Source organism: Helianthus annuus, chromosome 15 (assembly GCF_002127325.2).
Source record: "Helianthus annuus cultivar XRQ/B chromosome 15, HanXRQr2.0-SUNRISE, whole genome shotgun sequence".
Classification (NCBI taxonomy): domain Eukaryota; kingdom Viridiplantae; phylum Streptophyta; class Magnoliopsida; order Asterales; family Asteraceae; genus Helianthus; species Helianthus annuus.
Genome location: NC_035447.2, coordinates 72,039,394 through 72,111,482, shown reverse-complemented (window position 1 = coordinate 72,111,482; position 72,089 = coordinate 72,039,394). Strand labels below are relative to the sequence as shown.

Here is a 72,089-nt window from a genome sequence, read left to right as displayed (position 1 = left end):
GGGGTCTCATGGTTAGATTTTAATCATATGGTTAAGTATTAGTTTGTTAAGTTAGGAGTTCAAGATTAGTTGTCATGTGTGTTGTAATTTACAACAGGTGTTAGGGTATTCGGGGACCCTAACTGGCTCAGAAAAAGGAAAACATTGTCAATGACAATATTTTTATGTCCCGGGTTAAGTCCGGTTGTTCGGTTGGATACTGATCCGTTAAAGTGCTTAACAAAGCTTTAAGGTGTCTTTATTATTATTTTTAGTGACACAAAGAATTCCCGACACTTTGGAAAGTGTCTAGTATTATTTTCCCATGTTTTTGCACTTTACTAGTTTGCTAAAATGCTGAATTTTTATATTAAAGTGCAGAATTTGTGTTTAGAATATGTTTTAGGCACATCCGGTCACTATAACTATCACCTAGTGATGTAGTTCTACAACCCTCATTTCCCCACACTCTCTACAGGTGTAGTGAACTATTCCCGGCTCATACAGGCCTTAGAGGCAGTGTCTTCCTGGTGCTGGCTATGTCAGCACGTTTACTGGGTTATCCGTTCATTGTGCTACTGTGCTTTTGTGCATCAAGTTTGTCACTAAAGTTCTGTATGTAAATAATGGAGTGGCAGTTAATAAAGTATGATGCAAGTATGTGTATGTATCAGTATTCAAGTAGCAATTTATCCGCAATTGTAAGCAAGCATAGTAATTAAGCAGTAATTAAATATTAATTAAGTCGTACGGATACCTGGTTTGGTGAGAGTTGTCGCATTCTCCCCCCGTTAGAAAAATTTCGTCCCGAAATTTTAAGTTCTGCTTCTAGTTGCAGGGTTCTTGGGAAATAAGTGGGGGTACTTTTCTTTCATTCGGTCCTCACGCTCCTAGGTGTATTCAGGACCATGTCTTCCGTTCCAACGTACTTTGACGAGTTTGACACTGCTCCTGCGGGTTTTGTTCACTTTCCAATCCGTAACCTCAACGGGTTCTTCAACAAAATGGAGCGTGTCGTCAATATGAATCTCGTCTGCAGGAATGACAACAGTATCTTGTGTTGGACTTTTCTTTAAATTTGATACATGAAATGTATCGTGAACACCATTCAGTTCGGCAGGTAAGTCCAGCGGGTATGCTACTAACCCAATTCTTTCTAGAATCTTGAATGGACCAATATATCGCGGGTTCAACTTTCCACGCTTCCCGAAGCATGCCACACCCTTCCAGGGTGATACTTTCAACAATACCATATCGCCTACCTCAAACTCTAGAGGTTTCCTTCTTCGTTCCGCATAACATTTCTGACGATCGCGGGCCGCCTTGATGCGATCACGAATCTGTGCGATCTTATCTGTGGTTTCCTGGACCACAGCAGGACCAACCAATTGTTTATCACCTGCATCAGACCAACAAAGCGGTGATCTGCACTTGCGGCCATATAAAGCTTCAAATGGCGCGGCACCAATACTGGTGTGGTAGCTCAAGATCCACGAGAAGAACTATACAACCCACGACCTCGAGCTAGGCGCAATTGTTTTTGCGTTGAAGATTTGGCGACACTACTATTATGGTACCAAGTGTACGGTCTTCACCGACCATAGGAGCCTACAACACATCTTCAACCAAAAGGAACTTAGTGTGCGTCAACGCCGATGGGTGGAACTTCTCAACGATTACGACTGTGAGATTCATTATCATACTGGCAAAGCAAATGTCATTGCCGACGCCCTCAGCAGACGAAGCTATTTGCATAGCGTTCGTAATGTTCAAGCCCAGCATCACCTCGAAACTCTTATCCGCGAAGCCCAACATGCTTGTTTTACCGAGCGCACTTTAAAGAAGGAAAGGATTCTCAAAGATGGAGCCCAACTTGTGAATAAGTCAAATGGTCCATTATCTGGATCGAATTTGGATCCCTAAGCGGACTGAATTACGACAGATTTTGATGGACGAAGCCCACAAGTCATGATATTCCATTCATCCCGGTGCCGATAAAATGTACCAGGACCTTCGCTACAAGTACTGGTGGCCGGGCATGAAGAAAGATATCGCTCTGTATGTTTCAAAGTGCCTAACTTGCTCGAAAGTCAAGGCCGGGCATCAAAGACCCTCTAGCTTACTCGTCCAACCCAAAATTCCCATGTGGAAATCGGAGAGTATACCCATGGACCTCATAAAGAAACTTCCGCGCACGCCATCAGGTCATGACAGCATCTGGGTTGTCGTTGACCGCTTGACCAAATCTGCTCATTTTCTACCAATTCGAAAAGACTACAAGGTAGAAAAATTAGCCCAAATCTACACCAACGAGATCATTTGTCGACATGGGATGCCTCGCGACATCATCTCTGACCGTGATGGTCGGTTTACCTCGCGTCTTTGGGAAACATTTCAATCTGCTCTCGGTACTACGCTTAATCTAAGTACCGCATTCCATCCCCAAACCGACGGTCAGACTGAAAGAACGATTCGTACCCTTGAAGACATGCTCCGTTCATGTGTCATAGATTTCGGTGGTAATTGGGACGCATACTTACCTTTAGTCGAATTCTCGTACAATAACAGTTATCATTCCAGCATTCAAATGGCACCGTTTGAGGCATTATACGGAAGAAAATGTCGATCGCCTATTGTATGGCACGAGATCGGTGATTCGCAGATAACCGGTCCTGAGCTATTACAAGAAACGACTGACAAAATCCTCCATATTCGAGACAATTTGCTGAAAGCTCGGAGTCGTCAGAAAAGTTACGCCGATAGACGACGTAAGCCCCTTGAATTTGACGTTGGCGACCATGTACTCCTAAAGGTATCACCTTGGAAGGGTGTGGTCAGATTCAGCAAGAAAGGAAAGCTCGCGCCTCGGTATGTTGGACCCTTTAAGATTCTGGAAAGGATCGGAAAAGTGGCCTACAGGCTCGAACTACCAGAAGAACTTAGCAACGTCCACCCGACTTTCCACGCGTCGAACCTCAGAAAGTGCCTGGCTGAGCATGATTTACACGTACCTCTGGAAGATCTTCAAGTAAACGAAACACTACACTTCGTGGAGAAGCCTGTTGAGATCATGGACCGACAAACCAAGCAGCTCAGACGCTCACGCATCCCCATTGTGAAAGTCCAGTGGGAAGGCAAACGAGGCGCAGAGTTCACTTGGGAACTCGAAAGCGACATGAAGGCGAAGTACTCGTAGTTGTTTGTTACGGCTAAAGCCTAATTTCGGGACGAAATTCCCTTAAGAGGGGGAGGCTGTAACACCCCGTGTTTTGAAAGTCAAAGTCAAAGTTAACATTTAAGTCAAAGGAAGAAAAGATTGCTAATTGCGACCTGTCACTCCTTACTCAACTCCTATTTTGACTTCTTTGACTTGTAGATAATCTATTTATTTTATCGCATTAGTTGTATTATGTGGAGTACTTGTTAATAATCGAGGTTTAATCGCTATTTATCGCATGTTTTATCACTTTATCTCTTATCGCATCGCAATCGCATTCGCAACTCGAATCATGCGTTCTGGATATTGTTTTACGTGTGTATGCTACTTATGTGTTACTTGTGCATGTTTATTTATATTTATGTTGTGGTGATAATCGAAACGCAATCGCAACGCTATCGCAATCGAATTGCAAACGCTAAACGCAACTTACTTAGGATGATTGCATGTTAGATATAGTAGTTAGGATTAATGAATAATTCTATCGCATAGCTTAAACACATCGCAAAACTCAACGCGCGAAACGAAACTCCGAAACTCAGTCATCGGAGCCACGCGATCGAGTGACCGCTCGATCGGATGGTCATCCGATCGGATTGCCACCCGAACGGAGAGTCATCCGATCGGTGCCCCACTCGATCCTATGCACTTTCCTTTTTGGGAAACCCTATAAATACCTTCACACGTCACATCATTTGATGAGGCAGCTCTCACTCGAGCCAGCCGCACTCTCAAGCTTCTTTCTCCCGATTTCTCGCGATTCTTATAAGTTTTCAACCTAAATCTTGTACTTTCATGATCTACACGCACTCCTTCACCTTTCTATCTTTTGAATCTTAACTTTTAACCGTGAAATCAGCGGATTTGAGGTGTTCTAGGATGATGTCATCATGGAGTTCTTATGAACTTCATGTTTTGGCTTCAATCCACCAAGAACAACTTAAATCTGAATGATTTCCACATGAATAAACAAATGTCTTGCGTAGATCTGAACATATTCATGGGGAAAAGTATTGAAAGATGATTTTCTAACTTTCTTTTAACTCTTTTACACTCAACGCACTCAAAACCGATAGAATTAGAGTTTGTTCTGATCTTCTACTCCTTCTTGTCGATGTGTTGGTTCAAGATCTGAATTCTATCCAAGAGACTACTGATTTCAGGTAAAACATGAGACACCGTCTCGGACAGTTAACTGGTCGGACTAGGGTGGTTCCTGTCCGATCGGGTCACTTGAGCCATGGCGAGGTTCTGTTTTTTAGCACGTTATCACACTGTCTCGAACAAAACGAAAAAGTTACAAAACAAAGTGTCAAAGACGATCAGGTCATGGGACGGATTGCCGTCCGATCGGATTGCCATCCGATCGGGCTATCACCAGATCGGCTTACACTTGGTTCAAACACTTAAACTATTATTTCAGCTTTTCCTAGTTTGAATGTCGAACGGATTACCGTCCGATCGGATTGCCATCCGATCGAACAACCATCCGACCGTGTGACGTTTGGACTTTAGCACTTAAACAATTTTCAACAAGTCCAATACATGATCAGTGATCAACGGATTGCCCCCGATCGGATTGCTATCCGATCGAGTGACAAACTGGTGTGAACTTGTTCTCACTAAGTGTCCTATCAATCGGATCGTTACCCGATCGAGCCGTCATTCGATCGATCGACCGACCTGAAGGGTAGAGATACTTCTCTGGTTTCAAAATGCTACAACGAAAACTTCAACCATCATACACAAACATATCCTTACCAAACGAGGTGACAATCCAATCGAATGGCCATCCGATCGGATGACCATCCGAACGGATTGCCACCCGATCGACTGGCCATCCGATCAGATTACCATCCGATCGGATTACCATCTGCCACTTACCACTTTGCACCATTTTACGTGCCGCTTGTAACATCCGTCAAAAACGGATATCCAGAAAATTCTGTGCGTTTTGAAATTCGGATCCTAACCCTTGAAACTCGAAAACCTCGCGAAATGAACAATCGTTGAAAGATCGTTATCATTAACCTAATTCGCTTATAAATGTAGTTATACATTTATTCAATTGTTTAATTAATTAATTTTTTTTATAAAATAAACTAGTTAGTGTTGTTAACTTTCAAAATTATTCTAAGGTCATATAAGTTAACCAAGTTAATTAAATCTCTAAACTTAAGGGACTGTGCATATAACTGAATTAAACCACATGGGTGTTTGGTGCAAAGCTCATGAATTGTTATACGCGTGCTACATTCAAATTCTTGGAACTTCAAGTTGCCACCCATAACAGCTTACATCCAGCCACCTTCTGACCTGGCTCCGCCGACCTTTTTCGGTGATTGACATCGTCCCGCATTTACAGTCAATCAAGAACCTTGTCGTGATCTTACCTCCCATACTTCACCATTTTAAACCTTCCATAACTACCCATCTCGTAACCAGACGGCAAATCTTATATAACTCGAACTTGTTCAGCAACCTTTCTGCCTCGTGCCTGCAAGTCATCGGAGAAAACCCACCAGAGATCACGACGGAACTGTTTGGCTACGTCCTGGTATATATTTCATATTCCTTTTGTTCCTCGTTGTTAGGTATCAAGTTCTAGCATTTTACATCATTCAAACAACTAAATCTTTGGGTATCATAACTAACAGTTCATGTATGTATGTAAACGAAGAAGAAGAAGAAGCACGGTCACGAACACATTTTATTACATGTTCAACATTTCATCATCACCCTCTCGTTAACGGGGACAAGAAACACCATGTCGGGAAACAAGAAGCTTTGCCGGAGAATCTGCACGTCGCCGGAACAATGGAGTCGTCGGATGTCCACGACGAGAATTACTCGTAATCGTTTTCGGTATACATTCCATCTATCCTCTTTGTTTTCTTTTCTTCTCGCTCGTCATTCTTTTTTTTCTGTCCATTTCGAAGCAAGGGTGAACACATAGGATGTTCACCGAAGTCGGGTATCGCGCCAGTTTTATTCTGGTGGTTTGCTAAAGGAATGATAACTGTTAAATCATTTTCAAACTCAAACCTTTCTGTTATAACATTGGAATTGAGATTTCATTTTGCTGTTGTTCTAGTTTGTTCGAGTGGCTTTCAAATGAAGAAGACGAACTGATCAGTTAGCGTTTAAAGGAAATAAAAAACAAAACTCAAATATTTTAAATATTATATGTTGTAGCCGAATTGGTAGAAGGTCACAGTATATCCATATTAATCCATTTCCATTTTAGAACAACACTTTTATATTTAGTCATCTATTTCTTAGTCTTGACAGCAAGTTGGTAAAAAAGAATTGTTTGGTTAAATATGCTTCAAAGAAAAGTGACGTTGGGAGTTTATACATCAAATCTATTAATTATTGCCTATTGGTGTTTCGTTCTTCGACTTAATTAATCAACTTCTTACAATCATTTATATATATATATATATATATATATATATATATATATATATATATATATATATATATATATATATTAACGGGTAATATTTAGATAAAATGCAATGTCTAAAAATTAATTATAAATAATAATTAAAATGTCTCTCATATTTAGGATACCCACTCCCGTGCATTTGGACTTTCCAATCTTTACTCGTGCGTTATTTTACAAGGAATCACAATCACAAACACTTATAATCTCGAGACCTCGGTGTTCCATCCTCCAAATCTTTTACACTCGTCAATACTTGGATAATCGGAAGACTCGGCAATTATGTGAGTATACTCGTATTCCCCTTTTTACTTTTACCACTTTTGGGGTGTAACATGTTTATCTATCAACAAACTTACACATGAACATTTTGCTTAAACACATGAACATTCCTATAACATGCTTGTATACGTGATGGCTTGATGCTTTAAACTTGGATTTATCTTATGTGTTGAATTTATCATTAACTTCGTACGAGCCAAACCGTGACATACGTAGCGCTATAGGATTAACGACCCGCCCCTTTATCTCGGTTATGTCATGAGCATATTGCGTTTCCTTGGTTTGATATGTTAGACACATACCATATTTAAAGGCTTATCTTGAATCACATGCTTGCTATGAGGAATTGTTCAAAACTTATCTTTTGCTATGTACGTATCAAACTTGTATACTCGCCTTTGCTTTTGCATTGAACTTTATTTTAACATGTTACAGGTGGATGTTGGCGATGCATGGAATCTAGTAGGATGCTTAGATACACACTTAAAAAGAATTGTATTTGTATTCTATCATTTTATTATTCATGTTGTTGTACTTTGTTTCAAAACCTTGTACTTGATTCTCTAGAAATGAAATGAAATGATTAGTTAAATACTTGTCACAATTATTAGCGTTATGATGTCTCGAGCAATCTTCACACTTCGTCTCATCCCGATGTTTCCGCCATTGGTTGGGGTGTGACAGATTGGTATCAGAGCTATAACTATAGAGAATTAGGAGAAGTAGGAATGCTTTAGCCTAGTCTATAGTTTTAGAGCCTTATTCTTATGTTTTACTTGAAACTACTTGCATGCTACCTTATTTGCTCTTATTCATTCTCTTTTGATCTTTTAAGCATATATGGCGCTTATGTGTTAACACTTGACATGCTATACTTGCTTTATTATGTGCTAATACATGTTTTATTATCCCACTCATTATGTGCTATTCTTAATATGCTTCATTGTGCGTTTATATTTGTTGTTTATTCCTTTAACATACTCTTTCCCTCATGCATTTTACTCGACATTTCTAAATCCGAAAACACTCATAACACGCAACTGAGACGACTTCACCAAAATAGGCGTGAAACCCACAATTTGGTGAAAGACTCTCAATCCTTCTACTTTTCTTTTCTTACATGAAATTCCCCACCAAGTTAGGAGTGAAATCCTCACCTTGATGGAGAAATTCAAATTTTGAATTCTAGTGGACCCTCGTCAAAGTGTTAAAATCAAATTTTGACCCGACGAGTACCAACCACACTTAGGATACTAAATCGCCAAGTTAGGGGTGAAACCCGCACCTTGTCGACTAGTTCCACTCCTTGATATTTTTTTAAATCCCGCCAAGTCTCGAAATTTCGATTGATTTGGGACATGTAGTAACCGGAAGGGTAAATACCGTTAACCGACTTGTCGGCGAGAGTATTTTACCTATTAGGCCAAAGCATGCTCCTTAAATTCAAAAGACTTTTCGACCACTTTGGTTAGTCAAAGTTCCGTTTTGGAACCATCCAATTTTGATCAAACATGTGTTTCTATTATTTATTTATACAATGCAATCTTCAAACTCGAGTTTACTTTCGATTTCTCTTTTCACACACACAACATATCGAACCTTTTCCATACATTTATATATATATGCATGATTTCATATAATTTAAATTCATATTCCTTGTAACGACGAGTGGAGACATATCATTAAGATTGTAGTGATTTCCTTACCTTGACGATTAACTCCACTCCCCTTTTCTTAAAACGACCTCACCAACGAGTTAGGGGTGATTCCCTTGCCTGGGTGATCGTTACCAAAATTTTATTTCGAAAAGAGACTTCATCATATAACACAATCCTATTTTACGCCTAAATCGTTTATCATTCGTCAAAATCCTTACTTATGCGAATTTCAAAATTTATTAGTTTATCATTATCTCATATTCTATTTCGCATAAATCGTATACACGAAAATTCTTAATCATGCCTTAAAACGTTTTATCACCCGGATTTCAAAATCTTGCGAAATGCTACCTATCAACTTAATCGGCCCAATGGATCTCTTGCCCATGAACTTCATATTTAATCTAATCACTAAAACGCGCTCACATTATATAATTATACTAAAGACTTTCATTCTCAGTCGTAAATCAAATCAACTTCCTCATATATTGATAAGATCTTACAGATATTATCAAATCGTTTTACCACAAACTCTTTTTTCAAAACCAACCAACCATTTTGTTAAAAACTCTTTTCAATGAACACTAAGTTCATTGCTAAACTTCTTTTAAGAACCAACGTTTTCACAAGAACCTTCAAATTTCAAATTTTATATCTTATGGCAAGGCCCTTTGAAATAATACGAACTTATTATTTACAATGAACTTTTATACACCGCTAAATACGTCATTCAAAGTTCTAAACATGTGGGCAGGAAGACTTCATGGGGACCGACAATCTTCAACATACGTAAATCTTCTTTTAAAACAAAAGTAGCATTTCCATTCCTTACAAAATACGTTATGTATAACCAATAAGTACCTTTCATTTTCTTGCATTTACAAACTAGAATCTACATTACTTGTCAAACTCAATATATTTCGATTCGATAAACTCAACGTTTCGTTTAAACAACTATACATGCATATCATCATACACGTTTTGTCGCTTCATCGCGACAATTTCACTTATATCGTTCGTATTTACATGCTCAACCTTTTGAGCACTCTTACATACGTAACTTTGTTATGTTTCAATTAATACTATATACGTAATCATTAGTATTTGCACTCACACTCTCACTCATATTCATAACAACGCATTTTATGCTTATACTTATAATCGTATTCATACTTGTACTCATGCGTTTTATGCTTATAATTATATTTATACGTTTCATGCTTACACGTATACCCATACTACTCGTACGTTTGATACTCATACTTACGTGCATATTCATACTTAAACTTATACCTATGCTTGTGCTTTCATTCATACGCATGATTCATACATTCGTACCTATACGCGAGCGTAATCCGAGGGATTCGCTTACGTGGGTCCCATACATGCTTAAACATAAACATGCTTACATACGATATTCTTATACATACACATTCTTATTTTCAAATTTATATATACCCCGATTCATACATAACTAGTACAAGCTATGTGGATCATGCGACGATCAGTATAATCGCGGGTGCACACGGGATTATAGTGGTTGACGCATGAGAATCATGGAGTGTACTACTGTGTATGCTAAGACACGGAACGTAACATGACACCGAATACGAAGCAGACGTAATGTGGTCAAAACATGGTGGATACGCCGCTGGTACTTCCTATATATAAGTGTTTTCACCATGTTACCAAACTTTCGTAGAACGTGCCATGAGAAATTCGGTGTTTTGCAGACCTTTTAGACCTAATACAACTTTATACAACTCACAGACGCATTATATCTGATTATCCATGACGAGACCTCATCCTTAACACAATGCTTTCGTCTATCCGGTACTTATGCTATTCATATATCCGCATTTGTGTGTTTAAAAATCAATCTTTCACTTTTAGACTCCCATTATTCTCTTTATTCTTTGTCTTGTATACGAACCCCGTTCACGATCAAGTCTCATCTATTCTTTCTGTTGAATCTTTGGATCTCATCTTTTCAAAAATCTTCCTCTTAGATTTCGAGGACGAAATCTCCTAAAATAGGGGAGACTGTAACATCCGCCAAAAAGGGATATCCAGAAAATTCTGTGCGTTTTGAAATTCGGATCCTAACCCTTGAAACTCGAAAACCTCGCGAAATGAACAATCGTTGAAAGATCGTTATCATTAACCTAATTCGCTTATAAGTATAGTTATACATTTATTCAATTGTTTAATTAATTAATTTTTTTTATAAAATAAACTAGTTAGTGTTGTTAACTTTCAAAATTATTTTAAGGTCATATAAGTTAACCAAGTTAATTAAATCTCTAAACTTAAGGGACTGTGCATATAACTGAATTAAACCACATGGGTGTTTGGTGCAAAGCTCATGAATTGTTATACGCGTGCTACATTCAAATTCTTGGAACTTCAAGTTGCCACCCATAACAGCTTACATCCAGCCACCTTCTGACCTGGCTCCGCCGACCTTTTTCGGTGATTGACATCGTCCCGCATTTACAGTCAATCAAGAACCTTGTCGTGATCTTACCTCCCATACTTCATCATTTTAAACCTTCCATAACTACCCATCTCGTAACCAGACGGCAAATCTTATATAACTCGAACTTGTTCAGCAACCTTTCTGCCTCGTGCCTGCAAGTCATCGGAGAAAACCCACCAGAGATCACGACGGAACTGTTTGGCTACGTCCTGGTATATATTTCATATTCCTTTTGTTCCTCGTTGTTAGGTATCAAGTTCTGGCATTTTACATCATTCAAACAACTAAATCTTTGGGTATCATAAATAACAGTTCATGTATGTATGTAAACGAAGAAGAAGAAGAAGCACGGTCACGAACACGTTTTATTACATGTTCAACATTTCATCATCACCCTCTCGTTAACGGGGACAAGAAACACCATGTCGGGAAACAAGAAGCTTTGCCGGAGAATCCGCACGTCGCCGGAACAATGGAGTCGTCGGATGTCCACGACGGGAATTACTCGTAATCGTTTTCGGTATACATTCCATCTATCCTCTTTGTTTTCTTTTCTTCTTGCTCGTCATTCTTTTTTTCTGTCCATTTCGAAGCAAGGGTGAACACATAAGATGTTCACCGAAGTCGGGTATTGCGCCAGTTTTATTCTGGTGGTTTGCTAAAGGAATGATAACTGTTAAATCATTTTCAAACTCAAACCTTTCTGTTATAACATTGGAATTGAGATTTCATTTTGCTGTTGTTCTAGTTTGTTCGAGTGGATTTCAAATGAAGAAGACGAACTGATCAGTTAGCGTTTAAAGGAAATAAAAAACAAAACTCAAATATTTTAAATATTATATGTTGTAGCCGAATTGGTAGAAGGTCACAGTATATCCATATTAATCCATTTCCATTTTAGAACAACACTTTTATATTTAGTCATCTATTTCTTAGTCTTGACGGCAAGTTGGTAAAAAAGAATTGTTTGGTTAAATATGCTTCAAAGAAAAGTGACGTTGGGAGTTTATACATCAAATCTATTAATTATTGCCTAGTGGAGGGTTCAAATGAGAAGATTTTTTTTGTAAGAACAAAAAAGAAGAAGTTTCAACCAATAAGAATGCTTCATTTTACTTCATTTAATATTTGCATTTAATTTTAATATAAGGGTATATTGGTAAACCTACATAAATTATTAATTTGTATTCTTCCCCTTTAATAACTAATTAAATTAAGTTTGTAACTCCTTTTCAAAATTTTTACTTTTACCAAATTAAAAAGCTAACTTAATTTAAAGTGTAGAATAATTTACTAGTTGTGTATGATAAATTATGAGTTGTGTACAATATATTTCGAGGTGTGTAGGATAAATTTCGATTGTGTAGGATAAAATTCTATAATGTGTAGGTATATGTAGGAAAATTTTGATATGTGTAGGTTTTGTAGATTATATGTAGGATAATTAATGATTAGTTGATTAATTAATTAAAGAGAGAAAAATTAATGATATGAGTTATAAATAAAATAGTATTTTACTAATATGCCCTTTCTTCTTTTTCTTCTCACATTAAATTTCTTCTCAAATGAACCTTTGGTGTTTCGTTCTTCCACTTAATTAATCAACTTCTTACAATCATCTATATATATATATATATATATATATATATATATATATATATATATATATATATATATATATATATATATATTAACGGGTAATATTTAGATAAAATGCAATGTCTAAAAATTAATTATAAATAATAATTAAAATGTCTCTCATATTTAGGATACACACTCCCGTGCATTTGGACTTTCCAATCTTTACTCGTGCGTTATTTTACAAGGAATCACAATCATAAACACTTATAATCTCGAGACCTCGGTGTTCCATCCTCCAAATCTTTTACACTCGTCAATACTTGGATAATCGGAAGACTCGGCAATTATGTGAGTATACTCGTATTCCCCTTTTTACTTTTACCACTTTTGGGGTGTAACATGTTTATCTATCAACAAACTTACACATGAACATTTTGCTTAAACACATGAACATTCCTATAACATGCTTGTATACGTGATGGCTTGATGCTTTAAACTTGGATTTATCTTATGTGTTGAATTTATCATTAACTTCGTACGAGCCAAACCGTGACATATGTAGCGCTATAGGATTAACGACCCGCCCCTTTATCTCGGTTATGTCATGAGCATATTGCATTTCCTTGGTTTGATATGTTAGACACATACCATATTTAAAGGCTTATCTTGAATCACATGCTTGCTATGAAGAATTGTTTAAAACTTATCTTTTGCTATGTACGTATCAAACTTGTATACTCGCCTTTGCTTTTGCATTGAACTTTATTTTAACATGTTACAGGTGGATGTTGGCGATGCATGGAATCTAGTAGGATGCTTAGATACACACTTAAAAAGAATTGTATTTGTATTCTATCATTTTATTATTCATGTTGTTGTACTTTGTTTCAAAACCTTGTACTTGATTCTCTAGAAATGAAATGAAATGATTATTTAAATACTTGTCACAATTATTAGCGTTATGATGTCTCGAGCAATCTTCACACTTCGTCTCATCCCGATGTTTCCGCCATTGGTTGGGGTGTGACACCGCTTATCATTATTTCTATCGTTAACTGTTCAGGATAATCTCTCTCAGCGCTCCCTTCAATCCAAGAGCGTGTTTACTTGTTAAACACAATTTGTGAGTATACTCGATCCCTTTTTGCTTATGCTCTTTTGGGTGTTACATACGTTATCTATATTCAAAGCACAAGCGGCACACAACGTAAACACTATTTATACGCTAACCGCTATTGCATGTTATACGTGACTCGATGAATGCCTGTTTGTTATGTTTACACATTGATTGTTGTCTACCTGCCTTAGCAACGATAGTACTATAGTTTGGACTCAGCACCTGTCGTGGACAGGGGTTGTTAAGGATATTACTTCACGTGTTCGCAGTGGTGAACATGTGTTGCGCACTCGTTACTCGCAGTCAAATCGCAGTCATTGGTATTGATAGAATCTTTGTCGATAACTCGCAGTCAAATCGCAGTCATTGGTATTGATAGAATCTTTGTCGATAACTCACATGCTTCACATTATACGTTGTATATGCTGGTTATGCGTAAACTATTTCGAACTCTATTATGCTATATCAAACTTGTATGCTCACCTTTACACTATGTGTATTGACCTTTATTTTAACGTATGTGGCAGGTGTTTAGGATGCTTTCTACTAGGATGCATGCTATGTGGAATCAAGTTAGGAAGAGTCTAGAAACAAACAAACAATTTATTTTTATTTGAAATCTGAGTTGTCGAACATGTTTTTGTTTGGAGAATATCGCTGTCTGTAATAATTAGATTACTTAAATGGGTTATGGCATGGGACATAATATTAACTATTTGGTAATTTAGTTGTTATGGAATTTCTCTTGACAATTTGTTCACTCAGTGCCATGCCCCGAGGTTTCCGCCTTCGGTTGGGGTGTGACAGTAGATAGGTTAACCAAGTCTGCTCATTTCTTACCGATGAAGGAAACTTTCAGTATGGAACAATTAGCCAAGTTGTATTTGAATGAAATAGTTTCATTACATGGAATCCCTTTATCTATTGTTTCTGATAGAGATTTACTTCTTATTTTTTGACAAGTTTCCAAAAAACAATGGGAACCAAGTTAAATCTAAGCACCGCTGATCATCCTCAAATAGACGGACAAAGCGAAAGGACAATTCAGACAATGGAAGATATGCTTAGAGCTTGTGTAATTGATTTCGGAGGAAGTTGGGATGATCACTTACCATTAATAGAATTTACCTACAATAACAGCTATCATACCAGTATCGATGCTGCACCATTCGAAGCACTTTATGGACGAAAGTGCCGAACTCCAGTCTGTTGGGCAGAAATTGGAGAAAAGCAACTGCCTGGACCAGAGATAGTACAAGAAACAACAGACAAGATTATTCAAGTCAAGGAAAGACTAAAAGCAGCACGCTATCGACAAAAGAATTATGCTGATAACAGGCGAAAGCCGTTGGAGTTTCAAGTAGGAGATAAAGTATTATTAAAAGTTTCTCCATGGAAAGGAGTAGTCAGATTCATCAAAAGGGGAAAGCTAAGCCCCAGGTATGTTGGACCTTTTGAGATTATCAGCAGAATAGGTCCTGTAGCATACCAGCTACTACTGCCATAGGAAATGGCAGGAATACATGATGTATTTCATGTATGTAACCTCAAGAAATGCTTAGCCGATAAATCATTCATAGTACCTCTTAAGGAATAGAGGTAAATGAGAAACTTAAGTTTGTAGAAAGACCCCTACAGATTGAAGATAGAAAGATCAAGAATCTCAAACACAAGAGATTGGTTCTAGTCAAAGTAAAATGGGATTCCAAGAGAGGACCAAAATACACTTGGGAGCTTGAATCAGATATGCAGAGGAAATATCCACACCTGTTCAGGTAGACCTCAAGGACGAGTTCTAAAACAAGGTGGGGAGGATATAACAACCCTCCTAAAATACTTATAACACCCCTACACGCCTTAAAATACACCGCGTTTACGAAAAGTGGGCCCCAAATACTTTATTTTAATAAAAATTAAATAAAAACAAATATATGTACTCGCTGGTGGGGCGCGACAGAGCCAATAAAGGCTGTCGCGGGCCGCGACCTCCATGACACCAGGCCGCACCCCATGCTGCCACGTGTCCTACCACTCGTCGAGCCTATACTCATAACTGATCAACCCTAAACCCTACCACACCTACCTTGCGAGGCGCGACACACCCATGTGTGTCTGTCGCAGGGCGCCAGGGACTCCCTGAACAGCCCTATATATAGAGGAGATCGGCTCAGTTCACAAATCGTGCATCACACAATTCTCTCTCTAGATTCTGAATAGCAATTATAATACTCGGGTGTTATACCCACTAAAATAGCAAAGCTCTGCCTCGATGTAAGTAGCATAACCCCCGGTTACGTATTAGATACGCTACCCGATTGATCTAGTGCTCCGTAACGCATGTCGAGGCTCTGCCTGACTCAGTCGTTGGAGTTCTGTCTCGGGGAGGGTATAACTAATGTAAATTGGGTTATTATACTAACGCGTGTGCATTGTTTAATTAATAGATTATAACTAGGAAATCACAAGGAAATACCTAAACTAGCAATGTGAGTAATTCCTCTTTTTGTAAACTGTTTTTACAAAACCTCAAATGTTTTAAATTACAATTCACAGTGATTGAGTATTTGTGAATCTACAATTATCGTCGGTATGTTGGGGTTTTATATACAAAATTTGTTACTACACTGTGAGTAGTAACATTACCACCAGTAAAAAATTGACAGTACCGTGGGTGGTAATTAAAGTAGATGTAAACAAATGTAATTGCTGGATTGCCCTCAATGCTGTAAAATGATAAAACTTTTCTTGATTAAACTGGGATTCACTCGCCAGTATTTCTTGCTGATAAAATGTTTTTAAACGCGTTTCAGGTAAGAAAATGTGAAAGCCAATTAGAAGCCAGCTGGACAGCACTGAAGGCTTGGAAAAGTGGCTATAAAAGTTACATAAATAAAGAAGATGTTTTATTTCAACAAAATAGGGTTTATCCCTATAAACATGTTTGTAATGGAAACTTGGGAATTTCCCATGTATTTAATATTATAAAAATGTGGTATTTTACTCTGATAAAATATTTCCTAACTACGGTCCTGATGTAAATTCCGCTGCCAAATTGATAAACACCGATCCCACTGATACTGGTTCGCGGCTGCCCGTTCCTAAGGATAGGGGTCGGGGGTTGCCACACTTGGACCAGATATGTTAGCTTTGTTTCCATCCCCAGGCTTCATGTGACAATCTTTCTTGAAGTGACCCGGTTTGCCATATCTCTAACAGCCCCCTTTTGGTTTCTTGTTGGAATTAATATCGTCCGAGTTAAACTTTCTTTTATTTCCCATCAACTTTTCTAATTTTGTAAACTTACTAGACATAATATGAACCTATACACCGGGGGCTATACGAACAAATAATTGGTTTTGAATTTGATGAGTCAAATTCAAAATTTTAACCAAGGAACAATATTTTCTGAACTTGAAATCACAACCAATGATCAAATTGAACCCTAAAATAGGTTTATCTTTGTTGTATAATTGGTCTAGAACAAGTAATTTCAAAGAAACTAACAAACCTGGAACCCGAATTGAAAGTGCAAAATTATGATGAAACCTGGATTAATCTCTGAATCGTATGAGAATTATCAGATAAACCTATTTGCGAGTTACACGCAATGATTTACCGGATTAGACACAAATCACTCTTTCTTAAAGGAATTAGGATATGATGATTATGTGAATTAAAAACCGTAACCAATAAACTGTCGTCTACTTTTGTTTTCCGTGCGTTCCTCTTTTTGATCGAGAATAATGTCTCTCCAAGTCCAATGCCTTTTGCCATTATATATATCTAATGACTTTCTTTTTAATTTAAGGGCCCAAAATAAAGTTGTTATAAATTGCATTACATGGCCATTATAACTGTAATGGATCTTCTTAAAAAAACAACCGACCAAAACAAATACCTTACTAAATGAAAATAAATCTCATTAATTAACTTTAGTTCCATAAACAATATGGCCAATATAAAATCATTAAGCTCACAAGGACATTTATATAAAAAAACTCAAATAACATTAGAATTAAATCGAGCCTGCACTTTCGCAGCACCTAACTCATTCAATTTCCAATGTTATTTTCTCGATCAACGAGTTAATCCAATACTCTAAAATCCATTGGTAACACTAAAATTACCAACAAATAGTTCGTTGATTTAGTTTCATGGTCGATTTTTTAGTTTTTACTTTTGGTCGATTAGTTTCAATGAAACCAGTTTTTTCACCAACTTCTTTTTAGGTAATTTATGAAATGGAAAATATGTGTGGAAGAAAAACAACGCACTTCAACATGAATTTATTTAGACAACGACCCACAACTACTCTATTTTGATTTATTCAAGTATCTGGACATTTTTATGCAAATATTTCTTTGTTTCATATTAACTCTTTTATACTTTAACCTTTCTTAACTTCATTTAAGTGTTACATCACTCACTTTTCTCCATTTCAATCCGTCTCACCATAAGAAAATGATTTAATCACGTTAACTTCATCTAAATCCTATTTCTTAGTGGTTTTTGGTTAAAAAAAAAAAATATTTCAATCTCTTAACATCTCGTTAATATGTTAATATATAACGTCTTAACGCCCCTTAACATAAGGAGAGAGCGGTGTACAACATCGATTAACATGCCATGCCATATTAACGCCCCAAATTTTAGGGTACACCCCAAACCATGTATTTTTGCAAAGGCATCAAAGCCAAAACCGTAAAACCAAACAGAATCAAACCGTGAGTAATGATTTGCTTTTAGACCAAGGGGTGTGGGGATTCCCACCCCCCCCCCCCCCCCCCCCCCCCGCGCCGCGCGTCCCCCTCGTCCCACACCGCCCCCTCCCCTTCGTCACGTCGCAAACGGCTCCAGGAAGACGTTGCAGACGAGCCTGCAAAAGGTGCTTGTTCTTTCTCTCTCTCTCTCTCTCCTTTATTATATATTGGTTTTTATTTATAAGTTGGGTAGTCCTACACACCCTTGGGTAGTCTACAAAGAGATGATACTCCACCCAATGTGACATGACGCCTACGTGGCGGATAGTCCCAAAGAGTAGGGGTGTGCATAGGTCGGTTTGGGTGGGTTTTGGCCTAAAACCATAACCATAACCGCGATGTCGGTTAATGGAAAACCATAACCATAACCGATCGGTTATGGTGGTTATGGTTAATCGGTTTTGATGGTTATAGCGGGTCGGTTGTGGGTGGTTAACCGTGTATTTAGCCTAACTAAAATAGCTTAATTTTTTTAACATGGAATAAATTGTTATTGCCTATAGTATTAAAAAATACATATAATCTATAATATTAATACTAATTATTATCGAAAATTCAAATAAAGTAATACTCCCTCCGTCCCATTAAAAGTGTCATATTTTGAATTTTTAAAGTCTTTATTTATAAACTTTGACCTTAAATAATTTTGTTTGTATTAGATAATACTTGATGAAAGTTATATGATATGAATGTGTTTTCCAAGTGTTTTTATCGGTTTAATTTTCATCAAGTTTTATATAACACAAAAAATATATAATTAAAGTCAAAGTTTATAAATAAAGATTTTGAAAATTCAAAGTAAGACACATTTAATGGGACGGAGTGAGTATAATATATTCCATAAATTCAAATAAACATTCAACCAAAATCACAAAACGATATGAAAAACCCATAAATACTAAAAATCTTCGGTAAAAAACATCAAATATTAAAAATATGGTGAAAAGTTCTAAATCCTACAAAGAGTTATTACATGTCGGTTCGGTTCGGTTACGGTGGGTATGGAAACATTGATAACCATAACCGACCCGCTACTATCGGTTTTCGAAAAAACCACTAACCGACTCACTGGTTTTTGATTTGGTTCGGTTTTTTCGGTTCGGTTTTGTCGGTTAATTCAATTATGGTTCGGTTAATTTGGGTTTTTGCACACCCCTACCAAAGAGACTACTCAAACCACACCCATGCTCTTAATATTCAACTCTCAAGATCGGTTTTCAATGATCTAAAACCATTCATTACACACGGTTTGACTAAAACCTGAACAAAACCTGAAAATCAATAAAATTTGACAAAAACTCAACTCCATAAACACAACCACACAAGTAATAATCATCATTCTCTCGAGAAAATGCGCAAACCCCATTTTCATACCACCATCTTCATGTTCTTGCTCTTATTCCCTGTTCTCTCTCTAGCCACTGATACCATCACACCCACAACACCAATTACCGTTAATCAAACTCTAGTCTCTAATCAACAAGTGTTCGAACTCGGGTTCTTTAGTTTAGACAACAACAATAATAATAATAATTGGTATATAGGAATATGGTACAAACAAATTGAGCCCAAAACCTATGTATGGGTGGCTAACAGAGGTAACCCGGTTAACTCATCTTCTGGGAAGTTAACAATTGGCGGAAATGGCAACATAATACTTTTTAACCAACCGGAAACCGCGGTCTGGACGTCGAATGATTCGAATCATTCGGTTCGGGCTGTGAAGAGGGTGGCTCAGCTTCTTGATTCGGGTAATTTCGTGCTTCGACCGAAGGGTGATGAGAGACCGGAGAGTTATATATGGGAAAGTTTTAAGAATCTGACGGATACTTTGTTACCCGGAATGAGGCTCGGGTGGGACCGAAAAACGGGTGTGAATCGGTTTTTGCGGTCGTGGAAGTCGGGTATGGATCCGGGTTCGAGTAGTTACACGTTTAAAATGAATGTGGACGGGTTCCCAGAGATTTTTTTATCGGCCTGGGTGAAACCGGTGTTCCGTAGTGGCCCTTGGAATGGAAGAAGGTTTAGCGGTGTACCGACATCAAGAGGTGTGAGATTAATGGAGCTCTGGTTTGTAAATAACTATGTGTTAAGGATTGAAATTTAATGAACTTGAGATTGATTAACAATGGTCAAGTTCTATTAACGCTCAGGGAACTCAATGATTGAATAAGCTCCGAAAGTACGTTAATGGGGATAACAGAGAATTTAGGAGGGAAACTGATTATTATTTCACAAGATACCCTATTCTATTACAACGCATCTCTTTTATAACCCAACTCCTAACCACCTTACAACTGTTAACTAACTACCCCTATAACGGTCTAACTAACTAACAACTTCTGTTGCTGAACCACTGCTAACTACCCCTGCTAACTAACCCCTGTTGACTAATCCACTGTCAGCTAACCCCTGACGTTCTCTACCCAATCCACTGTTGTGAACTAACCCTCAATCCCCTGCTGCTTGATCCATTGACTCTTGACAGACCTTTCCATCTACTGCTATCTGAGCCACTGATCCTTTACCCGTAACAATACCCCCCCGATAACCTGATCCTTGACCCCAAGGATCGAAATTTGGAAATTCCTGCATCAGTATTTTAGCATCCTCCCAAGTTGCGTCTTCTACCCCCATATGCTTCCATTTAATCAACCATTGTACCAACATTCTATTGAACTTTTTAAGAACCCTAGTATCCACTACGCTTTCAGGTTCCTTATCAGTAGTTTGCAAAACTCCTTCATTAACCACTGCTGGTGAATTGGGCTCAGGACCATAATACTTTTTCAGTAATGATACATGTACGGCAGGATGGATAGCAGACCCTGCTGGTAATTGTAAAGTGTACGCTACCTCTCCTACCTTGGACAGAATCAAATATGCTCCAAAATATTTAGCTGCCAACTTTTGATTAGGCCTCTGAGTCACTGACTGCTGTCTGTAGTGTTGTAACTTCAAATATACCCAGTCTCCAATTTTGAAGCTCCTTTCTGTTCTATGAGCATCGGCCAACTGCTTCATTCTTTGTTGAGACTTCCTCAAATTGTCCTTCAAAATATTAATCACCTCCTCCCTGACCACTAAACTTCTATCCACTGCTTCGTTATTACTTACTCCCGGTAAGTATGGTAAATGTATAGGTGGAGGCTGACCATATATGACCTCAAATGGAGTGCACTTGATAGCTGACTGATAGGTGGTATTATACCAATATTCCGCCAATGGTAACCAATTAACCCACTCATGGGGTTTTTCAAAACACATACACCTCAAATAGCTTTCCAAACATTTGTTTAGCACTTCCGTTTGACCATCTGTTTGAGGATGGTATGAACTAGACATCTTCTGTTCTACCCCTTGCAGAATCAACAGTTCCTTCCAAAAATTGCTGACAAACACCTTGTCTCGGTCAGATACAATTGATTTAGGAGGGCCATGTAACTGATATATGTGATCCAAATATAGCTGAGCCACATCAACTGTAGTAAAAGGATGGTGCAAAGCAATAAAATGAGCACCCTTACTCAGCCTATCCACCACTACCAAAATGACATCTTTACCTTTGGATTTCGGCAGCCCCTTAATAAAATCCATTGCTATATCTTCCCATACTCCTTAAGGAATTGGAAGAGGTTGTAACATTCCAGGATAAGCCACTGTTTCTGACTTACACTGCTGGCAAACTACACACTTTTTGACATAAGTCTTCACATCTTTTTGTAAGTTTGGCCAATAAAACAGTCTAGCAATTCTGCTAGTTGTAGCATGAATGCCAGAATGCCCTCCTTGTACTGAAGCATGCATCCACTGCAATATTTGCTCCCTTAAAGTTGTAGAATTACTAATGACCAACTTACCCTTTCTTCTTAATTCTCCATTGGACCAGCTATAATGACAATGAGACATAGGATTCTGTTGCAGGTCCTGAATGATTTTTAACAACTCTCCATCATTAGACCATCCTTCTTTAATGGCTGCCCATATGTGGACAACATATATGATGGCCAACAATTCTCTCTCGTAAGTGGACAAAGACATATGTCTTGGAGACAAGGCCTTACTGATATAAGCGATAGGATGACCCTTTTGCATTAGAACAACACCTATTCCGAACCCTGATGCGTCTGTTTCCACCACAAATGTTTGTTTAAAATCTGGTAATGCCAATACAGGAGGTTGACTCATACTCTCCTTCAATCGTTCAAAAGCATGTTGAGCATCCGAAGACCATTGAAAGGAGTCTTTTTTAAGCAATTGAGTTAAGGGTTTGGTGATGCTACCATACCCTTTCACGAATCTTCTATGATAACCAATGAGTCCCAAAAATCCCCTCAATTCTTTGATGTTGGTGGGTACAGGCCATTGTTGTATTGCAGATACTTTTGCTGGATTAGTTGCCACTCCTTGCTGAGATATTATATGACCCAAGTACTCCAGCTTAGTGGCTCCAAATTCACATTTGCTTCTTTTGGCTACCAAATGATGTTGCCTTAACACCAATAGAACATCTTTTAAATGAGATAAATGAGTATCCCAACAAGGACTATACACCAATATATCATCAAAGAAAACCAGTACATACTTCCTCAGATATTGTTTAAAAACCTGGTTCATTAAACCTTGGAAGGTAGATGGTGCATTAGTCAGCCCAAAAGGCATAACTAAAAACTCAAAATGACCATTATGAGTTTTAAATGTTGTTTTATGAATGTATGCATCATCCATTCTAATCTGATGATATCCCGATTTGAGATCCAATTTCGAGAAGAATTTTGCACCATATAATTCATCCATCAAATCCTCCACCAATGGAATAGGAAACCTATCAGGAATTGTAGCTTGATTCAGCTTCCTATAGTCTATACACATCCTCCATGTACCATCTTTCTTTTTTACTAAAACCACTAGTGAAGCAAAAGAACTGGTACTGGACCGAATTACCCCTTGTTCCAACAAATCATTAGTCATCTTTTCTATCACATCTTTCTGTACAACAGGATATCTATAAGGTCCTAGATTCACCCCATCAGTTCCTTGTTTCAATGGAATTCTATGATCATACTGGCCTCTAGATGGTGGTAAAGACTTTAAGTCTTGGAAGACATCCTTAAAATCTTCTAACAGCTTCTGTAACTGCTGCTGTTGTTCCATGGATTGCTGAGTTTTCTGCAGTACCATTGAAGTATTTGCACTATACCCTTCAATGGCACATACCTGCACCATAGACAATTCAGCTCTCTGTAACTCCATTTTCTTCAAGCTTCCCGTAGTAATTTGAGAAAATTTCCTCCCATATTGCCCCCTCAAAACCACTTTCTGACCATTGAACTTGAAAGCAATGGTTCTGTCATTATAATTCATCTTGATGCTTCCTAAGGTTGTAAACCATTGAACCCCCAAAACCAAATCACAACCCCCCAGGGGCATTACATACACATCCGCTGTGAACTGAATTCCTTGCATGATCCAAGAAAATCCTTTCACCATTTGATCACAAATTTCTTCATGACCATTTGCCACTTTTACTAACATAGCTGGGCCCTTAACCATCTTTGGCTAATGCAATATCCAGAAAATTATGTGAACTTCCAGTATCCATTAACAATTGTAATTCATGTTTTCCATAATAACCCGTAACCCTAATGGACTTATACCTGTCATTTCCTTCCACTGCATTAACTGAGATTTGAGCACACTCCATTACCACTTCCTCCTCTCCCTCTTCAACATCTTCTTCTGCCCATTCAACCTCTATGTGATACAGCTGAGGTTTCCTGTTACCCTTGCATATATGTTCTTGTGAATACTTCTCATCACAATTGAAACACAAGCCCTTAGACCTTCTTTCATCCATTTCACTTTTGGTCAAGGTCTTCCTAATCACATTTTTTTTTGAGTCAAGACCCACTGACTTACTAAAGGAAACTGGTTGCTTATTGTTACTTGGGTTAGGTAAAATGGGTGGCTTGAACCCAACCCTTCCCCTCTTAGCCTTTATAGTGGCTTCTTGCAGTTTAGCCAAACAGAAGGCTACTTGAATATTCTTAGGGTTGAACATTCTTACCTGCAATTGTATCTCCTCTTCTAACCCCGCCATGAAACAACTCAGAGCATACTCTATTGGCAGTTGAAGTTTGCTGATAATGGCATCAAACTTGTCATGATACTCTTGAACAGAAGTGGTTTATTTCAAGTTCTTAAGATCAGTCATAGGATCATCAAACAACTTCCCAAATCTGACCTTCAAAGCTTCTACCAATTCCACCCAAGTCAAAACTTCACCTTCAGTTCTTTGACCCGTAAAAGATTGATACTATTGTAATGCTTTTTCCTCAAAATGAATGGCTGCCAATCTGACCTTTGTTTCATCCGACACTCTATCCAACTGAAAGAATTGTTCCACCTTAAACAACCATGAAGTTAGATCATTACCTTTAAACAGAGGAAATTCAATCTTGGTCAATCTTGCTGCAAAATTGAACCCTTCTCCATCATTCTACCACTCTTGTCTTTGATGGTTTCTTCCATTGCCTTGATTGTTGACCATTTGAGTCAACTGTAAAGATAATTCTGTCACCATATTTCTCATTTCTTCCAATGCTTTCGTGTTTTCATCGATTCTGTTATTCATCTGCTGACTGCTTTTAGCATCATCAGCATCATTATGACCATGTCTCTTCGTCATTTTGATTTAGGAAATTGATCTGAACAAAGATCAATGGAAATTGAATTGAACGGACGTCAAATGAAGGAATTCAACCGAAACAATGATTGAATTTAGAATTTAAAATTGAACGCTGCAAATTTTCCCCAATTGGCTGAATTAGGGTTCGTGTTTGAATTGAATCAAGAAAGTCCAAGGATAGACAGCTCTGATACCAATGTTAAGGATTGAAATTTAATGAACTTGAGATTGATTAACAATGGTCAAGTTCTATTAACGCTCAGGGAACTCAATGATTGAATAAGCTCCGAAAGTACGTTAATGGGGATAACAGAGAATTTAGGAGGGAAACTGATTATTATTTCACAAGATACCCTATTCTATTACAACGCATCTCTTTTATAACCCAACTCCTAACCACCTTACAACTGTTAACTAACTACCCCTATAACGGTCTAACTAACTAACAACTTCAGTTGCTAAACCACTACTAATTACCCCTGCTAACTAACCCATGTTGACTAATCCACTGTCAGCTAACCCCTGACGTTCTCTACCCAATCCACTGTTATGAACTAACCCTCAATCCCCTGCTGCTTGATCCACTGACTCTTGACAGACCTTTCCATCTACTGCTATCTGAGCCACTGATCCTTTACCCATAACACTATGATGGGGTATGTTTTTGGTTTGAAATCGGGAATAAGTCAGATTATTCGCGGTTAATTATGACTTCATCCGGTTCTCTGTATACGTTTACGTGGATCGAGTCAACAAAAACATGGAACCAATTCTGGTCCTCCGCACGTGACTAGTGCGATGAGTACCTGAAATGTGGGCCATGGGGCGTTTGTGATGCAAACGCCTTGCCCTTTTGTAAATGTTTGAAAGCGTTCCGCCCGAAAAACCAAAATGCGTGGGATCTACGGGACGGGTCAGATGGGTGTGTTCGGAGCTCTGAGATGGATTGCGGGTCTGACGGATTTCGGCTAATGAAGAACACGAAATTGCCGGAGGGTTCAAAAGCTTTTGTTGATCAGACGTTGAGTTTGAATGAGTGTGGTGACATTTGCAAAAGAAACTGTTCTTGTGCTGCTTATGCTAATACGAATATTAGTGAAACGGGTCGGGTTGTGTGATTTGGGCTGTGGATCTTTTAGATGTGAGACAGTATGCGGATTCTGAAGGCGGTCAAGATCTTTACGTGAGAGCTGCCGCTTCTGATTTGGGTGCGTTTCTAATCTCAATTTTTTTTGGAGGGTAGTAATAACTCCAATAATAAGTTAGTTCTCATTTTTAAGAGTAAATTGTCAAAGTGGTCTTGTGATTTGTTCATTTTTTTCTAAAACTCAAAATTTTAAATTTGAGTATTTGTGATTTCAATTTTGTTACCATTTTCATCCAAAAATAAAATCTGGTTATTTTTCAGTTATCATTTAGTTTTTTTTTTTTTTGTCTTTTTCCTCTCTTTTAATAAAGTGCAAAATGGTCTTTTAACTGAAAAATCTGGATCTTAATTGAAAAATGAGAGGAAAAGGCAATTTTGCCATTTTTTAAAAGAGAGGAAAAAACAAAAAAGCTGGATGTTAACTGAAAAGTCTGATCAGATTAAATCAATCCACTGTTAGCATTTTTATTCGTTTATAAAACAATAAAAATGGAAAAGAATAAAATTGTTTCTTTCTTTTTCCTCGTTAACTCTTTTTATTTACATATTAATATCGTCTTTTAAAAACTTAAACATCTACAAAACAATAATTCTTTTTAAGTTAATTGCCAAAAATCGTTCCTGAGGTTTGGGCACGTTTGTCATTTTTGTTCAAAATGACACTTTTGTACCAAATTGCCTCCAACGTTTGTAACTTTTTGCCATTTTCATCCAAACCACTAACTTAGTTTATTTTTTCTGTTAAGTTGAGGATATTTAGATGAAACTGCCAAATATAAAAACAACAGGAACGATTTTCGCAATTTACTCAAACCCTTTTTAATTTCTTTTATTTAATTATTTTTGTTACATATATAATAAAAAAGAATATACATGGAGTTTTTAGAAAAAAAATAATAGTTTTGTCACATAATTTTTATAAGAGTAAACTTCCGTTTTGCTCCCTTTGGTTTGGTCACGTTAACGATTTTGTCCCAAACCTTTAAAAATAGCCATTTCCTCCGATAGTTTGCTATGGTTTTTCCATTTTGCTCCCTATAGGGAGCAAAATGGAAAAACAAACAATTTGGATGGAGTTAGAGGCGGGGAGCAAAATGGAAAAACCTTATCAAACTATTGGAGGAAAATGACTATTTTTAAAGGTTTGAGGCAAAACCGTTAAAGTGACCAAACCGAAGGGAGCAAAACCAAAGTTTACTTTTTTTATAAATTTTCATCCAAATCAATAACTCAGTTTATTTTTTCTGTTAAGGTGAAGGATGTTTTAAATTTTATGAATTAAGACATAAATTAATTTACAGCTTCTTTATATAAAACAGTTTTATAAAGAGAAAACGATATATAAAATAAATATCATTGGTGTGCAACACATAACAATCGATTACAACTTTTAGTATTTATCAGTTGTAGTGGTAGAAAAAAATTGTAAAACGTTACATATTTTTCAAATGTGTTGAGCACCTAGGAAATATGTTGGAAGAAATAAAATATTTATTTAATTAAGATTATGAGCGTAACTAACTAATACTTATTCTGAGTGGCTTGAGTAAAGGAACTTTTGGTTCATAGCATTATAATTACAATTTGGTGGGTAATTTTAAGTTTTGGTAACGATACGTTATTTGATGTGGGGGGGGGGGGGGCACTGGCTTCTGTTTTTCCTTAGGAGCGAATTTAAAAGAGTAGAAGATGAATTACAAACTTGGTACATATGATAAGATTTTTTTATTTGACCTTTTTCTATAAGGTCACCAGCATTTTATTTTTATAAAATTTAGAGGTTTAAGTAGATTTTATTATAAAACTGATTTATATAAAAAATTAGAAATTAATTTCTGTCTTAGTTTATAAACATCCTTCGCCTTAATAGAAAAATTAACTTAGTTAGTGGTTGGATGAAAATTTATAAAAATTATGTGACAAAGCTATTATTTTTTTTTCATATAAAAATTGCATGTATATTCTTTTTTATTATGGGTTATTAGATTTTATCACCCACAACTATCGGCTATTGGCCGTTGCCACCCTCAACTATCACTTTGACACCCGTCACCCCCAACTTAACACTTCGTGTGTTCTGTCACCACGTCGTTAACTGATCACTAACTTTTGATCCTGTTACTACACTTTTTGGGGTGTCATAGGGATCTTCGGAAGGTTTTAGGTATCTTAGGACACCCACAAAAGTATAGGAACATGATCAAAAGTTGGTGATCTGGTGACACAACACACTAAGTGTTAAGTTGGGGGTGGCAGACGTCAAAGTGATAGTTGGGGGTGGCAGCGGCCAATGACCAATAGTTAAGGGTGATAAAATCCAATAACCCTTTTATTATATATGTAACAAAATTAATTAAATAAAAGAAATTAAAAAGAGTTTGAGTAAATTGCCAAAATCGTCCCTGTGGTTTTATATTTGTCAGTTTCATCCAAATATCCTTAACTTTACAGAAAAAATAAACTAAGTTACTGGTTTGGATGAAAATGACAAAGAGTTACAAACGTTGGGGGCAATTTGGTACAAAAGTATTATTTTGGATGGAAATGGCAAACGTGCCCAAACTTCAGAGACGATTTTAGCAATTAACTCTTCTTTTTTTTCCCCAGAGTATATTCCTCATTCAGTGAATGTAATATTATAATTACATTAGGAAGTCAAGAAAACAGTAAAAAGATGTGGTAAAATTATTAAGTCTCGTTACCAAAGTAGAACCATTAAGTAGTCATCTTTTTTTTTATCATATCACTAAGTTAATATTAAAAAACAAATTAGTTGTTCATAAATTCTTACCATTTTGTTTTTGAAATTGATTTTTCTTGCTATCTCAACTCAACCCAAGAATGTTAAGTATAAGTTCCACTACAGTTATAATGTCTGATTAGTTTTTTTTTATATGTTTTTTTTATCTTATTGTTTAAATTTACTGTGAATGATTTTATTAGTTTGTCTTTGACATGGGTTAGTTGAAAAAAAATTTATAACAAGATAGAAAAGGGTATAATATTGATTTAATATAAAAAAAAATTAATAAGTTCTTTATGTTGATTAAAATAAAAGGTAAATACAAAATAAATAAAACATAATTAATTTGATTGAAAAAAAAAACACATCGGATTGATTGAAAAAAGGTATAATAAAAAAATAAAAATACGCACAACGAATTGATTGAATAAAAAAGAATAAGTCTATTATGTTGGTTAAAAGAAAAAGACAAATACAAAATAAATGAAAACCCCAATTTGATAAATAGTTTTGAAAAAACACTAAAATGATAAATACTTTTACCATCAACATTAGTTTTGGAAAAAACTCTTTTAATGTATCCCTTTCCTTTTAGTAATTTTAATATTCCTTTTTAAGTTCCTTCCTTTAAGTGATATTAATAGTTTTAAGGGGTGGAGATACAATAGGAAGTTTATTTGGCTAGGAAGGCAAGGAAGTGATCTTGACCATCCATTAAGTTAATCAAGGGCTAAGATTAAATCAGGAAAATTGAAAGGAAGAAAAGAGACGCGTGAGTTTGTTCAATGGCATTCTAGTCAATCTAAGCAAATAGTTTCTCTCTCCTCCAATTCCCCCCCCCCCCCAATTTTTTAAACGTTAATAACTCTTTCATACGACATTATTTTTTTACAAAAATTGCACCAAAAAAACGAGCATTTTTTATCTTTAAAACGAGTATACTATTGCTATATTTAAAAAAAAAATTAAAACTCAGTTGCGTAAAACGCAATAGAAAAACCACCAGTTACGTAAAACGCAATGAAAAAAAAACCTAAAAAATGACATTTTCTAAAATGCAATGCACCAAAAACACAAAGAAATGACTTATTTGTAAAACGCAATGGCCAGAAAACACAAAGAAATGTCTTATTTGTAAAACGCAATGGCCAGAAAACACATAAAGATGTGTTTTACCTAAAACCCAATGCACCAAAAACACATAAAAAGGTGTTTTACCTAAAACGCAATGCACCAAAAACACAAAGAAATGTCTTATTTGTAAAACGCAATAGCCAGAAAACACTTAAAATGTCTGTTTTCTAAAACGCAATGGACTGAAAACACATAAAAAAGTGTTTTACCTAAAACGCAATGCACCAAAAACACAAAGAAATGTCTTATTTGTAAAACGCAATGGCCAGAAAACACTTAAAAATGACTCATTCTAAAACGCAATTGACTGAAAACACCTAAAAAATGTGTTTTACCTAAAACGCAATGACTAAAAACACTTAAAAATGTGTTTTTTCTAAAACACAATAGCCAGAAACCACATAAAACTCTCTTATTTCTAAAACGCAACAGACACATAAAACTGTCTGTGACTGTGAACTGTCTGAATTGTCTACGAATTACTGTCTTCGAAATGAGCCAATTTCTGGAAAATTAATTTTTCTGATGCATTTTTAGTACAGCAATTTAATCGTCAGGGGCTCTGCCCCTTGGACCCCGCCAGGGGTTGCCGCCCCTGGGACCCCGCCACCAAGGGCTGCCGCCCCCGGACCCCCGCCAAGATCGTAAAATGCAATGACTAAATAAAAAACCCAAATCGTGAAAATGAAATTAAAGAATTTCTTACATGGATCGAAGCCAATTTCTTCATCAATTGACGAAATTTGAATGATAGAAACACTTATCAACGTTCGAATCGAACGAATCGAGTGATTATCTCCAAAATCACCGGAAAAAACGAGTTTTTTTTATGAAATTAAACTGGGTTTTCTTCAAAAAAAGTTGAAGAACACGTTGATCGGGTTTTGAATCATTGATTGGTGATGAAAATCGCACTATAATGTAGTGATTATTGTGATAGAAAGTGAAGAAATGGTTGAAGATGGTGGGTTTTGAAGTTACTGGGTTTTGAAAAAGGAAGAAGAAGGAGTTGGATTGACTAAAATACCCTTTTTCTTTATTTTAAATGTTGCCACATGTCATAATCCTATGGCTTCCTATCCTTCCTAGCCAAAATTAACTTCCTATTTGATCTTTTCCCTAGTTTTAAGTCTAAAATTAAAACTTTAACCATCCTGAGTACCTAATTTTTCAATCTATAATCATTTTAGTTTAATTTACTAACGACATCTAATAAATATGTTAACTTATATATAGTGAAAAGGCGAAAAGGCAAAAATGCTCATGTTATCTAAAAACAAAACACTAAAGTGTAATTTGTATTACTGTGGTTTAGTGGCGAAGTCATGTTGAGTCCTGGATGAATGTTTTGGATGGCTGAGTCCTCGACTTTTAAACAACGCTACAATCTGAGTCCCAAAAGCCAACTATGTTAGTTAAATTAACTGAAATGTCCATATTAGTTTTTTTCCCGTATTAACCAACATCCATATGGTTTAAAACCTATTATTCTTTGAGTCCCTAAGCTATAAGTTTTTCTACTCGCCAAATTCAATAAAATATACTTTCGTTCTACGTCTTATGGTATTTAATACGTAGCAAAATATGTCCCTATGGTTTCATAAAGTATATAAATTGTATATAAAATGTGTAGTTTGCGAATATTGACATAAGGTTAACCTTAAAACCTACCATAACATCAACGTTAATCGACAGTAGTTATATTACATACCAGAAGTCATAAAATTAACATGCGATTAACATTAACACATACAATAAGCCATAACAGGTGAAGTTGTTCAAAAACCTCGTAACAACCCGAACATGCACGATCAGGTAGGTCAGGGTACCCGCCACCCTGATCCCGGCTACAAAAATTAAATCAACTGTATCAGGTCAAAATGTTCCTAGTAATAAAAAACTAATCAACTGGTATTAGGGGTGAGTAGAAAACCGAAATAATCGATCCGTAACCGAAATAACTGAAAAATCCGGACCGAAAAAACCGAACCAAAACAAAAATCGACGGTTCGGTTTTCAGATTTTTAATCCCTGAAAATTTCATTTCGGTTTTCGGATAATCATTTTCAATAACCGAAAATAACCGAACTGATAAGTTTTAGTAGTATACCAAATCTATATATTTTTATGTTTAAGTTGTTTAAGTGTTTACCCATGCTACTAAGAATTATTAATTTTATTCTTGTTTGTTAAATATTTATAATAAGGACATTACCATGTTTATTTATCATTAAAATTATCCATTATTTACAAGAACTAACAAAGTTTAATATAAAAATGAAATGGTTTTCAAAGTATTATAAAAGAAAACGTCTTAACAAAAACTTTGGAGAAACATTAAAATAGATTAGAAGGATAGGTTTATGTGAATAATAATTTAAAAGACTAAATATATTAACTTAAATGTAAACATTTAAGAAAGATAAAAACTTTGAATTACACTTTTAAGTTTTAAATCTTACATAATTTGTTTCAAAAACAAAAAAAAAAAAAACGAAAAACCGAATCAAACCGTTGCTAAAACCGAAATAACTGAAACCGAAAAAACCGAAACCGAACAGTTTTTAAAAATAAAAAACCGAAATTTCGGTTACTGTTTTGGTTTTACCCAAAAACCGAACTGAACCGAATCGTGCACACCCCTAACTGGTATTAACCAAAATAAGTAAACTAATTAATCGAGTTTTTTTCTAAACTAGTGTTGGTGGAAAAAGTATTTACCATTTTGATGTTCAATGAAAACTATTTACTAAAATAGTGTTTTCCTTGTATTTTGTATTTAACTTTTATTTTCTAACCAAGATATTATACTTTTATATATTTTTTTCTGCAAATTCTCTGCATTTTTTAATTTTTATAATACTTTTTTATTTAACCAATCTAATAATTTTTTTCAAGCTAACTCTTTACATGCTCTCTGATTGTCGCTAATTGAATCATAATTAATTTAACATGCTTTTTATATCATTAATAATTTTAAGGATTTCATAGTATTAAATGAGAATTTTGACCGATTGACATGTATTATAAGCATTTATAAGAGAGAAAATAAAGGATATTTAAGATTTTGAACATGGTAGTTTTATACTTGTATATGAATTTTGATTTCATATATATCATAACAAAAAGTATATAAGTTGCATTTTGTAATTTCACGTTTGATTAAAACCGGAAGAATCCTAATCGATTGCCTATGTTTGAAGGATCTAACCAAGTTAATGCGATGTCACACATAATTCAAAACAAGATAAAATAATCATCCTTGCTCAACGAGACTAGGAAATGAAATGAATATAAATATGATTTTCATTTGTATTTGATGTTAAGACCACTGGTTGGTCAAGTTTTCGTGTTTAATTAAATAAAATTTACGCTTTTAATTTGATTGTGTAAATTTATATATCATGATTTTTATAGTTCGTATTTGAGAAAAACATTAGAAAGCCTATAAAGAGTTGATTAGTAAAAATTATTAAATTGGTTGAATAAAGAAACAGTCTTATAAATAAAATTTAAAAATGATAACAGAGCATTTGAAGAAAAAACCAATAAAGAAGTATAATATTTTGGTTAAAAAAATAAAAGGTAAATACAAAATATAATGAAAACACCATTTTAGTAAAAATAAAAGGTAAATACAAAATATAAAGAAAACAACACTTTAGTAAATAATTTTTAAGGAACACCAAAATGGTAAATACTTTTTCTACCAACACTAGTTTAGATAAAAACTCGTAATTAATCACGGGTATTAACCAAAATAATTACACTACTCATCAAACATAACACTAATCAATGGGTATTAACCAAATTAAGTACGCTAATCAACGGGTATTGACCAAAATAAGTAAACTAATCAACGGGTGTAATACCCACCCATAACTCGAGTGATTATGTACAATTGATACACTTACAACGGAAGCAAATTGAACTTTTATTAAAACTTATAATTGTCTTAATATAATTCATATAGCCAAGTAATTCCTATAGCTGTCCTCACGGCTCACCTGAGATAAGTATACTTAGAACGACTTTAGCTATATGCTGGTAAGCTCATACAATACAATTTTTATAAAGACATACCACAGTTTATATTATATGCATACGTTAGGCCTCATTAAACCTTATAGGGCATGTTTGACCTACCACAAACTACCGTACAAGGGACATATTGGTTCTCTAGTTGTGCCCCCCTACGGTTGTCACGTAGATATGAACGTTTACCTTATAAACACAAAGTGCTTGTAGGTGTAACACATTATTACCCTTCCCAGAGTGACACACTTATTAAGCATAATAGGATCCCATATACATATAGTAACACATGCATATTGCACCATTCTCATTACAGATTTGGACACACTATTACAATTTTATAAGATATATTAACAAACGCAAACCCATCTTCTGGCCATCAACACCGCCACCATCTCCAATCATCCGCCATGACCAAAAACCAAAAAAGAAAAAACCACCAGCGGCCCAATACCCAGATTGTGTTTCAATAAGGGAAACTGCTGCCACTCAATTTTCTCTTCAATTGCGCTCAAATTTCCAAGTGTTAAGGGATAAAAGCCAAGACCATCAAGTTGCAGACCTAAGTAAGGTGTTGCCATTTAAGGGCAATGGTCTGTCAGACCTTCTTTTTCTTGTTGGTGGTGGGGCGTTTATGGTGATGGTGGTGGTTTCGCAACGGTGGTGGAGGTGTTGTGGTGGATGTGTGGTGGTGGTGGGGTGTTTGAGGTGATGGTGTTGGTTGTGCAATGATGGTGGAAGTGTGGTGTGATTAAGAATGTGGTGATAGTGGTGGAGGTGCGGCGGGGATGGTGGTGGTGTTGTAATGAAGGTGTTGTTGCGCAGTAGTAGTGGTGGTTTAAGGTACGATGGGGAAGGTGGTGATAATGGTGGAGGTGCGGTGGGGATGGTGGTGGTGTTGTGGTGGAGGTGTGGTCGCCAGTGTTTTCAGACCCGGACCGGACCAGTTTTTTTGGAAGGGTTGGACCGGTTTTTTATATATTTTTTCATATTTAACCCTATTAATTTTTATAATATTTATGATACCTTCCTGTTCTTATGTCTGGTCCGACCAATCGTATCACACCCCAACCGATGGCGGAAACAACGGGGCGCGGTACCGAACGAAACAGATTGTCCAAGAGATTCCATAACAACTATGATTACCAAATATTTAAGCATTACATCCCATACCATAACATAAAAGTAGCACAATTATTACAGACAAATAGTTCTCAAAGACAAATAAACAACTATTCCAACAACTCATAAATTATTTAGTTTGTTTCTAGACTCCACCAGCTCGATTTCCACAAAGCAAGCATAGCACAACATCCTAAACACCTGTCACATACGTTAAAATAAAAGTCAATACACATAGTGTAAAGGTGAGCATACAAGTTTAATAGTATAATAGTAGCGAAAGCGATATACGCATAACCAGCATGTAACACGTAGAAAAGCAAAGCAAGTAGGTTATCGACAATGAAATATGCATAGATGTGACTGCGAGTTGTAGAGTGCGTAACACATATCACCACTATGACACGTGAAGAAATACCCTTAGCAACCCCCGTCCGTGACAGGTGCTGAGTCCAAACTATAGTACTATCGTTGCTAAGGTGTCAGGCAACATTCACTGTGTAAACATAACATACAAGCATTCATCGAATATCACGTATAACATGTGAGAGCGGTTAGTGTATAAAATATGTTTCGTTGTGTGATCGGTGTGATTTGATATAGGTAACGTATGTAACACCCAAAAGTGCGTAATGCAAAAAGGGATCGAGTATACTCACTGAGCGTTGATAGTGCTAAACACGATCTGTGTTGGATTGAAGAGAGCGCTTAGAGATTAGCCTGAACACAGTATGACAGTATGAGCGTTGAACGGTGCGTTAAACAACGTGACGTAGTGACATAAGTGACGACAGTGATCCAATCGGATGACCTTCCGGACGGATGACCATTTGGTCGGAGGGTTGTCCGTTTGGGATGGATGTGTTTGTGTATGATGGAACTTTGAAGTTTTCGTTGTAGCATTTTGTAAAAATAGAAGTGTTTCTACAGATCAGGTTATACGTCAGATGGTCATCGAGACGAATGATCGTTCGGTCGGATGGCCCTTCGTTGAAACTGAAAACCTTAGAAATTTGTGAAAATGTTTAAGTATTGAAAAGAACTCACAAGTCATTCGTTCGGATTGTCGTTCAATCGGATGGCGATCCGATCGGACGATAGTCTGTTTGGTAACTTGTTTGTTTGTAAATTCCTTTAAAAGTTTACGGTTGAACCGAGATGTCATTACAGCGTGTTAAACAACGGAAACCCCATTAAGCCCAAGTCATCCGATCGGATGGAAACCACCCCGTTCGATCAGTAACTGTTCTTGATGGAACTTCATGTTCAATCCGCTAAGTCAGTCATCTCTTCGATAGTGATTCGTTCTCAGTCTAGCACTTCACTAAAGATTGAGTAGAAGACCCGAACGAGCTCGGATCCTATCAGTTTTATGTGAAAAGTTGAGAATGTTGAAGAAAAGTTTGAAACATTTAACAAGTGTTTCTATTCAGAGGAATTTAGTGTAAAACTATGTAGAAATCTGTTAGATTCGAACCGTTCTTGCTGGGATGAAGTCATTCTCCGAAGTTCATAAGAACCCGTGATGACGTCACCCTTGAACAGCCTGAAATCAGGTGATTTCATGGTTAAAAGTTGAGATTTGTAAGTGAAAATGATGAAGATGTGTTCATAGATCAAAGAAGTACAAGGTTTGAGATGACTACATGCATAGTAGGCTCTTGCTTCACCACTCTGTTTGGGCAGACATTTGCAAAGTGGCTGGGATCACCACATGCATAGCAGGCTCTTGCGTGAGCAGCGGGAATAGGAGTTGCTTGTTGTCCCTGTGGAGCGGGAAGAGGAGCTGGCAGTGCAGGAGCTTGAACTTGCGCTTGAGCTTGGCGGGGATCAGTACGGCAATTGACAGTAAAATGTCCGTACAGGTTGCAGTGGACATAAAATCGACATGCGATCCCAACAGGGTGATGGTAAGTACAGGTAGGGCACAGTGGGTGTGGACCGGTATATGCACGCTTAGCCAGCGGTGCATTGGTCACTGGTGCTGTTACCTGGCGGTTCTAGTTTTGAGGTGGGGCAGAGGCAGCATTGAGTGGAGCGGTTGTGACAGCCCAGTTCTTGTTGTTGTTGTTCTTGCGCTTGCGGCGAGAAGACTTGGAAGCTTGCGGTGCGGTGGTTTCAGCGGCGGGTGAAGCGGTAACTTGGTGAAGACTCTTTGTGGCTTTATCGAAGTAACCAGCCCGAACTCGCTTGTCATTAATCTCGGCAGCGAGCAGGAAGGTTTCCTCAATAGTTGTCATCTTAGCGGCTTGCACAAAATCAGCAACACAATCTGGTAAAGCACGGATGTATTTCTTGATGGTGATATTGGAAGTAGAGACTTGGCCGGGACAAATGATACTCAGCTGCTTAAAGCGGGCAGTTACACCAGCGTTATCGCCACCCTCTTGCTTGATATACCAAAACTCGTCCTCCAGCTTCTGAAGCTCATGGGGAGGGCAGAATTCCTTCGTCATGATCTCCTTCAACTCTTCTCAAGTAAGCCCATAGGGTGCGTCATCCCCCGCCTGTTCCTTTCGGCAGTCCACCAGTCCAGAGCCCTGGACTGGAAAACACCAGTTGCATTGACAGTGCGAAGGTTGTCAGGACAGCCGCTTTGGCGCAGAGTGACTTCAATTGAATCGAACCATTGAAACATGGCAGTAGGCCCGTCTTCTCCGGTGAATTCTTTGGGGCCGCAGGCGTTAAACTGCTTGAAGCTAAAAGTAGCTTTCGGCGAGTCAGTCCTAGACTCCTCAGAGGACTTGCTAGCGTTTTCATTAAGTTCGCTGATGATTTTCGGAATGACCTTAGCCATTTGTTTGGCGACTAGCAATGCAATTCGTTTGTCAGCGTGATTTCTGCGAGCAGAGCGAGAAGTATGCGATCCAAATGACGACATTGTCTGCAACAAACATCGCCATAGGATTCAAACACTACGCATTCGAATCTCACCTCACAACATACTACTACTAGATAAAGCTCAGGAACACATCAGTATATAATCACATAGGCACATAAGTCACGTAGGCACATAATCCATATAGGCACGTAAGCACATAAGCACGTAAACACATAAGCACACAGCTCACCGAAACCACGCATTACACTATATTTTGCACGTATTCACCTACATATATTGCACGTATTCACCTATCTTTCACAGCTGTGTAAGCGATCGAGAGTTGCGAGTGCGAAAAGCGAGTAGCGATTGCGAGTAACATAGCATGCGATTTGTTAGCGTATTGAGATTAGTGCGAGTTGTGTGTGCTGATCGAAGTGAATAGCGAAAAGCGTATAAATCTTCCAAAATCGAGACAAATAAAAATATGAAACCACATAAAACACATAAAATTCCACATAAAAGCGATAAATCTCAGAGTTAGCGGCTTGCGAGCTCAGAATCGAAACACATAAAATCAGCGATTGGAGCGTCTATGTTCCATCGGACATGTCTCACACCCAGAGTGATTTGACTATTCTCAAGGACTTCGAGTACATGCTTCGGCCTAATAGACTGTGCTCTCTCACTGGCATACGGTGAATGGCACACATCTTTTCGGTTCCGCGTGAATCGAATCTTTGGAGTTCGTCGAGACTTTGGTGAGAGTCTTGTAAAAGCCAAAATAAAGAGCGGAACAAGTCATCAAGATTCTGGTTTCACCCCTAACTTACGACTGTATTCCTGTCTGTGTGATAAATCATGAGACAGTGAGGGAGAATCGCGTCGAACTGCGGATTTCACTCCTGATTCAACGCAAATTCTCGTGTTCGTAGTAGAGAGGCGTGTCGAACGAGCAATTTAATCGAGAGTTTGCAGTTTTCACACCAAATCTCAATCCAATCACTCGTTTGCTTTCGAAAATTGGGCGTGGTGTTAGCCTTAGGAAAGGCTAAGTAGTTTCTAGCGAGTGCGAGTGAGAATGTCGAGCAAGCTCGTACAAAACCCCTACTGGGTTTGCACAAGTCGGTCTGTTGGTACTTAGACTATAGACTAGGTCGTTTCTAAGACATTGACCCGGACTAGGTCGTGTCTTGCCTAATTCCCTATAGTTATGGCTTTGATACCAATCTATCACACCCCAACCGATGGCGGAAACATCAGGGCACGACACTGAGCGAAACAGATTGTCCAAGAGATTCCATAGCAACTATGATTACCAAATATTTAAGCATTACGTCCCATACCGTAACATACAAAGTAGCACAGTTATTACCGATAAATAGTTCTCAAAGACAAATAAACAACTGTTCCAACAACTCATAAATTATTTAGTTTGTTTCTAGACTCCCCTAGCTCGATTTCCACAAAGCAGGCATAGCACATCATCCTAAACACCTGTCACACACGTTGAAATAAAAGTCAACACACATAGTGTAAAGGTGAGCATACAAGTTTAATAGTATAGTAGTAGCGAAAGCGATTTATGCATAACTAGCATGTAACACATAGAAAAGTGAAGCAAGTAGGTTATCGACAATGAAATATGCACAGACGTGACTGCGAGTTGTAGAGTGCACAACACATATCACCACTGTGACATGTGAAGAAATACCCCTAGTAACCCCCGTTCGTGACAGGCGTTGAGTCCAAACTATAGTACTATCGTTGCTAAGGTGTCAGGAAACATTCACTGTGTAAACATAACACACAAGCATTCATCGAATATCAAGTATAACATGTGAGAGTGGTTAGCGTATAAAATGTGTTTCATTGTGTGATCGATGTGATTTGATATAGGTAACGTATGTAACACCCAAAAGTGCGTAAAGCAAAAAGGGATTGAGTATACTCACTGAGCGTTGATAGTGCTAAACACGATCTGTGTTGGATTGAAGGGAGCGCTTAGAGATTAGCCTGAACACAGTACGACAGTATGAGCGTTGAACGGTGCGTTAAACAGCGTGACGGAGTGACGTGAGTGACGGCAGTGATCCAATCGGATGACCTTCTGAATGGATGACCATTCGGTCAGAGGGTTGTCTATTTGGGATGGATGTGTTTGTGTATGATGGAACTTTGAAGTTTTCGTTGTAGCATTTTGTAAAAATAGAAGTGTTTCTACAGATCAAGTCATCCAGTCGGATGGTCATCCGGACGAATGACTGTCCGGTCGGATGGCCCTTCGAAACTGAAAACCTTCGAAATTTTGTGAAAATGTTTAAATATTGAAAAGAACTCACAAGGCATCCGTTCGGATTGTCGTTCGATCGGATTGCGATCCGATCGGACGGCAGTCCATTTGGTAACCTGTTTGTTTGTAAATTCGTTAAGTTAAAAGTTTATGGTTGAACCGAGATGTCATGACAGCGTGTTAAACAACGGAAACCCCATTAAGCCCAAGTCATCCGATCGGATAGAAATCACCCCGTTCGATCAGTAACTGTTCTTGATGGAACTTCATGTTCAATCCGCTAAGTCGGTCATCTCTTCGATAGTGATTCGTTCTCAGTCTGGCACTTCACTAGAGAATGAGGAGAAGGCCCAAACGAGCTCGGGTCCTATCGGTTTTATGTGAAAAGTTGAGAATGTTGAAGAAAAGTTTGAAACATTTAACAAGTGTTTCTATTCAGTTGAATTTAGTGTAAAACTATGTAGAAATCTATTAGATTCGAACCGTTCTTGCTAGGATGAAGTCATTCTCCGAAGTTCATAAGAACCCATGATGATGTCACCTTTGAACAGCCCGAACTCAGGTGATTTCATGGTTAAAAGTTGAGATTTGTAGGTAAAAATGATGAAGATGTGTGCATAGATCAAAGAAGTACAAGGTTTGAGATGAAAACTTACAAGAATCGTGAGGAATCGACATAAAATAGGCCAAGAGTGTGCTGGTCGAACGAGAGCTGTCACATCATATGAACAGTAGGTGGTGAGGAAGAAAGGCGGTGCAAGTGAGACGGATCAGAGGGCCTCCCGATCGGATGGCCATCCGATCGGGAGGTCATTCAGGCGGATGACCATTCAATCGAATGGTCCTTCGATCGGACGACTTTTGCCAGTTGGTTTCCGACTTTTGTTTCGTGCGTTGAGCGTTGCGATGCGTTGTGAGTAAGCGATACGATAGTATTAAACAATAGTTTCACAAATAACCTAACTAACATACAATCATAAGTAACCTTGCGTTTCCAATTCGCGATGAGGTTGCGTTGTGATAGCGTTGCGATTGCGTTTGCGATTATCATCCCAAAACATATATAAACATGCACAAGTAACACATAATAGCACACACACGTAAAACAATATCCATAATCTGTAATTCGAGTTACGATGCGATAGCGATGAGATAGCGTTAGGTAGATTAGCGTTTAACTGCGTTTTATTGCATTTAGTCCACATAATACAATTAAAGTAACATAAACTAAAGTATCGATTAACAAGTCGAGAAGTAAAAGTAGTAATTAAGCAAGGAATGACAGATCGAATTAGCAATCTTTTCTTCCTTTGACTTTGACTTGTACTTTGACTTTCAAAAGTCGGGTTGTTACAGGTCAGACCATTGAACCGGTAAGAAGACTGGTTTGACGTCTGGTCCGGTTTTGAAAACATTGGGTTGCGCAGTAGTGGGGATGATGGTTTGAGGTGCGGTAGTGGTGGTAGGATGGTGTAGATAAGAAAGAGAGAGAAAGTGTAGGTGTGTGTGAGATGTTTGTGTGCAAGTACGTGTATATAGATCTTATGGGCTCCTACAACATGCATGGAGAGAGAGCATAGCTCTAGTTGTCATTGTATTTTTCTTTCAAGCATCCATTAATAACAATCTTCAGCTTATTTTCTTCTTTTTACTTTACGAGTTCAGATCTAATTCATTACTGAACGTTTGCAAACCTTGTCACTTTTCAACACAATTTTTGGGTTTCTATTAGTTGTCATTTTTATATAGCAATATGTTACTTAAATTAAAGATATAAAGATGTTCGCTTTTATATATATACATGAAAATCCCAACAGGTATGCTCTAGGGATGGGATTGGTATGGTACCCGTACCGGTACCGAATTTAAACAAAAACTGGGTACCAAATACCATATCAAATATATAGGTACGGTACGGGTACGAGCACCGGTACTAGTACGGGTATTTTCGGTGCGGTACCCGCTGTGGTACCATTTTGTTTTTATATAGTTTTTGAGCACTTGTACGAGTACTAAATATGTAAAATTGACATGAGTACCAATATAGTACGAGTACCAAATAGGTAAAATTGGTACGAGTACCAATACGATACGGATACCACATAGGTAAAATCAATATGAGTACTATAAATACCATAATACGAAATAAAACATAATACAAAAAAACTTTTAAAGGTCCACATAAACTTCAGTACCAGTACCCGTTTTTTACCCATACCCGTACCAATACTGAAAGTAGCGAATACCAAAATCAATAAAACTTGGTACCGATACATGTACCAAATACCTAAAATCGGTATGGGTACAGGTACGGGTATGGTACGGGTACGAGTACATGTATTTGGGAAAAAAAGCTCATCCCTAGTATGCCCGACAAGTAACAGGCCGGGTTTGGGACCGAGATTAGCTATACTCAACCAATTGCCATCCCTAGACGACCCGCACCATTTCAACTAGCCCGCCTCGCCGAGACCCGCACCATTTTAGCCTGACTGGGTCGCCACCGATCCACGTCTTTTCGACCCGACCCGCTGAAGACTTGTATCGTATCGACCTGACCCTACTGGCCGACAACCCACATCGTTTTGACGCGTCCGGGCCAACTCCCGACCCGCACCGTTTTGACCTGACCCTACCAGCCGACGACTCGCACCATTTCAACCTGACCTGGCCTAGTGTGGGCCGGGGACGGCGTGTCGGGGCGGTTGGGTTAGGGTGGCAGTCCGTTCAGGTTGGCAGTAGAGAGATGGTGGCCGATAGATTCTATTTCATTTCTTCCTCCACAATTTTTTTTTTTCAATTCATTTCTTCCTCCACAATTTTTTTCTACAACTAATTTTTCGTTGGACGTTCAAAAAAATGTATTTGCATTCAAAGTATTGATATCTGTTTTTTAAATTTTGTAGACCAATCACCTAGAGTCGGAACTTCTGAAAATGGCTCTGGCAATGTTGTAAAAATTGTCTCTATTACCTTCGGTACTTGTGTAGTTCTGATAATCTCATTGATACTCTTTTACTTGTGGAGGAAGAAATTGCAACGACACAAGAATTCCAACATAGATAGAAAAGGTAATTTTAGTTTATAATTAAAAAAATCAGTAAGTATGATTGTAGTAAACGTAAATAAGTCATTCATGTTGTATGTTTTAAATATGCAAATTTGCAAGTCAGAACACACAATGATCATGATTAATATGTTCTTGGATCTTGATGATAATAACCATCGAAAACATGAGTTTCTACTGAAGAAAGGAGTTATTGTGCCAGGTAAAAGCGATTATTCTGGTGACACGCCTGTTAGAATTATATAAACTTAGTTATGTTTTATTTATTAGTATGTAAAGTATGATAAGTGAACGTTTAGTTTAGATAAGATATTATGATATGTAATAAGCGGGTAATTAGCGGGAAACTGAATTCAAATAACTGCCTTTCAGTTACCCGCCAAAGATAACCGCCAAACTAATAAGTATTTAATCTTGGTTGCCGGCAAAGATGTTGGTTATCAAGACAATTTCTGTTACATCAAAATTGTCCACTTTCTTTCTTTGAATTCTCCTGCATTCTCTGCATCATCTTGTTAATCAAACATGGCTGCAAGTCTCGTACATGTTTCCGCTGCATCTGCAAGTTCTTATGCACGAGACCAACACGATCCGGATGTCCAACATAGTGGTATCAGAGCCACTACAAGATTTGATGCGGAGATTAAACCCACTGCAACATCAATGCCCTGTCAACATTGCATTGATGAGAAGAACGAAAGAAAACGACGAACACGACGTGAACGATTATGTTACTATTGCCATTTGCCTGGTCACCAGATTTACACGTGTAAATCCAAGGAGAATGATGAGGAGTCGCAACTTATTCGGCAAGCAATTAACATCGGAACAAGAACCCAGAATGAGGAAGTGCATTGCCGAGAAGAAATGATTGTTACAGGAACCGATGGTGGGCAATGGAAGGGTATCTGGTATGTCAACCCGACATTTAGTCATCATTTCGTGAACAATATAGATGTTTTTAAGCGAGTAAAACATATAATGGGGGTAGAAACTCGATCCGGAATGAATAACTTCTTATTCATCCGGGGAGTGGGAGTAGTCGAAATAAAAATGGGAAACGAAACACTGAGCGTTCCTAGTGTTTTCTACTCACCGGATATTAATCGAAATGTTCTAAGTCTAGAACAATTAACTCTTCAAGGTTTTACGGTTCGACGTTCTGGTGATACATGCAAAATCTTTCCCATGTTCTCATCTCCGGTGATGAACACAAGGAATGATGTGACAGGATTAACGAAAGAGGAGGAATTAGGAATAAAAGAGAAAGAAAGGCTGCAAAACATGTGTGGCGTAGATGACGAATTCAAAAATGATTATTTGAATTCGTACTTCGAAACTCTTAATGTCTCGGATGAAACGGATGTTGATTGGAATCTGATGATCCTAAAATCATTGGAATTCCACGAGTTTGATGACTGTAAAGCGGTGATCAATATGCTTGATGATCGTGAATACGTATTCAAGTATAGATTTGAACTGCAAAAGAAATTCGAAGAGATGGTTAAATGGTTTCTAAACGAATATTTAGGGATCACTCATAGACCTTTTCCTCCTTGCACCATGGATAAACAGAAAATAGATCTACTGGATCTTTATATGTTGGTTGATAAGGATGGAGGGTATCGAAATGTTACAACAGAAAATATGATTATTGCAAAGGATATGGGGTTGGAGTACAAAGATGGTGATTTTATACGGATAATACATGCAATGTACTTAGACACTCTAGAGTACTACTACAAATTCAAAACGGTTCAACAGAAGGTGCATGATAAGGGAGTAATGAATGAAGAGGCTGAATTCTCAAAGGAAGGTCATAAGAGAACTAACAGTCTGGGCGGCTGCAACGATGCTGTGGAAGGAGGGCACCATGAAGTGGAACCAACACAAGTGGCGTTTTTTGCAGGTATAAGGGATGATAACTGGAATCAAATAAAGAAACGGAAGAGATTCAACTTCAACCAAGCAAGATGGGCCGTTGAAGAAGCCAACCGAAGTGTAATGAAACAAGCTCACAAACATAACCAAGTTTAGAGGGGTTATGTTAGAATTATATAAACTTAGTTATGTTTTATTTATTAGTATGTAAAGTATGATAAGTGAACGTTTAGTTTAGATAAGATATTATGATATGTAATAAGCGGGTAATTAGCGGGAAACTAAATTCAAATAACTGCCCTTGCAATTACCCGCCAAAGATAACCGCCAAACTAATAAGTATTTAATCTTGGTTGCCGGCAAAGATGTTGGTTATCAAGACAATTTCTGTTACATCAAAATTGTCCACTTTCTTTCTTTGAATTCTCCTGCATTCTCTGCATCATCTTGTTAATCAAACATGGCTGCAAGTCTCGTACATGTTTCCGCTGCATCTGCAAGTTCTTATGCACGAGACCAACACGATCCGGATGTCCAACAACGCCAACTAATGAACTCGAATTGCCTTTGTTTGATTATACAACTTTGGCTATAGCCACAAACAACTTCTCTGATGCAAAAAAAACTTGGGCAAGGAGGTTTCGGACGTGTTTACAAGGTAAACATTATACTCTACAAACATTTATAGTATCGTATCGTATAAGACCATGTATATGTTATAGGACAGTACCATTCATAATAAAACAAATACAATTTGGAAAGTTGATAAATAAATAAAAACTCGTATTAATATGAAATAAATATCATAAGAAAAAATGGTTAATCAAAGATTTGTGTTTTAATTCCCAAGGTATAACACCTGAAGTAGTAGTTGCACCACTGTAGATGAACTTGTGAGCCTGAAATCGCAACTGATATATTGTAGTTGTTAAGCACTTTTGTGTGTTTGTATATGCCTTTTCAGTTGTAGTATCTAGAACCAAAGTAGAAGACTAATCTTTATAGTCACCAAAAGGAAATTTGCCAAGTAAATGAACTGCGGGAAAACTATATTGTTTTAAACATCACTAATAGCAACTTCAATGGTTTAAGAGACAGTTACAAGCTCTTTTAAATGGTTTATCATTATGCAAATTGAACAATAAATAAATAATTATTTGTTGTTGATCATATTAGGGTATTTTAATGGAAGGTGAAGTTGTAGCTGTAAAAAGGCTTTCAAAAACATCGGGACAAGGAATCCAGGAACTTCAAAATGAGGTTCGATTAATCGCAAAACTTCAACATAGAAATCTCGTTCGACTACTTGGTTGTTGCATCGAAGTTGAAGAAAAGTTGTTGGTTTATGAGTACATGGAACACAAAAGTCTCGATACGTTTCTTTTCGGTAAGTTTCTTGTGAGCTTTGGATTTTTTTTTAATATTTCGACACATAGGTTTCTTAGTTGAAACTTAATATGTTCTTTGAAGTCATTGCAGATAAGGAGAAAAATGCACGAGTTAATTGGCAAAAACGATTAGACATTATATCTGGGATTGCTCGAGGGCTTCTTTATCTTCATCAAGATTCAAGGTTTAGAATCATTCATCGAGATCTTAAAGTGGGTAATATTTTACTAGACAAGAATATGAATCCCAAAATATCTGATTTTGGTATGGCATGGATCTTTGGGGGCGAGCAAACCGAAGCAAAAACAAAGATAGTGGCTAGAACATAGTAAGTATCATACTTTTGTTCATGCTTTTATATCGTTACTTGATTTCCTTACGTGTTATATTTTCTTATCATCTCCTATTTTTTTATTATGCCTAGTGGATATATGTCTCCAGAATATGCAATGAATGGTATTTTCTCAATAAAATCAGATGTCTTTAGTTTTGGAGTTCTAGTGCTCGAGATAGTGAGTGGTAAAAGAAATAAAGGATTCTACTGCGGTGGTAACCTAGTTAACCTCATCGGGCATGTTAGTACAAACACTACATATTATATTATACAGTTAAAATCGTTTGGTCCCCTCTACTTTAAGCTTTAGGTCTAAGTTACTAAAGAAACAATGTTTGTTTCAGGTATGGAACCTATGGAATGAAGGCAAAGCTTTAGAAATATTAGATGAATCAATAGGGGTTGAGTTTTCACAAGATCAAGTATTGAGATGTATACATATTGGATTACTATGTGTTCAAGAACATGCCTAACATAGACCAGACATGTCAAAACTGCTGTTGATGTTGAGCAGTGATGTGATAAAGTTGCCACAACCGAAATACCCTGGATTTTGTACTGGAAATAGAGGTTGGGAAAAACTCCTAAAGATTGTGTCTATATATATGGTCTTGTTATATGAACAAAGCACGTTAATGAAAAATGTCCCTCATTCTCTCAATTGTTATATACATATAGATGTTGCTCTTGGAGTGTTGTTTCACAATACATTATCGGTGCGTAAACCTTTTAAAGTTGGATCATTATTCTAAGGTATATCAACTTTATATCATTAGAAGATCTTTACTTTTGTTTTGATTATCTCAAACAAATGTCATATTGTAATTCATACAATTTTAGGTTTTATTGAGATTCAATTTTTTTTTTCTTATTTTGATTCTCTCAAACATAATTGTATTGTAATTTATACAATTTTGTGTTAGATATTTATTATTGACGACGAGCTCTGGGCTTGCTCCTATGAAATGGTGACTGGGCCTGAGCCCATTTAGATTTTCCCCACATGCTCAATGGGTCCTTGTGGACCTGATTCTAGATTAACCCGGTAGATTCACATAGATTAACCAAGTAGATTCACATAGATTCCAATAGATTCCAATGGATTCCAATAGATTCCAATGGGTTCACGTAGATTCCAATATATTCACATAGATTAGAGTTAACAACCTCATCACAAAACAACGAAATCTCGCATAGCACGTGGCACAAAAGTTCGGCAACATGACGGAAGCACTTATATATAGGAAGTACCAGCGGCGTATCCACCATGCTTCAATCATGCCACGTTTGTCTCGTCATCGGTGTCATGCTTCGTTAATCATAACATTGGATTCCATCACATCTCACATAGATTTCACATATATTAATCAAGTAGATTCAATAACATGGATTAACCCAGTAGTTTCAACAACTTCAACCCGAGTCCACAAAACTACAAACTTCACTCAGCGTGTGGTACGAAGGTTTGATAACATACCAGAAACACTTATATATAGGAAGTACCAGCGGCGTATCCACCATGTTTCGGACATGCCACTTCCGCCTCGTCTTCGGTGCTTGACTACGTTTCGTATTTTGTTCCTCCTTCGACACACATATAGATTACACATAGATTACGATAGAGTACACATAGATTACACGTAGATTCCACATAGATTACACAAGTACTTTCCAATAGCTTAGATTTTAACCTTCTCATCACCGGTCTGCCAAACACTAAGCTTCGCATGGCACGTGGTACGGAAGTTGGTAACATGCCTGAAACACTTATATATAGGAAGTACCAGCGGCGTACCCACCATGTTTCGGACACGTGACTTCTGTCTCGTATTTCTATGCCGTGTTCCGTTTAGTGTTTCACAACCACAATAACGGATAGATTCATCAAATAGTTTCACATAGTATTATAATTGATCAAGATTCCCTCATAGATTAACATCATGAACAAAGCTTCATAAATTTAGTTTGATTCTGAGATTAGAATTAGTGTTTTAGATTGCGGACATATGTGCGAACAACGTAAAAAGTCTCAAAATAAACGAAGAATCAAGTTTAAAACCACACATGAAAATCGAGATAACATAAAAGATAGGCTCATAAAACATAGGATTGTTCCGGGTAGAGGAACGGTGACCAACCAAAGTGATTCGAACACCTTTCAAATTGAGGCAACGCGTCCTGACTTACTTAGACAAATACGTCATCGATGATAGGCCTACGATATTCGTCCTTTTGGTTATTTCACTTTCCTAATTGATTAGTGGTTTCGAGACTTTGGCGAGACATGAAAACCAAAGAGTGGGACTAGTTATCAAGGTCTTAGTTTCACCTCTAACTTGACAACATTGTACCCTAATAGCGTCGGTACTTATCAATGGATAAGACCTACTAGAGTATAATAAGGAGATTTCCCATCAAGGTTTGGATGTCACTCCTGTCTTGGGGGCAAATCTCGTGCTAAACTACAAACTCTGATTAACAGTGTTTTCAAAGTATCGAGTGTATATTATGTCAGCCTCAAGAAAGGCATGTAAGTTTAACAGGGAAATGTGCTGCTAGGAAGCAGATAGGGTAGAATGCATAAGTTTTAAACAAAAGATAAGAGTCAAGATTCCTAGAACTATAGACTAGGGCAAGTATTCCTACTTATCCTAATTCCCTATAGTTATGGCTCTGATACCAATCTGTCACACCCCAACCGATGGCGGAAACATCGGGGTGCGACACTAAGCGTTCAGATTGCTCATGAGATTCCACAACACTAGATATTTCGATATACATTAGATTGATTCAAACATTGTCTAATAGCGTTCACAACCGAACATAAATATTACGTACAACTCATCAAAATAGTTTCAAAGTTTCTAAATTTGACTAAGATGTGTTTCTAAGCAGCATCCTAGCAATTTCTTGATTCACAGCATGCTATCGGCCTGCAACATGTATTAAAATAAAGTCAGTACAAAAGGCCCTGGTAAGTATACAAGTTTGACTAAGTAGAATAGTAGATTTAAAAGACTCATATCCATCATGTAAATGATATCAAAATAGTTTCAGCCATGCTAGTGTTCGCAGTCCAAGTGATAGCCTCAGTGTCCCGATGCTTTGGTGTTTTCCCAAGACTCAAGGAAAACTAGAATCCTCCTAACAATACCCCCGAGATTAATGGGGAGGTGCATCTTCCTATAGCGCTACTATTGTTAAGGCGGAACTACACACTCTAGATTAAACGTTCGCATAGCATAAAGAATCAAGAATCAAGAATCACAAGTTTCACATACACATAGGATAGAGTTTAGATTCCAAAAGTTTCATGTTTCATAGTTAATAGAATACTTGTTGCATCCCAAAGTTTAAAACAAAAAGGGATCGAGTATACTCACAGTGATTGCTTAACAGATTAATTGTTATTGGATCAAAGGGAGCTCTTTATGTTTAGCCTGATTAGATTACAACAAATAAGTGTCGAGCAGGATAGCGAGATTCATGCAAGTGTCGGATCAGTCATCTTGATCAGATGGCTTATGTGAGTGGGGGACGGCTTGCCATCCGTTCGGATGGTTATCCATACGGATGGCCATTCGATCGAATGGTCATTCGATCCCAGGTTTAGATTTCCAAAAGTTCAACTTCCATGCCAAGTGTTCAACCCTGGTCACTCCGATCGGATGGTCATCCGATCGGACGATAGTTCGATCGAGTTGCCATTCGATCATGGAGGTTTCCAAAGTTTCAAGTTTCTAAAAAAGTTTCTAAGTGTTGAAAGGTTTCAAGGCACATGTCACTTCGATCGGATGGCCGTTCGATCGGACGACAGTCCGATCGGATTGCCATTCGATCATCATGACTTGTTCTGCTTTGCAATTTGTAAAGTTTCTAAGTTTCTGGTTTGACGGTGACTACACGCTACGTCTTGAGATAACGGTAAACACAGCAATGTTCAGCCTGTCTAATCGGATGGGATTCACCACGTCCGATCAATTGTCTGTTTTTGATGATGTTCATGTCAGACTTCGGTCATCTTCTCCGGCAACAATCCATTTTCCAAGCCGACTCTAGACTAATCATCAAGTCTACAGTCCGTTTGGGTCCGGGTTCCATCGTTTCAAGTAAAGTCTTAAGAAAAGATGGAGAAAACTTGAGTTTTAGCATGAAAAAGTCTAGATTTGTCAAGATTCGCTGTAAAAGCACCTGAAATTCCTTAGATCTGAGCTAGATCTTGAACTGAATAACATCACTCACAGTTTGTATAAACCGCCATGACGGCGTCACCCTCAAGAGCTCAAATCTCAGAGATTTCCTGGTGAAAAGTGAGATCTCGAAGGATAATCTCGTTTAAAACCACACATGAAAATCGAGATAACATAAAAGATAGGCTCATAAAACATAGGATTGTTCCGGGTAGAGGAACGGTGACCAACCAAAGTGATTCGAACACCTTTCAAATTGAGGCAACGCGTCCTGACTTACTTAGACAAATACGTCATCGATGTTAGACCTACGATATTCGTCCTTTTGGTTATTTCACTTTCCTAATTGATTAGTGGTTTCGAGACTTTGGCGAGACATGAAAACCAAAGAGTGGGACTAGTTATCAAGGTCTTAGTTTCACCTCTAACTTGACAACATTGTACCCTAATAGCGTCGGTACTTATCAATGGATAAGACCTACTAGAGTATAATAAGGAGATTTCCCATCAAGGTTTGGATGTTACTCCTGTCTTGGGGGCAAATCTCGTGCTAAACTACAAACTCTGATTAACAATGTTTTCAAAGTATCGAGTGTATATTATGTCAGCCTCAAGAAAGGCATGTAAGTTTAACAGGGAAATGTGCTGCTAGGAAGCAGATAGGGTACATAGAATGCATAAGTTTTAAACAAAAGATAAGAGTCAAGATTCCTAGAACTATAGACTAGGGCAAGTATTCCTACTTATCCTAATTCCCTGTAGTTATGGCTCTGATACCAATCTGTCATACCCCAACCGATGGCGGAAACATCATGGTGCGACACTAAGCGTTCAGATTGCTCATGAGATTCCACAACACTAGATATTTCGATATACATTAGATTGATTCAAACATTGTCTAATAGCGTTCACAACCGAACATAAATATTACGTACAACTCATCAAAATAGTTTCAAAGTTTCTAAATTTGACTAAGATGTGTTTCTAAGCAGCATCCTAGCAATTTCTTGATTCACAGCATCCTATCGGCCTGCAACATGTATTAAAATAAAGTCAGTACAAAAGGCCCTGGTAAGTATACAAGTTTGACTAAGTAGAATAGTAGATTTAAAAGACTCATATCCATCATGTAAATGATATCAAAATAGTTTCAGCCATGCTAGTGTTCGCAGTCCAAGTGATAGCCTAAGTGTCCCGATGCTTTGGTGTTTTCCCAAGACTCAAGGAAAACTAGAATCCTCCTAACAATACCCCTGAGATTAATGGGGAGGTGCATCTTCCTATAGCGCTACTATTGTTAAGGCGGAACTACACACTCTAGAAACGTTCACATAGCATAAAGAATCAAGAATCAAGAATCACAAGTTTCACATACACATAGGATAGAGTTTAGATTCCAAAAGTTTCATGTTTCATAGTTAATAGAATACTTGTTGCATCCCAAAGTTTAAAACAAAAAGGGATCGAGTATACTCACAGTGATTGCTTAACAGATTAACTGTTATTGGATCAAAGGGAGCTCTTTAGGTTTAGCCTGATTAGATTACAACAAATAAGTGTCGAGCAGGATAGCGAGATTCATGCAAGTGTCGGATCAGTCATCTTGATCAGATGGCTTATGTGAGTGGGGGACGGCTTGCCATCCGTTCGGATGGTTATCCATACGGATGGCCATTCGATCGAATGGTCATTCGATCCCAGGTTTAGATTTCCAAAAGTTCACCCTCAAGAGCTCAAATCTCAGAGTTTTCCTGGTGAAAAGTGAGATCTCGAAGGATAATCTCGTAGAGAATAGTGTAGTGATCAAAGATGTACAAAAATCTAGTGTAAAACGTACTGAAATTGCCGAGAAACGGAAGAAAAGGGGGAGTGCGTGCATCTGGTTCGAAGGAGGCTGTCACATCAGTGGGAAATGATGTGACAGCTCCTATTTATAGTGCAAGGAGGAGGTAAAGGCGGTGTGCAGTGGATCGGATGACACTTCGATCAAATGGCCCTCCGATCAGTGGTTCGAAGGAGGCTGTCACATCAGTGGGAAATGATGTGACAGCTCCTATTTATAGTGCAAGGAGGAGGTAAAGGCGGTGTGCAGTGGATCGGATGACACTTCGATCAAATGGCCCTCCGATCAGATGGCCATCCGATCGGATTGCCATTTGGTCAATCCCATCCCATCCTTTCCGCGTTCCCATCTTTGATTCGATTTGCGAGTTAGATTAAGCGTTGCGTTGCGTATTATTGGGTAATAGTATCACATAACTAGATTTCATCATTGACACAAAAGTTTTCCACGTTTCATAGTTTCCGCCAGTGACAAGTCTCTAGTCTCTCGTTCAACCAAGTCTCTAGTTGCACGAGTCTCAAGAGTCAAGCACCAAAGTATCAAGTATCAAGAATCAAGAATCAAGAATCTAGCTTCCAAGTATCAAGTATCAAGCCACAAGAATCAAGTATCAATAATCAAGCATCATAGTATTAAGAATCAAGAATCTAGATTTTTAACATCACAAGTATCAAAAGTGCCAAGTATCACATAGTTTAGGGACTAAAATTGACAATAGCTAAAAGTCTAGGGACGCAGGTGTTACAGTTTCCCCTCCTTTAGGAGATTTCGTCCCTAAAATCTAGGAAGAAGACTGCTCGAAGAGCTGCGGATACTTGGTCTTCATCTCACTTTTAAGTTCCCAAGTGAATTCGGCGCCGCACTTTCCTTCCCATCGAACCTTGACTCTGGAATTTTGTTGCGCCTCAGTCGCTTGACACCTTGATCCATGATTTCAACCGGTTTCTCCACGAAGTGTACAGCTTCATTTATTTGCAAGTCTTCGAGGGGAACCTGCAGTTCCTCGTCGGCTAGGCATTTACGTAGATTAGATACGTGGAACACTGGATGCACATTGTTTAGTTCTTGTGGCAGGTCGAGTCTGTACGCCACCTTGCCAATCCTTTCGAGTATCGTGAAAGGACCCACATAGCGAGGAGCGAGTTTTCCCTTCTTACCAAAGCGAACCACTCCCTTCCAGGGAGATACCTTGAGAAGAACTCGGTCACCAACATCAAATTCCAGAGGCTTGCGCCTTTAATCAGCATAGCTCTTTTGTCTGCTCCTAGCCTTGATCAAGTTATCACGGATCTGAAGAATCTTACCCGTTGTTTCTTGAATGAATTTAGGGCCAGTAAACTGCTTGTCACCAACCTCATGCCAGCTGAGAGGAGATCGGCACTTGCGACCATACAAAGCTTCGAAAGGAGCCATCTGAATACTAGAATGGTAGCTGTTGTTGTACAAGAACTCAATCAATGGTAAATGTACATCCCAGTTACCACCAAAGTCGATGACACAAGAACGGAGCATATCCTCTAGGGTTTGAATAGTACGCTCGGTTTGTCCATCCGTTTGAGGATGAAAGGCCGTGCTAAGATTCAAATGAAAACCCATAGCGGATTGAAAGGTTTGTCAAAGACGTGACGTAAAGCGACCATCACAGTCCGAGATTATGTCAAGGGGTGTAACACCCCAAAAACGGGTTTGGTAATTTAGAACCCGGTTAAGATAAAGGAATGGGTAAAGTACCGTTAGTAGTAAAAGTGAACGCATAAACAAAAATAACTAGGAATAAATTAGCCTAGTGGTGTCATGTATATAAGTAACAAGATGGTGAGTTTTAGTCCCATATGTAATCAAAACGAAATTTAAGGGACCAAAACCATTAAGATGGAAACATGGGTTTTATTTATGAAAGTTTAACACACACAAACACACACTTCGCGTGTGTTCTAGATCGAGCAGGAGCTCCATGAGCTCAAAACCCTAACTTCCATTTATTTCATCAAATTGAAAGGCAAGATGAAGCTTAAATTCATAACCGAGCATGGATTAATGATCACCTTCACATGGGGATCATAAGGTATGTCTTAAAACCTAGGTTGGTGATTATGTATGAAGTGGGTTATGTTGTAAATCGCAAACTCGTATGGAATTTAGTATGAGTATGTGTTAGAATCATCATATAGAATATGGATTATGCATGGTTTGGGTTAATTTGATGTTTGGAGGTGAAACCCACTTCTTGTGGTGAAGATGGCGACATGGGTGTGTCACCCATGTCCAATCCTTGTTCAAATCTTGTTGTGCTATGTTGCATGTGATGCGTTCTTGTTAGGTAGATTGGATGTGATATGAATTTGTTGATGTTTTTGTGTTAATTGATGAATGAAAGCATGAATTAGGAAGTAAAGCATGAAACACTTGTACATTATGCATAAATTGTGGCATGCACACCAAGTGTTTGATGAAATGCCTAGGTGAGATTAATAGATGAAAATGTATGCAAGTAGTGGATGAACATACATACATACAATGTGTAAATGATTAAATTGTTAGTAAACTTATACAAGGAACACGTGTAAGATTGGATCCATGTGGAGGTTTTATTGATGTCTTGTTTGGGTAGAAATGTGCACTAGTATCTTTCATTGTTCACTCACATTGTATGGTACACATTATGTGTTTAGTCGGCGGTTTAGTTGAGATTACGAAATGAAATTGGTGTTAATGTATAGCAAGTAAGGATGGTAAAATCATGTTGGTTGTGTACCCCAAATATGGCCGTCTTTTATGGGATCCCGAAAGCATTAGTATATGTAGTGTTGATATTATGTATGGGTGTGTATGTAATGGATTGATCATGTGGTTGTAAGCATATTACATCATGGATATGAAGTGTATATAATGCCATTGTTATAGCTTAATGTGATGACACAGATATATGAGGTTAAGTCGAAAGTCCATAAGATGGGTCGTTGACTTTTGGAAGTCAAACGTGAACCATGCATTTGAGATGATCATTAAGCGTACAATCATGCATACTAACAAGAATATGATTGTGTGATGTGAAAGCATAGGGATCATGTGGAAATGGACTCAAGCAAGAAAGGCAAACGGGTCAAAAGGAGGCAAGGGAACAGGCGCAAAAAGGTAAGTGGTTTCCGTAATCACTTCTTAGTTGTTTAAGTAATGTAGCGTTTTAACTAATAAAACATGATGTTTAAAGTTAAATGTGGATTAGATTGTATGAAATCGGTGAATTTCGCTAAGTAGACCAATGGGTCAAAATAAGGTCTTATGATTATATTGAAATGTTGCATAAGAAATGGCTACACCGGTACTATAACCGGTTAATGGGTAGAATTGCTTATAAGTACGCAATCCGGGAATCGGAGATGTGGTTTAATAGTCAACAGAATCGGATGTGAGTTTGTTTTAATAGATAAACAACTATGTAAGTGGAAATTTTAATAACAAAGTTAGGTTCGTAGATTTGAATGAAACGTATGAGTTTAATGAATACCGGGTGTCGGGTGCGTAAACCCCAAGTGCGGAACTCCGGATAAGGTAAAAATATTATGGCTATAATGTTTGTGTATTATTCGGGTTAGAACAAATGAGTGGTTTGATGAAAACATGAACGGGTCGAATAAATAGAAAATGACTAATAAGCCGAAAGCGCGTAAGATAGGAATTTCCTTAAATCGGATATGGGATTCCAAGTCCTTATCATAGAATGTGAATTTACAAGCATGTAGGAAGAAACGGGAGGTTAAACGGGTAAACGGTTTAAAAGCTACGCAAGTTTTAGCGTTTTCGGACGACGAAACGAATCTGCAGCAAGAAACACCTCTTAACTTAAGAGGAGTGCAAAAGAAACACATCTTAACTTAAGAGGAGTGCAAAAGAAACACATCTTATCATAAGAGGGGTTCAACAGAACACCTTTTAACTTATGCACAATGAAGAGACCGTCGACGACGGCCCCTTGTGGCGTCGGTGACGGTACCCCTTCACCCAACGGCCCCTCCTTATCCGATTTTCCTGTTTTGCTTATTTGTTATAGAGTGTTTATGAGATGCAATGAGCATGTACGCAAGCTTAAAACAGAACGAAACAAGTTTAGAGGTATTTGTAAGTATAAGTATGGAATTACTTACTTGATTAGTAAAGGGAATCCATAGGCAAATGCGTCTAGGAATGTATATATGTGAGTGGGTATGTAGGTAGGTATGTATGTATGCAGGTATGTATACGTGTATGTATGTATGTTCGTAGATATGTATGTATTGTATACATGGTTTCAATACATTTAAGTATTGACGTTATTAACCGTGTGCCTTGAGAATGAAATGTAATGCAGGTACATTATTGATGTCTTATCAAGGATTAGACACCCAGATGGAACGATTAAATCTAGAAAGATAACGGATGGAAAGTATACGTGGATAGAACGTAACGAGACTACATGATTATGAACCTTGTTTGTATATGATGTATGCTAATGTTGTGATTACTTTTTATGAAACGTTTGATAATTTGTAACTTGAACCGTCATGTAAGTTGTCACACCCCAAAAATACCACCTAGGGAGTGTCCCTGTTAGGCGTGTGACGAACTGACAATGAGCCACTAATTACATTGAACCCACAAGTATCAAAACAAAACTCTCCATTTAATTATAAAATTCCAACATGAGTTTATACGAAAAACCAATGTGTTCAGCAGAAGCGTTATCAAAACCATAAATTAAATATTCTCAAAACAATTGCATGAAACCAACATTCCAATAAGTGTATCCAATCAGCACGACCCATGACCACTCAAACCGCTCCAAACAGCAAGTTCCACATCCAAGAAATCTAACGACCTGCGAGCATGCAACAAGTGTATCAGACAAAGCTGGCGAGTTCACAGTTTATGAAAACGTTTGTTACCAAGTGTTTAAAACAGTTCATTAACATAAGCAAGTAATATTGATAATATCTCGATACTGAACAAGACGGCTCCTGATGTATGTTTTGCCCTTCCCCAGTGCTCCTATCAAAGCACTGGGCCCGACTGGATCATTAGTTCACACCCGCCCTTTCTCAGGAACAGGGTGAGGGTGCCAAACCTAAGTAGCGCTACCAACTAATACCCGTTACCTCCTCGGTAACAATGAATGGGACTTAAAAATGATAGAATGAGAATATTATCCAATATATACCCGTTTTTACCCAAAAGACTTATCCCTCCTCGGGATACCCACTGACTGTCCCAACCACCGGGACGCATGCTCAAAGTAGTGAACTCACCTTAGAGTGCTCGGTATGTTATGTTACGTGTTTACCGTTGCCCGACCAAACCCTAGAATGATCATCATTACTAATCAGTTTTGTACCCTCATTTATACATCCTTCATACATATCATATAATTACTCCATCTATTGTTATACAGGTTGAAACACTCATTCATGCAACCCAACATTTTAACACACATCACAGAATTATAAAGTAAATGCTTGGTTCACATCATGTCCGGTTACACAACCTATCGAAATACAGGTTGAAATCCTTTGTCATGTAACATGTTCTAACATTAATTCTTACCCCATTCACGTGTACAGCAAGTCGTGAGAGAGGCCCATCCGTACCATCCCAATATGTGTATATATTTGATCCCCTATCGGTAACTATCTAACACACTGGCCCAAACCAAATTATATAAAATGCAATAGTTAAATTTTGTATTAATTCTAACTAACTGAGGTCTGAAGACATGCCATCGGCCCAATGCCCCCTTCTTTTTGTTTATTCCAGTCCATTAATGTGTAACCAATTAATGTATAAGCCCAATAATCATATGGTTCAATCATGTATTCTCTCAATATTCACAGCAAGCTTTCATTGTATTACTAACAATTTGAACACATAACAAGACACCTTTAACTTCTCCTCAAATATATTTGGTTCATCAACATCACACGTAGCACAATATTGATCAATTATAATCTATATATTGGATGGCATGTGCGTACACGGTGTACAGAAATCATCACATGTAAGCAGCCCCAAAGCATTCAGTAATCATCAAGCCTATCCTATATGAATCATGCAATTTATTATACAAATAAACTTAGTTTTCATCATGCATAATTTATACTAGCATGAACCCTATCATAACAAACATTAAAACACTAATCAGCAATCATATCTTCGACCAAGTAAACATGTGCTCGAGTAACATCAGAAACAATCTCGATTAACACTCTAATCAATTAACTTAGTTAATTCGTATCAGGCCACAAGTTGAACATTAAGCAAACACGAACTGAATTCTAATCCGTACATATCAAAATCAGGCAATTGGACATCAAACAAACGTGACTGAATTCACTAACCGGAAGTCTTGGTTGAAGAAGATGATATTGCGAATGGGGGGGGGGGGGGTAAGCTTCACAATCACCGTGTACGAACTTAGAGAAATCTAGGGTTTGGGATATGATTGTTTTGACTCATTGTACGTAAATTATTTAAACTACATGTAGATATAAACTAAGCCCTATAGGCCGGTCTCTAAATCAGTGCCCACTTGGGCTCTACAAAGCCCAACCGTACATCTAGATACTGAAATGAGTCAAGTTTGGGTTTTGGTTGGTGTTGGGCTCGAGTGATGCAATCTAAGGTAGTCTATGTGTATGAGTCGTGTGTATGAAATAAACGTGACCCACCTATAACTAAAGGTATACTAAGACGTGACCCAAACACAAAAGGTACGAAGGATAAATTAGAATAAATCAGAATACTAGCACCACGCGTTTAATCACAATTAAGAGGGATGAATAACGAGAAACTAGAATTTGATAAATAACATTACCGACCTCGGGAGTTTGGGTTGTCACATACGTAATGTCGTTACCAAAGAAATAAATTTTAAGGTTCGAAATTCCGCTGCGTCGTTTTAAGGTTAAACGTGTTAGGGTCTTACAAGTTGGTATCAGAGCCATGGTTTGAGTGAAATCAAGTATGAGGAGATAAATACCTGAACTCAAACCTGTGTGCTCTTGTGACAAGGAACTCGTACAATCCGAGATTCGATCAAGATCTAAGGGTAGACGTAAAGGTAAGTATGTGCTTAAGTATGTATTCGAAGAAAACTAACAGTATGTTATGTGTAAGGTAAGCATAATTGCTTGGAAAGGATGATCCGTGAATGTGGTCTAGGACCGGCATCAAGGCATGTAATAAGACAAATTGACCCAGGTACGTAAATTTAACGTGTAGGCGCACGTAATGGTATAATCTAGCAAGTGAAAGAAAGTTTTAAATGAAATATAATAATAACATGGTAAAGAAGTTTTGAAAATATTACACGTGCCGAAACTTAATTCTTCGTACATAAGGTGGCGATTACACGAAGACACGAACCTAGTATGTGGATTGTGTACCTGGCCAGTACACAAGAAACATATGACGTTCGTGAGACCGTGATAATTGTTACAGGTATGTCCGTTAGAATTAGGTAGTAGGTGGACGTGAGGGTGAAGAGAAATGTAAGACTTTCAGGAAGGAAAGTGTGAATGATGTTTTTTAAATCTGCGAGATGGATTCGAAGCATGAAAGGAATGAAGTATGAATGACCTGTTTGAATCCGCGAGTCGGATTCAACACATGTAAGGAATGAAAGGTATGAATGATATGTTTGAAACCGCTAGACGGATTCAAACATAGAAGGAATCAAGGGTATGGATGTTACGCTTGAATTCGCTGGACGGATTTAAAACATAAAGAGGATGAAATTAACCCACCTCAGGATGCGTCGATAGTTTGACCACGGTTGCGTCAAACGAGTCATATAAGTAAATATAAAGCAAATGAATAAAAGAATAATCGTAGTTGGCACACAAATCTAAATTTTATACGAAACAAAGATGTTTTGAACAAGTTATATGTTAGATGTGTTAGTAATCGACTCTTAGGAATCATAATGAACAACGAGCTACGACCCGGACAATAATTTCAGTATGAATGAGAAAGGTAAGTTTTGTTAAGAATACCAAACTGATGTAATGTATGTCTTTGCAAGTAGGCATGAAGGGAAAGAAGTACGAATGTGTACCTCAATACATCTACGATAAGTAAGAAATGTCGGTTTGACCTTGAAAAGTCAAACTACAAAGATCGACAAAATAAGTAACCAGAATAAAAGAATTGCATGTAAGGAATGAAATGTGAGATGTGTTATAGCATGTATGTAGGAAGATGTAAAAGGATTATGGGTGAGTAATCACCTAGTATAATGAATGTTTGAATGAAAGGTGCTAACCACTGATTTTGTAGATGTTAATGGTAGAATTCTGAATGTGATGAAACCAATCGAATTGGTGAAATATTATGCTCAAGTGGAAGCCCATTACAATGATGAATGAAAGCTGGCGTGGTATGGTTAGTACTCGTGAAGGAACGGATCGCTCTGGTTTACGGACCGCTGAAGTATGAAATAAAATCGAGGTAAGTATAATGTTTTAACTCATACTAGATAGATATGGATTTGTAAATTGAAAGCGACTTACAAGATGAATGATGGAATAAGTATGGTAGGGTATGGAATGTTTGACTTTTAATAGTTGACGTAAGAAGAGAACTATGTCACTAAGAACTAGATCTTAAGAGTTTTCAGAGAAAATTTCGAGTATTGGTTAAACTCTTGTATGAAGAACCTGCATGATACGCTTGCTTAGGCAAATTAAGTAATGCATGAATTGAGAAGAATAGTAATGTAGAATGAATGAGGTGAGTTGAAGTTAACGTAAGGGTACATATAGTACAAATAACTATAGGAAACGTAGAATGATGTTAACTTTGGAGTTAAGTGTGTATATGTGACTATGAAATAGTAGTTTTGTTGCGATAACAAAACAAGAACTAAATATTATATGATATATGTATAGAATATAATCTAAGAGGTGGGATGAAGGCATTAGATCTGTGATGCGTGTGTAGTGTAATATATTTTAGATATATATTTTAAGCCCTTTTTACACTTTTTAGCCAAGTTTTAAATTTATAAAACACGATATTTACTAACACTAAACACACATATGGGCAAGTGCACCCATCGTGGACGTAGTATAGTGTTGGTAAGATACCGAGGTCGTCCAAGGACACAAGAGCTTTTAGTACCGGTTTATCTTCAACGTCTAATCAAATCAAAATGTTAGAAAAAGATTTTTAAACTAAGAAAATAAAACTAACTAAATGCTGAAAAATAAAATAAAAATAAAAACAGATAGACAAGATGAATCACTTGGATCCGACTCGTGTGTTAGTATAACCTTTGATTATTTTCGCACTTTTGCACTCGTTTAAGAGATTATCTTAGTTATTGTAGTAGGCCCCTCTTTTGAAGGCGACGTTACCCTCAACCCAGTAGTTTGAGTCAGCAAGGATACAATCCTAAAGGGTTGGATTATTGAAAGATAATTAATTAAGTTATTAATGCAAATTATGGTAGGCCCCTCTTTTGGAGGTGACGTTACCCTCGACTAAGTAGTCTAAGAAGCAGGGATACAGTCCTAAATAGCCGGGTTATAGTATTAATAGTAGTTTACTTATGAGGGGGTCAAAGAGTTTGGGTCCCCGCCATCCAATACCTTTGGGTATTGAAGGAGATCCTACTAAATTTGACCCAGGTCCCTTGCAGGACCTCTAAACGCTGAACAAGGGCAAGACCCTTACTAAACCGTTCCGTTAACCCCCGACCAGGTAGCCAACATACCTCCATATAGACCGTGGAGATATGAATGGTGAAAATCTTTTATTTTATATAGACAGTAAAATAATGCCAAGACACCATGGACAAACGATAAGGAAGAATCACCTTCAACATAAGAAACTAGTTATTAAAGTCATTAATACAAAACCAATTAAGAAGTGCAAAAGATTAAAAATAAAAAGTATTATACTAAACACTTGTCGTCACCAAGTGATGTAAGAGACTTAGGCAAACATGGCCTTGATTGTCAAGAACTCTTACGATCAATCTTGGATCCCGAGACGACTCACACACTCTATGATGGACAATGGATGATGGTGGTGGATGATGGTGTTGTGATGGTGGTGGGTGGTGGATGAAGTGTGAGAGAGGTGGTGTGCCAAGGGATGAGTTGCAATGAATCCAAGCACTCCTATTTATAGGCTGAACAGAGGCCTGGGCACGGCCCCGTGCCTGTCTGACACTATCTCTCTTCATTAATTGTAATTCGCAATTACAATTAATGCGCCTGCAGTACTTTGGGCACACCCCGTGGTGAGCAATAGAAGCTTCTATAGGTTTGTCTTTTCTGCTGCTTCTTGGGCACAGCCCCGTGCTCGCTGAGCACGGGGCGTGTTTAGCCTTCTGTCTTCCTTGTTTTGCTTGGGAGGATGCTGTCGAGGGGTCGGGCAGTCCACTTTTGTTCCTTTTCTTGTATTTATGTTAGATTTAGCTGTCTTTTTGCTTCTTTTGTTAATTTGAGCTCATTTAATCCTGAAAATACAAAAGAAAGACAAAAACACACGTTTTCCAACATTAGTACTTAAAAAGGGTTAGTTTTATGCCTCGTTTGATGTAATTTATATGTTGCATTTTACACACATCAAATATCCCCACACTTGAATTTTTGCTTGCCTTCAAGCAAAACTCTTTAATATGTGGCTTACACTCCCAAATGGAATGGGTAGAAGAGAAGGTTTTGGGCTTGTCATAGAGTTTCGGGATTTTCCAAGATTGTTTAGGTTTTATTTTTACTTATTTACAATCCTATTCGTCATGATTTATTAAAAACTTTTCATAAGGTAAATTATTTATTAAGGCATAACATACCTTTCTAAAATTCCATTTATATACAAGTTCACATACCTCACGGGAGAAATCACTCACACTCAGCCGAAGGTGTATTTTTAGTGAATCACTCGAGAGCGGCATGGAACTTATTCCTACCATAAGCTTGCCAAGCAATCAATCCTCCTCCTTTTTAACTTTATACCTTTGTAAATATCAAGAGGACTTTTTGGGTGAAGGGTTAGGCTTGGGCTAAAGGTGGGTGGTTGGGTTAGTGGTTAGTAGAAAAGGGTGAAAAGCGTAAAAGCGTCGGTTTTCGTAAAACATTTTGTTTTTGTGACTTTTTATTTTTAATGAAGTATTTATTCAAACAAGCTTTTGTTTGAGGAGCTTTCTTTGTTTATTTCTAACTTCATTGTAAAATATATATATATATATATAGGGGCTGGTTAACGTACAAATGCGCTTATCGTACATTACGTACGCTACAATCTCAGCCGTCCGATCATCTTCCCGCAATGAAATTCGCATGTTGTTTTTTTGTAACAATTTCGCATGTTGGTTTTTTAAGATGCGATTTCATCAAAAACTACACATGCAAAATTGTTACAAAAAAACAACATGCTATTTCATCAAAATTATCACATGCGAAATTGAATTATCACATGCGAAATTGTTACAAAAAAACAACCTTCTATTTCATCAAAATTATCACATGCGAAATTGAATTACCACATGCGAAATTGTTACAAAAAAACACCTGCTATTTCATCAAATTATCACATGCGAAATTATTATAAAAAAAAAAAAACAACATGCGATTTTCATTGCGGGGAGATGATCGGACGGCTGAGATTGTAGCGTACGTAATGTACGATAAGGGAATTTGTACAGTACCCTTTACCTATATATATATATATATATATATATATATATATATTTGTCACACGAAGACCGAGCTTGTTACTAAAATAAAAGGTAAAAATAAAAAGGGTTTTTGGTGGGTAAAAAGGGTTTTGAGTTAAGAAATGAAAAGGTTTAGTCTCAAAGGGGCTAACTAGGGGGAATTTTTGGGAAGGTGAAAAGAAAAATAAAAATAATGGTGTTGAAAGAAAAAGGGTCAGTCCTAATGCCTCCATCATTTACTTACTTGGGTTTAAGTTGGTAAGGACCGGGAATGAATTGTCGTGGCAAGTTCTAGAGTCGTAAGAACCAAGCGGCTATTCACACAAGAAACGAAAATGAGCATTTAGTGTAAATATGTATATTTGTATGCTCAATAAAGGCTCAAAACTCACTTTTGTGGGAATGGGTTTTTTTTTATGTGATCAAGTATATATAATCAAATTTTAACTAAGCTTGTCATGCCGTTTCATAATTTTCTTATGTTGGTTCTTTTTATCACGATGCTATCGGTTGTAAACTTACAAAAATATAACCTTGTTAGTCTTAAAATTCCCAACTTAAACTTAGACAAGTAGAAAAAAAATGCAAATTTTTTGAAAAAAATTGGGGTGATTAGCGGTTCCAATAGAGTTTTGTGTAAGGCTTGTTATTAGGACTTGCAAAATTCAAGGTTTTAGCATCCCCCCACACTTAAATTACACATTGTCCTCAATGTGTCCCAAAAATAAATTTTTAGGTTGATTGAATGTGCAAAATGGTGTTAAAAACGAAATTTTTACGTTACTGGCAGTCTGGACACGGCCCCGTGGTGACCGGGCATGGCCCCGTGTTCAGGTGCCAGTAACAATAATTAAAGAAAAGAAACAGAAGCCTGGACACGGGGGCGTGTTTGGTGAACACGGCCCGTGTCCAGTTACCTGAACTGGGCATTTGTCTGCAGGATGTTCAGCACGGGGCCGTGTTGGCTGGGCATGGCCCGTGCTGAGCTTACTGTAATGGAGAAATTGTTGTCGGATGGCCTTGTTTTTGTGCGTGGGGCTATGTTTCTCGTTTCCCTTGTTATCCTTGACCACCATGAGTGTGTTTTATTCCTGTAAATTAAAACTAAAAGATTAAACTTGACTAGGAGATTTTCAATGACACCTTGTGGGAATTTGACGGATCGATCAGCAAGTTGTATGCTCATTTTTGTAGGACTCGTTTTTCCTAGGCCGAGTCTTTTGAACATTGATGAGGGCATGAGGTTAATGCTAGCCCCAAGGTCGGCTAGTGCATTACGAACGGGGGAGTCCCCGATCGAGCAAGGAATTGTGAAGCTTCCGGGATCAATTTTCTTTTGGGGGAGTTTGTTGAGTACGAGGGCAGAGCATTCTTCGCCTAAGTTAACAAATTGCAATGTTTCAATTTTCCTTTTATGAGTGAGGAAGTCCCTCATGAACTTAGAGTATTTAGGCATTTGGGTTAGGACGTCAATGAAAGGAATGTTGACATGCAATTGTTTAGTAGACTTTTGAATTTTGCGAATTGCTCATTGGTCTTTTGACGGATAAACCTACCAGGGTACGGAACTCGAGGAGCCTTGGTAGGCTCTGGTGAGGGAGGGGAACCCTTCTCTTGTAGGGGCGGTGTTACGGTCTCCTCGGTAGGCGGCGGGCCTTCCGTAGGACCCGCGGTGCGGTTCCGTAGTGTTATGAGATGAACTTGCACCTTTGGGTTTGTTTCGGTATTGCTTGGTAACGCGCCTTGTGGTCTCTCGGAGAAATTTTGTGCTAGTTGACTTATTTGTTTTTCGATGTTTTGAATACTAGCTTATTGATGTCTAAAATTTGATTCTAATTGTAGAAACCTATCCGAGTTTTTCTTTTCAGTGTCGGATATGAGGAGAGTTATAGTATCTTCAAGCCTTTCTCGTCCACCTTGTTGTTGAGGGAAATTTTGTGACTCATTTCTTGGTTGTTGAAAGTTTGTTCGTTGGTTTACGCTTTGTTGGTTACTACCATTGCCGGGGTTCTCTCCAACCAAGGTTAGGGTGATTTCGCCATCCTTGGTTGTAGGTGCCCGTTGGAGGACCCGACGGCCTAGGTCTATTATCAATGTAGTTTACCGATTCTTGTTGATCGTCTGTTTCTTTCATACAACTCCAATTTTCATGTGGCCCACCACACCCTTCACAAGCCATAACCGAGACCATTTTTGTCATTTCTAATTTTTTTATTTTTGAAGAAAGGGCCTCGATTTGGGCTTGTAAAGAAGTGCTTTCATCAACCTTACGGGCGCCCGGGGCAATGGATTTATTGCCTCGGGGAGTGTGCCACTAAAAATTGGTTTGAGCAATTTCCTCAATTTGATTATATATTTCATGCGGGCGGCGATTACCTAAAAGTCCCCCGGAGCTAGAGTCAAGTGTTTGCCTTGTGTGTGGCAACAACCCATTATAGAAAGTGGATACTTGTTGCCATATCGCAAGGCCGTGATGTAGACACTTTCGCAATAGCTCCTTGAACCTTTCCCAAGTTTCATATAAGGATTCCCCGTCCTCTTGTGAATATGTATTAATTTCAGTCATTAATTTAGCCGTTTTAGCGGGAGGGAAATACTTATATAGAAAGTTTTGGGCTAGTTCATCCTAGGTGTTTACCGATCCAGCTGGGAGGGCGTTAAGCCAAGCTTTTGCTCGGTCTTTTAGTGAAAATGGAAACATTCGGAGGCGGATGGCGTCATTTGATGCTCCATTGATCCGAAAGGTATCACATATTTCTAAGAAATTAGTAATATATAGATGGGGATCCTCGTCCGCAAGCTCATGGAAGGTTGCAGAGTTTTGAAGCATCTGTATCAAATGTGGCCGAAGTTCGAAGTTATTGGCTTCAACATTCGGTGCATTGATAGCGGCACCGAGATTACCTACGGTGGGTCGTAGATAATCCATGAGGGTACGTTGGTCCGCCATTGGAAGTGGGGCCCCCGAAACCTTCTCTTGGCTTTTAGCTTTTAGTCTTTTTCTGAGAAAGCGTTCGGGTTCTTCTAGAGGTTCTTTTATGTCTTTATTAGAACTGGAGCTCATACACTACGTAGAGGTGGCGTCTGGTTCCAAGTCCTGCAACAAAAACAGAAAAGAATGTTGGTCAGAAGGTTCACCACGGCCCCATGCTCAGTGAACACGGCCCGTGGTCGGAGTTACAGTGATTGTTTTCCGGATCCCTGTTACTGGAGAGTTGGACACGGCCCCGTGGTGCACCGACACGGCCCCGTGGTCAGCCTTCTGTAACTCAGAAAACTTAAAACTGCGAGTAACATTGCTGGGCACGGCCCGTGTCCGACCAGGCACGGCCCGTGCTGAGCTCTGCAGAAGCTGAAAATTTAAGAAAATCCTAAAAAAATTAAAAAGAAAATAAAAAAAATGATTAGGCCGTTGATTCCTAACTTTCTTAAAATCCTTGGTCCCCGGCAGCGGCGCAAATAACTTGATGCGTGTGTAGTGTAATATATTTTAGATATATATTTTAAGCCCTTTTTACACTTTTTAGCCAAGTTTTAAATTTATAAAACACGATATTTACTAACACTAAACACACATATGGGCAAGTGCACCCATCGTGGACGTAGTATAGTGTTGGTAAGATACCGAGGTCGTCCAAGGACACAAGAGCTTTTAGTACCGGTTTATCCTCAATGTCTAATCAAATCAAAATGTTAGAAAAAGATTTTTAAACTAAGAAAATAAAACTAACTAAATGCTGAAAAATAAAATAAAAATAAAAACAGATAGACAAGATGAATCACTTGGATCCGACTCGTGTGTTAGTATAACCTTTGATTATTTTCGCACTTTTGCACTCGTTTAAGAGATTATCTTAGTTATTGTAGTAGGCCCCTCTTTTGAAGGCGACGTTACCCTCAACCCAGTAGTTTGAGTCAGCAAGGATACAATCCTAAAGGGTTGGATTATTGAAAGATAATTAATTAAGTTATTAATGCAAATTATGGTAGGCCCCTCTTTTGGAGGTGACGTTACCCTCGACTAAGTAGTCTGGGAAGCAGGATACAGTCCTAAATAGCCGGGTTATAGTATTAATAGTAGTTTACTTATGAGGGGGTCAAAGAGTTTGAGTCCCCGCCATCCAATACCTTTGGGTATTGAAGGAGATCCTACTAAATTTGACCCAGGTCCCTTGCAGGACCTCTAAACGCTGAACAAGGGCAAGACCCTTACCAAACCGTTCCGTTAACCCCCGACCAGGTAGCCAACATACCTCCATATAGACCGTGGAGATATGAATGGTGAAAATCTTTTATTTTATATAGACAGTAAAATAATGCCAAGACACCACGGACAAATGATAAGGAAGAATCACCTTCAACATAAGAAACTAGTTATTAAAGTCATTAATACAAAACCAATTAAGAAGTGCAAAAGATCAAAAATAAAAAGTATTATACTAAACACTTGTCTTCACCAAGTGATGTAAGAGACTTAGGCAAACATGGCCTTGGTTGTCAAGAACTCTTACGATCAATCTTGGATCCCGAGACGACTCACACACTCTATGATGGACAATGGATAATGGTGGTGGATGATGGTGTTGTGATGGTGGTGGGGGTGGATGAAGTGTGAGAGAGGTGGTGTGCGAAGGGATAAGTTGCAATGAATCCAAGCACTCCTATTTATAGGCTGAACAGAGGCCTGGGGACGGCCCCGTGCCTGTCTGACACTATCTCTCTTCATTAATTGTAATTCGCAATTACAATTAATGCGCCTAAAGTACTTTGGGCACGGCCCCGTGGTGAGCAATAGAAGCTTCTATAGGTTTGTCTTTTCTGCTGCTTCTTGGGCACAGCCCCGTGCTCGCTGAGCACGGGGCGTGTTCAGCCTTCTGTCTTCCTTGTTTTGCTTGGGAGGATGCTGTCGAGGGGTCGGGCAGTCCACTTTTGTTCCTTTTCTTGTATTTATGTTAGATTTAGCTGTCTTTTTGCTTCTTTTGTTAATTTGAGCTCATTTAATCCTGAAAATACAAAAGGAAGACAAAAACACACTTTTTCCAACATTAGTACTTAAAAAGGGTTAGTTTTATGCCTCATTTGATGTAATTTATATGTTGCATTTTACACACATCAATCTGTTATAACGGATCATACGAATGTAGGTACGATAATAAGTGTGAAGAAGTATGTATATTGACCCACTACAAATGGGCCAAGGAAATGAGAATGTTATGTAAAAGTAAAGTATGAAAAGTATGGACTTGTTAGAAAGAAGTCAATTATATGAATAGTTATGAATCGAGAATGGATAGTTACTTAGTATTATGATGTACCTGTCGAAAATAAACATAGATGTGTATGTATAAATTACGAATTTAGGTCGTATGGTTGATGAAAATAATAGGAATGTTACTAATAGGATGCTGGAATTGTTTCAAGCAAACAAAATGGTATATTGTGCGTAATATACGAGTATTGGAATGATGAATAAACCGCTAGCTATGAAGTGCGTTAGAAACTAGCGTCAGCTAGAGAAAGTGACACTAATAAGAACTCTAGGACGGGTCCTTGATGATAGAAGGTCGTCATTAGATGGGCTCATAGTCATGTTGATGGGGCGGAAGGGAAAGGTAATTAGTGTTAATGGAAATGAGAAAGGTTTCGGGGACGAAACCTCTTTTAAGGGGGGTAGACTTGTAACACCCCAAAAACGGGTTTGGTAATTTAGAACCCGGTTAAGATAAAGGAATGGGTAAAGTACCGTTAGTAGTAAAAGTGAACCCATAAACAAAAATAACTAGGAATAAATTAGCCTAGTGGTGTCATGTATATAAGTAACATGATGGTGAGTTTTAGCCCCATATGTAATCAAAACGAAATTTAAGGGACCAAAACCGTTAAGATGGAAACATGGGTTTTATTTATGAAAGTTTAACACACATAAACACACACTTCGCGTGTGTTCTAGATCGAGCAGGAGCTCCATGAGCTCAAAACCCTAACTTCCATCCATTTCATCAAATTGAAAGGCAAAATGAAGCTTAAATTCATAACCGAGCATGGATTAATGATCACCTTCACAAGGGGATCATAAGGTATGTCTTAAAACCTAGGTTGGTGATTATGTATGAAGTGGGTTATATTGTAAATCGCAAATTCGTATGAAATTTAGTATGAGTATGTGTTAGAATCATCATATAGAATATGGATTATGCATGGTTTGGGTTAATTTGATGTTTGGAGGTGAAACCCACTTCTTGTGGTGAAGATGGCGACATGGGTGTGTCACCCATGTCCAATCCTTGTTCAAATCTTGTTGTGCTATGTTGCATGTGATGCGTTCTTGTTAGGTAGATTGGATGTGATATGAATTTGTTGATGTTTTTGTGTTAATTGATGAATGAAAGCATGAAACACTTGTACATTATGCATAAATTGTGGCATGCACACAAAGTGTTTGATGAAATGCCTAGGTGAGATTAATAGATGAAAATGTATGCAAGTAGTGGATGAACATATATACAATGTGTAAATGATTAAATTGTTAGTAAACTTATACAAGGAACATGTGTAAGATTGAATCCATGTGGAGGTTTTATTGATGTCTTGTTTGGGTAGAAATGTGCACTAGTATCTTTCATTGTTCACTCACATTGTATGGTACACATTATGTGTTTAGTCGGCGGTTTAGTTGAGATTACGAAATGAAATTGGCGTTAATGTATAGCAAGTAAGGATGGTAAAATCATGTTGGTTGTGTACCCCAAATATGGCCGTCTTTTATGGGATCCCGAAAGCTTTAGTATATGTAGTGTTGATATTATGTATGGGTGTGTATGTAATGGATTGATCATGTGGTTGTAAGCATATTACATCATGGATATGAAGTGTATACAATGCCATTGTTATAGCTTAATGTGATGACACGGATATATGAGGTTAAGTCGAAAGTCCATAAGATGGGTCGTTGACTTTTGGAAGTCAAACGTGAACCATGCATTTGACATGATCATTAAGCGTACAATCATGCATGCTAACAAGAATGTGATTGTGTGATGTGAAAGCATAGGGATCATGTGGAAATGGACTCAAGCAAGAAAGGCAAACGGGTTAAAAGGAGGCAAGGGAACAGACGCAAAAAGGTAAGTGATTTCCGTAATCACTTCTTAGTTGTTTAAGTAATGTAGCATTTTAACTAATAAAA

General features: G+C 37.8%; 2 protein-coding genes and 1 non-coding gene across 3 annotated transcripts; all 3 read left to right on the top strand.

Annotated features, from left to right (window-relative positions):
* Nucleotides 1–19,872: 19,872 nt before the first annotated feature.
* LOC110913852 (receptor-like serine/threonine-protein kinase SD1-8) lies at nucleotides 19,873–20,628 on the top strand. The gene has a single exon (XM_022158671.1). The coding sequence runs from the start codon at nucleotides 19,873–19,875 to the stop codon at nucleotides 20,626–20,628; it is 756 nt and encodes a 251-aa protein (XP_022014363.1).
* A 26,644-nt stretch (nucleotides 20,629–47,272) lies between these two features.
* LOC110909765 (receptor-like serine/threonine-protein kinase SD1-6) lies at nucleotides 47,273–47,648 on the top strand. The gene is made up of 2 exons (XM_022154536.1): nucleotides 47,273–47,416; nucleotides 47,520–47,648. The coding sequence occupies exons 1-2, from the start codon at nucleotides 47,273–47,275 to the stop codon at nucleotides 47,646–47,648; spliced, it is 273 nt and encodes a 90-aa protein (XP_022010228.1).
* A 19,720-nt stretch (nucleotides 47,649–67,368) lies between these two features.
* On the top strand, nucleotides 67,369–67,475 carry LOC118487865. Its single transcript, XR_004882808.1, has one exon. It is a non-coding gene; the product is annotated as a small nucleolar RNA R71 (small nucleolar RNA).
* The last annotated feature ends 4,614 nt before the right edge of the window (nucleotides 67,476–72,089 follow it).

Bases quoted from the DNA above. Each gene is read 5' to 3' on its own strand.
- LOC110909765 (XM_022154536.1), top strand. From the start codon at position 47,273: ATGTCTCCAGAATATGCAATGAATGGTATTTTCTCAATAAAATCAGAT. The intron at 47,417-47,519 runs GTTAGTACAAAC...TGTTTGTTTCAG, and splicing joins TAGTTAACCTCATCGGGCAT to GTATGGAACCTATGGAATGA.
- LOC110913852 (XM_022158671.1), top strand. From the start codon at position 19,873: ATGCGCAAACCCCATTTTCATACCACCATCTTCATGTTCTTGCTCTTA.